The sequence below is a fragment of the Lampetra planeri genome, chromosome 33 (assembly GCF_965212315.1).
Source record: "Lampetra planeri chromosome 33, kcLamPlan1.2.h2, whole genome shotgun sequence".
Classification (NCBI taxonomy): domain Eukaryota; kingdom Metazoa; phylum Chordata; class Hyperoartia; order Petromyzontiformes; family Petromyzontidae; genus Lampetra; species Lampetra planeri.
Genome location: NC_136139.1, coordinates 10,060,327 through 10,121,274, shown reverse-complemented (window position 1 = coordinate 10,121,274; position 60,948 = coordinate 10,060,327). Strand labels below are relative to the sequence as shown.

At 43.3% G+C, this 60,948-nt stretch overlaps 1 protein-coding gene across 3 annotated transcripts; it reads right to left on the bottom strand.

The window, feature by feature from the left end:
* Positions 1–19,472: 19,472 nt before the first annotated feature.
* Positions 19,473–45,957, bottom strand: CDIN1 (CDAN1 interacting nuclease 1). 3 transcript variants are annotated; one of them, XM_078610262.1, is made up of 11 exons: positions 45,383–45,957; positions 42,371–42,416; positions 41,428–41,492; positions 40,444–40,504; positions 38,594–38,666; positions 30,824–30,903; positions 30,276–30,325; positions 28,595–28,662; positions 28,027–28,092; positions 26,278–26,383; positions 19,473–20,067 (listed from the first exon to the last, which is right to left on the bottom strand). In XM_078610262.1, the coding sequence occupies exons 1-11, from the start codon at positions 45,475–45,477 to the stop codon at positions 19,926–19,928; spliced, it is 852 nt and encodes a 283-aa protein (XP_078466388.1). In that variant the 5' UTR covers positions 45,478–45,957; the 3' UTR covers positions 19,473–19,925. The 3 variants fall into 3 exon arrangements, with proteins under 3 accessions (XP_078466388.1, XP_078466390.1, XP_078466387.1); XM_078610264.1 differs by having other exon boundaries at positions 19,540–20,067; positions 45,731–45,781; XM_078610261.1 differs by lacking the exon at positions 45,383–45,957 and adding an exon at positions 44,833–45,048 and having other exon boundaries at positions 19,540–20,067.
* Between the last annotated feature and the right edge of the window lie 14,991 nt (positions 45,958–60,948).

Sequence of the window (60,948 nt, the reverse complement as noted above, 5' to 3'; positions counted from 1 at the left end):
GTGTTCATCAGTGTGTGTATATGTGTTTGTGTTCATCAGTGTGTGTATATGTGTTTGTGTTCATCAGTGTGTGTATATTTGTTTGTGTTCATCAGTGTGCGTATATGTGTTTGTGTTCATCAGTGTGTGTATATGTGTTTGTGTTCATCAGTGTGTGTATATGTGTTTGTGTTCATCAGTGTGTGTATATTTGTTTGTGTTCATCAGTGTGCGTATATTTGTTTGTGTTCATCAGTGTGTGTATATGTGTTTGTGTTCATCAGTGTGCGTATATGTGTTTGTGTTCATCAGTGTGTGTATATGTGTTTGTGTTCATCAGTGTGTGTATATGTGTTTGTGTTCATCAGTGTGTGTATATGTGTTTGTGTTCATCAGTGTGTGTATATGTGTTTGTGTTCATCAGTGTGTGTATATGTGTTTGTGTTCATCAGTGTGTGTATATTTGTTTGTGTTCATCAGTGTGTGTATATTTGTTTGTGTTCATCAGTGTGTGTATATGTGTTTGTGTTCATCAGTGTGCGAATATTTGTTTGTGTTCATCAGTGTGTGTATATGTGTTTGTGTTCATCAGTGTGTGTATATTTGTTTGTGTTCATCAGTGTGTGTATATGTGTTTGTGTTCATCAGTGTGTGTATATGTGTTTGTGTTCATCAGTGTGTGTATATGTGTTTGTGTTCATCAGTGTGCGTATATGTGTTTGTGTTCATCAGTGTGTGTATATGTGTTTGTGTTCATCAGTGTGTGTATATGTGTTTGTGTTCATCAGTGTGTGTATATGTGTTTGTGTTCATCAGTGTGTTTATATGTGTTTGTGTTCATCAGTGTGTGTATATGTGTTTGTGTTCATCAGTGTGTGTATATGTGTTTGTGTTCATCAGTGTGCGTATATGTGTTTGTGTTCATCAGTGTGCGTATATGTGTTTGTGTTCATCAGTGTGTGTATATGTGTTTGTGTTCATCAGTGTGTGTATATGTGTTTGTGTTCATCAGTGTGTGTATATGTGTTTGTGTTCATCAGTGTGTGTATATGTGTTTGTGTTCATCAGTGTGTGTATATGTGTTTGTGTTCATCAGTGTGTGTATATGTGTTTGTGTTCATCAGTGTGTGTATATGTGTTTGTGTTCATCAGTGTGTGTATATGTGTTTGTGTTCATCAGTGTGTGTATATGTGTTTGTGTTCATCAGTGTGTGTATATGTGTTTGTGTTCATCAGTGTGTGTATATGTGTTTGTGTTCATCAGTGTGTGTATATGTGTTTGTGTTCATCAGTGTGTGTATATGTGTTTGTGTTCATCAGTGTGTGTATATGTGTTTGTGTTCATCAGTGTGTGTATATTCGTATGTCTTTGTATATCTGCCGACGCGTGCGTCGTGCGTGTTCACAACAGCACGACGTGCTTGTGATTATTACCGTAGTACTGTATGTAGTTGCTCGCCCACGTCTGTTAAGGGGGGATCTTTTGTCTTTATTACGTATATCTGTTAACACTTGCCCCAACAATGTATGCAGTCTATACGGTGGTAATCCCTGCGTATCTGTGCGTGTGCGTGTGCGGTAACGAAATGTGCGTAACTCCATTGCGATGCTGGTCTGCGCGACGTTTTTGACGGGACAAAAATGTGACAGGTCGGTCTGGGCGGCTGGCCGTCAACATAAAACTCCGTGTCCGTGAAGAAGTTGCAGCGGTGCGTTAGAATCGAGCTACGTAGCTCCTTGCACGACCGCAGTAGCTTTCAACCTTCGACGACGACGATGTTGTGTATACCGCGGAGAATCATTGGAGCGCTGTGAAGTTTAACAATGCGTAAATTGCATGCGCTCCGTCTCCTGGCGCGCACGCGGTCAACAATGAGTGTGCTTCATCCAACCCTCACGGACCAGCGCGGGGTCAAGTTATGGTCAAACAACTCCCGTGACCGACACGGCGTGGAGACCAAGGCCTTGAGAGTCGCCTTCCTGTTGCTCTCTCTCTCTCTACACATATACTGTACATCATGTCCAGCATGCCACAGACGCAGGAGCGCGCGCGACAGCGCGAGCGAGAGACGCGTTCAGAGCGCGAGCGAGTGGGGCTTCAGAGCGTCGCCCGATCGCTTCCTGAGCTACTGAAACTATATTCTTTGGGTCTTTCTACTGGAACAATAGTTTTTATTTTATTTTGACCAGGTAAAACCCACTGAGCTGTGTAGCTCTATCTCAGAAGCGACCTGGTCACAAATGATAGATCAACGAAGTGGCTTGTCGTGTGGAAATCCGAATAATCTAAACGCGTTTTTCTAAAATGTGGAAGCGGGAAAAAAACCGGAGAACCCGGAGACAAATCCACGCGACCACGGGAAGAGAGACACGCAAACTCCAAATATACAGCAGGCGTCAGGGTCGCGATGGAACCCATGACCTCCTGTATACCGGGCGACGTAGTTAACATCTCCCCACCGCGGCGCCCGACCCGATCCGGCCCCAGCTCAGCAGGGTACGATGTGAGCTTTGCTTTGGAGTTCGCCGAACAAGGCGCGCCCCGCGAGCGAGCGAGTTGCGTGGCTGCCAGCCGGTCGAGATTTGTTGGCTCGAAGAGAGTTTTATTATAGAAATGTTATTTCGAGGAGGAAGACCTGCGGGCAGCACGCGCATGTTTAAAAAGGCGACACACATCGCCCGAGGCCAAACCGCCGCAAGGCAATGACTGCAATTGGCTTGCTGGCGACAGATGATTGCGTGTGTGGGGAGCGGTGGTGTAGCGGTTAGCGCACTGCGCAACGAACCCCTGAGACTCGAGTTAGATTCCCGCTCGCGGCCAACACCGGTGACGATTATCTGAACCGGTCCTGGGCCTCCCCTAGGTCGACCCAGCCTCAAATGAGTACCTGGTGCGGGAGACAAAGGCAGTCTACGTGGTGTTGGCCTCCGACCCCCCTCTTGTGCCGTGCCGGCCTTCATAGGTGCTCGCTAAAAGCACTTGCCCCAACAGTCTGTTAAGGCTATACGGGGAATCTTTGTATTTGACTTTATATGCGTATATACCCTACATACGTATATGGGGACCGGTATTCGTGGATAGTGCCGTGCGCTATGAACGCGGCCATCCGAGTGAGATTCTCGGCTACGACTAACATCGGTGACGCATATCAGAACCGATTATGTGCCTCCCCAGCGTTCAACCAACACCGCAAACAATGCGTGAAACGTGAAACGCCAGCGAAGTTGCGCTGCTCAGACGACTCCCTGGGCCCCTGTGAGCGCCGTGTTTTGCTCTTCATAGGCCCTCGCTGACAACACGTGGCGTCCAACTGTCTACGGTAAGGCTCACGCGGGGGATCTTCGTCCTCTGTGATGGAGCGCCCTGGAATTAAACGACGCTTTCGTTGCGCGGAATGAGCCTGCGTGCCTTGTGAAGGCCGAAATATCGCTGCCAGATCAGGCCAACAACCCCTTCTGATAACCGACCACGTGAGTAATCGACTACTCTTCCGATTTATTATCAGTTCCATTACTCGACTGATATAAATAACACGAATATAGTTGAAAAGGCAACAATCCACGCCTCTGTCCCAACATGTGCCGCTGGACGGGAGGTTGTGGGCGAGGCTCGGCAACGTCATCGGCATCGTCATAAGCCCGTGTCAGGCTGGGCGTGGATTGGAGGGGGGTTGCCCGCCTTCGGCAGGCTGGATGTCGGCGCGGGAACTGAGAAATTGGCCACAAAATAAATAGTGCCAAACGGTGTCGTTGGCTAACCTCTACTCGTGAGCTCATGCGTACATTTACATGCGTTGTTAATTAAGGTTTTATATACAGTACATATAAATAATAATCACAATAATAATAAAAATCAGCTAGATGAAAGTCTAAAAACGCCATGTAGGTTATGGGAATTGTTTGGCCATACTTCACCACGCTGGTCAGTGTGGGTTGGTGAAGGAGCAGGCTGGGCGGGGGTCGGGGTATCCCAGGACTCGCCACTGGCGTTAGCCCTGGCCGGGAATCGAACTCGGATGACGAGTGGTTCGCGCAATGCAACGGCCTATTGTCCCACCGCTCCACCCCCAAATCGTACAATAACCGCGCCTAAACATCGGAAAGAACAGGGTTCTACCGACGCGTACGATAACTGAAATGGATGAGTCTGCGTTTTGGCAGCGGTGCACAAACACGCTTAACGAAGCAGACTCAGAATATTTATTCTGGAGGAATCCGATGAGCTGTGAAGCTCTTATTCAAACATTTCCAGTAGTTTCACAGATTTCCAAAATAACTCAACGCGTTCGGCAATAACAATGTGGCCTTACAAAAAACTAAATATATACACGAGGCGACGTTTCGAGCAATTGCCCTTCATCACATCAAATGCAATTGTTATTGACGTGCGCGAAACGTGGCGTAACATACTATCTATTTTTTTAGTTTTTTTGCGGCCGCAGCGTTATCGGTGAATGCGTTGCGTTTTGCTACGGAAAACTTGACCGCGTGTCTGTCCGCCTTGCGTCAATGCGCTGTGAGACACGATGTCGATTACGCATTAACACACGTGCCGCACGTATGTCCACGCACTGACGTCAGAGCGTGTTTAACGTGTGTGTGTGTATATTTAGGCGTACGTCTCCGCTCATTATATACTGTCGCTACTGCAGGTACATTGCGTAACGCCTGCAAAATGCCGTTGGACAAACGTCCCGATGTACGCCGCCGGACTCTCTCGAGATCGTGTGCCGACACTTTAGTGAGGCATTCCCCTATAAATAAATGACTTGATGACGACCACGATGATGACGATCATCGGTACGTGCTGTTGTGTGGGTGGTTGTGCATAGTGAGTTCGCGGGGGGTATCGCTGTCACGCGGCTTGCACGTGAACACTGCCAGCAGGCACGCACACCCGCGTATGTGTGCACGTGAATGCGTGTCTGTATGTGTGTCGATAGAGTGGGGAGTGGTAAGCGTAGCCGTTAGCGACGCTGCGCTATGAACCCGGAGACACGAGTTCGATTCCCGCTCACGGCCAACACCAGTGACGATTATCTGAACCGGTCCTGGGCATCCCTCTTCTGCATCCACTCAGCCTTAAATGAGTACATACCTAGTGCGTAAGCATCACCACTGCGGAAACAAAGGCAGCCGGGCGTGGTACTGGCATACCCACGACTGCGTGTGTCGTGCCGGCTTTAATAGGTGCTCGCTAACAACACTTTTACTTCAAATAGCCTTTCAAAGGATTTATAGGTTTTTTTGTATTGTGTGTGTGTCTTTGTGTACGTACATATCGGAGCGGTAGCGGTTAGCGCGCTGCGCTGCGAACCTCGGAGACCCGAGTTCGATTCCCTCTCACGACCAACACCAGTGACGATTACCTGTACCGGTCCTGGGCCGCCCCTGGGTCGACTCAGCCTCAAATGAGTACCCGGTGCGGTGTTTAAACATCGCCACCAGGGAGACAAAGGCGGCTGGGCGTGGTGCTGGCCGCCCTGGTACACTTCGTGTGTCGTGTCGGCCTTCCGAGGTGCTCCCTAACGACACTTGCCCCCAACAGTCTGTTAAGACTATAACGTAGGTCTTTGTCTTTGTATTGTGCGGGGAGCGGTAAGCGTAGTGGTTAGCGCACTGCGCAATGAAGCCCGGCTACCTGAGTTTGATTCTCGTTCACGGCTAACATCAGTGACGGACTATCTGTGACGGGCTATACGGGGGATCTTTGTCTTTGACACACATATGAGTGAATGTGGGGAAGGGGATGGTAGTCGATGGGGACCGGGGGGGGGCGTGGGGGCCTCGGTGGGGGGGGGGGGGTCTGTCCCCTAGGCACGCCTCGGGTTTACGAGAAAAAAAACCGAAGAAGCGAGCACCACTATTTCCATCCCCATCGTTTATCACTCTCACGAGATAATGATCCGGGGCTGTAGCCCCTTATTGATGTTTATAATTGTATTATCTGAGAGCGGCCGATCGATGCGGCCGGCCCGGGGGCTATAGGAGGAGAGAGGAAGGGTCTACGACACGAGTGTGCTGTAACGCGCCGTGGCCGCTGCTCTGTCCGTTCCCCAGCGCAAATACAAACGAGGGAGAGTGGCCGTTTGTGTTGCCCATAAGTGTGCGTGTGATGGTGTGTACGTCAACATTCATATGCACGTATGTATCCGTGATATAGGGGGGGCGGGGTGGAGGGGGGGTTTGGGGGAGTGTTTAGTTTGCGTAAATATAAATGTGTCGTTAAACCCGCCACCGCCACCCGACGCAGCCGATTAGTAAAGGTTTGTCACGTAAACAAAACGTGGAAATTCGTTACAAAGTCCAGCACTCACCGGTTGGGTGTTAGAGAGTAAACCCACAGCATTTACAATTCGAGTTAACGACGTTTCGCCGGTAATTACAGCCAGCCTCATCAGGAGACACCCATAATTGTATGTATGTACGTATATGTATGTTGAACTTCTTTCGCACCGTACGTAGCCCACCGTGCTGATCGGAGTATCGTATCATCCAGATTATAGGACGCACTTTTGCAATGTACTTTAAAGCAAATGTTATAATCCGATAGATGTCTGTGTGTGACCAAATGTCTTCACATTTATCGGCACCGACCAAACGCTTATGGTGCGTCTTATTTTCCGCAGCGTATTTTAATCCGAGATGATACGGTGCGTACTGCATATATACACACACACAATTAATGTTGCATGCGTACACACGCACGCACTTTCTAAGACGAACGTTACCCCGAGCAGTGTCGGCTCAAGTATCAGTCGTTTGACCATGCTCCACCACGAGTGTGGGTGCCGTTTGATGAGGTGTGTGAGCGAGTCGCTCCTGTGGGCTTTAAGACGTGGCCGGGACTCAAATCGAGGTTAGCCGGCTTCGTGGCGCAATTGCGCTAACCGCGATTGCCAACGTATGCATGCAACATTTATATACACTTGTATCTTTTTTTAAACGCGCTCCGGTATATCATTTTAAAAGGTGATGTTTCATTGCGTGTACGTTAATGATTATAATGCGTTTACACTGTCATGTTTGGTTGCGCGGAAATCTATAGGTCAAATGTAATATGTGCGACGTGCGTACTTATGTGATTGCATTGTTCGCGTGTGGACTTATTTGTGTATGCCTCTGTATATGTTTAAATGACAATGCACGGTGCTGTATCAACCCACTGCTGAATTAAGTGCTGCCCGTGGCGGTAATTGTTTGACCATACTTCACCACCGTGGTCAGTGCAGATTGTTTGGAAAAGAGGTTGCCTTGGCTGGACCGGTTTAGATATCTCTCGCCCCTGATGCTGGAGCCGCGGTCGGGAATCGAACTCGGATGGCCGAGTTCATTCTTCAATGTGCTAACTAATGCGCCTATGCATCTACGTGTTGTGAATGCCTATGCATCCATTTTATATCACAGCGGGGGCGTAGTGTTAGCGCACTGCACCGCAAACTGAAGTTCGCTTCCCGCTCAGAGGCGAATATTTGAACCGATCCTGGGTCTTCCCTAGGTAGGCTCGGCCTTAAATAAGTCCCTGGTGTGGTGTATACAACATTGGCACTGGGGAGACAAAGGTGGCTGGGCGTGGTACTGGCCACCCCACCTCCTCGTAAGTCGCCGCCGGCCTTCATATGTGTTGGATAACAGCACTTGCCCCAACAGCTTGCTAGAGGTTATAGAGGGGGGTTGGGGGTGGATATTTTGTCTTTGTTTTTGTCTTTGTCACGGCAAACAATGGGACAAACATTTTGAGAGATGAAACAATGAAATCAGCTGTTGTGCGGTCGCGAGGCGGACAGTTGCGACGGCATGGAGAGAGAGAGAGGCGTTAAAATGCAGCGGTGGATTGATCGTGCCCTGTGATTTTGGTGTTGATGTGTGAGGAGCGTGATGGGTTATAACACGAGTCTGTTAAACCTCCTACTCCTCCTCCTCACAGTCTTCAAGATATCTCCGCCCGACTTGACTGCCTGCGTTTCCAAAACGATTGCATGGCTGCATTCGCCAATTGAAGAACATTTCAAAGATTTCCGTGTCTGCAAGATATAATTTATTAATAAAGTACGCTACGTTTGAGTGCCTTGGTTTTTATTTTTATTGCAAGAAGGAAATGGTGCGCTCGGTTTTGGACGAAGGCCTCCCCCAAGCCTCCCCAGCGATGCAGCGATCCACCCAACACGTGCCAAATTCGTCGCTCCATCTCCGCGGTGGATGTCCTCGTTCCTTCTTTGGCTGCCATTCCGTCATTACCCTCGGCCCACCCGCTACCCATTACCTCTATAAGCCATCGCGCGTGCTTTCCCCTGCCCCAAACCCACTGAACTTTTCTTCACAAAAATCACACCGTCTCTCCCCCATCAGCCTGCGTGCGTTATCTAACCCACGTGTTCCTCTCTCTCTCTATCCGTGGTAGTGGTGCTGTTCATTGCGATTGTCAATTGAATAACGCGCAAGTGTTTACGCTTTGCATTCTATGTAGACCTTGGGACTTTGTAACGACACGTTGTTTCATTATTTCTTTTGTAGGCTGAATGCAATGCTCTACCTGTCTGTGTTGTGATACATAAATGCCATTGTGCCGTTTCCACAATGAAATAAAACAACTTTATTTTTTAAACAAAAACGCAAATGTGTGGTCGCTGCTCTGTGTTGCATTATATTTAGCCGGCTTTGGTAGCTGCCACGGTGATATTGTACACATGTTGATTGGAGTATGTAAATTGAGATTATTTTTTTACTTATGCGAGTTGGTAACATTTGAACAACATTTTTTCGCAAGTAAGTGTTTATTTTTTATTGTTATAATGAAAATTGGTGGAATCAAAGTGACACGAGAACATGAAACCGACTTAGCGATTGGATCGAGCAGCACTCACAGCGCGCTCAGTTGGGCTCGCCCCCCCCCCGCCATAAACACACAAAGATCCCCCGTACAGCCTTAACATATTGTTGGGGTAAGTGCTGTTAGCGAGCACCTATGACGGCCGAAACGATACACGAAGGGGTGGGTGGCCAGCACCACGCCCGGCCGCCTTTGCCTCCCCAGTGCTCATGTATACACACAGCACCAGGTAATAATTTATGGTTAAGTCGACATAGTAGGGGGGGGGGGGCGAGAACCGGTTTAGATAGTTGTGAGCGGGAATCAAACTCGGGATCGCAGTGCACCAACCACCGCCCACCACTGCACTCCGCACACGGGCACTCACAACAACACCCCCCTTACACCACACACCCATCCATGCCTCACACATACGGTCACACGCACGCAGACGTATTTTCACACAAAAACAAAGATCCCCCGTATGGTCTTAAGAGGCTATTGGCGCTGTTAGCAAGTACCTTTGAAGGCCGGCATGGTACACAAGGGGGGGGGGGGGGGGTGGCCAGCACCACGCCCAACCGCCCTTGTCTCCCCACTGGCGATGTTTACACACCGCACCAGGTACTCAACTTAGGCTGAGTCGACCTCGGGGAGACCAGGTTCGGTTCAGACATCCGTCAACGATGTTGGCCGTGAGTGGGAATCGAACTCGTGCCCGCCCCGTTCGTTCCCCTTACACACAAACCCACCCACAGCAGCAACAACAACCGCCGTTCGCCACTAAGTGGCGGTGACGTCACCCACGGAGTTTGTGCCAGGCTAGGTGCACTTTGAGCACACGTGAAGTGTCCGAAGGCTCTCTGGCAGGAAGAGACCCAGGTGCCACGGGTTGCCTGACTGAGATGACTGGCAGATGAATCAGCTGTGCTCCCCACTGTGCCACCTCGCTGCGTTTTAGCAATCCGGCGCAACCACAACAAACAAACACACTCACGCACATACTCGCAATACCATTAGCACACACACACACATATGTACAATCGCTTTCATACACACACTCACACAATGACAAATATCCCACGTATAGACTGAACAGAATGTTTGGGGCAAGTGCTGTTTAGCGAGCACCTATGAAGGCCGGCACGGCACACGAGGGGAGTGGGTGGCCAACACCACGCCCGGCCACCTTTGTCTCCCCAGTGACGATGTTTACACACCGCACCAGGTACTCATTTGAGGCTGAGTCGACCTAGGGGAGGCCCAAGACCGGTTCAGGTAAACGTTACTTGTGTTGGCCATGGGCGGGAATCGAACTCGGGTCGCCGAGATATCACACAAAAGATAAAGATCCCCCGTATAGCCTTAACAGACTGTTGGGGCAAGTGCTGCAAACGAGCACCTATGAAGGCCGCCCTAACCACCACGCTACCGTTCCCCCACACACATATACAACAACCACTCACGCACATGCTCACACATGCACAACCGTGTTTATACACAAAGTCACACACCTACACAACAACCCACTCACGCACACGTTCACAACCTCGTGAGCGCACGCACGCACACACACACACAAACTCACAACAAAGCCCTGACGCTGCCACTAGACCACACTCCCCGGGTTTGCCGCGGCCCACGTGCCAACGAGCCATCATCGGCTTTGAATCACGGGCAGCCGTCGTTCTTGAGGTTCGTAATAACATCACCTGGGTGTTTCGCGACAATTAAAAAGCTGTTAGAGGCAGTTTACCGTTACATATAAAACCTAACGACAATGTCACCTCTGGGCATGTTTTTGTTGTTGTATTCTTTTACATTCACGCGACGCGCTGACTGGCCTACATTGAGAACTGTGAGAGTGCAGTTAAAATGCCCACAACGCATGGATTCATTATATCGGCCGGAGGCTGTCTCCGGCGGGGTGGGGGGGCTGAGCTCCGGAAAATATATCCCTGCCGGAGGGTGTTGTGTTTGGAAAGGCTGCGCAAAATATTCCGTGCGCAATTAAAAAAAATATATATATAATCCCCTACCAAGTACCAACGACATGTGACACAAGTAAAAGTTGTACGACCGCATAAATATCAGCGAAAGTCTCCATTGTACAACAAGGATCTCCCTCTCTCCCTCTCTCTCTCTTCCCTTATTTCAAAATAAAGTCATGGCTCACGCTGATTTTAAAAGGGAAGGTAAGTAAAGTCGACGAACGGCCAAACGTCCGCACGGCGGAGAAAGACTGCGGTAATTGTTGGGGAGACGAGTCAGTTCCATTCCATCGCACATTGGCCACGCTGCACGCGTGCCGCGGAGTGCGTGGTCGGGAGATGTTTTAAACCATTATTTTAATTAACCTAATTCGTAGACGGAGGTTAATCGAAGTTGCCCGGTTGTATTGACTGGCGAGGCGGGGGCTGGGTGGATGAGGTGGGGGGGGGTGTTGGAGGTGGTGGGGGGGAGACAGCAAATGATTCCCCGCAGGATAAATACGCCAGGATCTGCCTAATTATCCCCAGTGTCGACCTGCCAGTTTCCATTTGTCCCGCCGAGACTCGGACCGGGCCGGGCCGGGCATTGGCAGTCAGCCGCCCCGTCGACGACTCGCAGGGCCGGCAGTCAGTTTGGAGCTGTTGCGATACGGGGGACAACCTTTAACACCTTACATCTCGCGTGTATATATCTACTTTTTTTTAATCCAATATCGATTGTAATAATGCAATGAATTTCTATCAACTGCTGGAAGGACTCTCCCACGCGTCACGCTGACTAGCGGGGCGAAGTATGGTCAAGTAACTCCCCCGTTGTTGTCGACAAAGGGGCCGTCCATAAATGACGTCACGTGATTTTGGACGATTTTTGACCCCCCCCCCCCTTCGTCACACGGCGTCACAAAAAGTCAGACCCCCCCTCAAATATGACGTCATAAAGCTCTACCCCCCCCCCCCCCCCCAAAAGAACAAAAAACATGCTTCTAATCGCTTTAAACTATTGTCATTGTAGTGCGCATTGAATGTGGCGCTGCACTCGGATGTTGTAGGAGAAAACATTTATAAAAAAAGTATATTTAATTAAGTAGAACGTGTTGTCTATATTTATTTAAAGTTGCGCATTTTGATGTGTCGTCACATTTCTCAAACACCCCTCCCCTCGTCACACATCGTCACAAATGTGTGACCCCCCCCCGCCCTAGGTGCGTGACGTCATTTATGGACGGCCCCAAAGGGCCTTACACTATTTATTTATATACAAACACATGTAAAATGACAATACGTTCATGCATGAACAATGCAATTGCCAGCGAGGTTCAGAGTCAGTACGGCAAAGTGCGTCGTTCTGACGATCTGACGGCAGGAAGTCTTTAACGTCCGTTGTCACAATGGACTGGCGGGCGCTTTGGTAAGTTGCGAGACGGCGACACAGGAATTGAACCGTCGTCACTTAATTCAAGCAAATCGGCTTAGTGACGATGCCCCCCCCCCTACTCTCTTCACCCCCCCCACCAACCACCCCGCCCGCCCGCCCCCCACACACAACACTTCACACTTGTTAACAGTTGGCAAAGTTCAACCATTATAACATGGCCGCAGGCATTTCCCGACGTTGATGAGTGAGGGCCCAAACCGAGTTGTTTCACCACAGCTATACGCGTGCCTGCGTGCGTGCAATGAGTCGCATGGCCTGTCGCGGTCAACGCCGTACTCGCTTGATTACAAGATGCCCTGGGAAGTTAAGACGCACCCAGCAAAAGCGTTTGGCCGGCCAATCTCCGCCAATAGTCATTCACATTTGGTCCAACAGACATAAAGACAAAGACCCCCCGTATAGACTAAATATACTGTTGGGGCAAATGCTCTTAGCGAGCACCTCTGAAGGCCGGAACGGCGCACGAGGGGGTAGGTGGCCAGCACCACGCCCGACCGCCTTTGTCTCCCAAGTGGCGATGTTTTTACACACCGCACCAGGTAACCATTTGAGGCTGAGTCGACCTAGGGGAGGCCCAGGACCGTTTCAGACAATCGTCACTGGTGTTGGCCGTGAGCGGGAATCAAACTCGGGTCGCCGGGTTCGCAGCGAAGCGCGCTAACCGTTACGCCACCGCTCCCCACGCACACGCGCACACACGCACAGACGCCTACTGGATAATAAGAAGCACCCCCAAACGTTTGCTTTGAAGTACAGGGGGTAAAAGTGCGTCTCGTATTCTGGAGAATATGGTGGTAACACACGTACTTGTACTACGTGTTGTCCTTTGCATAGGAAAGCCGCGCTGAATCTTGCGATACAATGCGGATCTGTGTAGCGCCTAAATGCGACCGCATCTGAAGTCGCCTAAACAACAAGAGCGGGCATGTTCGTGTTTGTCGCGAGAGAGGTGGAGGCAAATGTTATGGAGGAAGATCTCAAGCGTGGATTTGAACAATGGCAGGGAGTCGACAGCATGGCTTGCAGAATGGAGTTCCAGACCACGGGGAAGAAGAGATCTAAGGTTGATTGGTGGCTTAGACACAATGACGTTGGTACTGCAATTGGAACGTTGGTCCAACTCCATTAACGAGTGTAGTAAGAAACCACAGTGCTTGCAGGACAAAAATAACCACACCAGTAGGAGGGGATAACGCAGAAAATTCCCAAATCGCGTGCTGGTTCTGCTCTTGACGCCCCTGTTCTGGCATTAACCGTTCGCGTCGGCTTTCATGTGCAGAGCGGAATCTTAAATAAACACACACGCGCGTTCATTGTGTGCGTGCAACTTTTGTCCCGGAGAGAAACATAGTTCTGAACACAAAAGATGCAGCGGTACAAAGAGATGTAGTATCATATCGTTCGGTAAGGCAGGGTGAATGCATGCAGTTACCATGGGCGGCGCGCGTGTACTGGCACAAAAAAGTGCTGGGGATGCTACCGCTCGTATTTCTGTATAAGTTGGTGATCGATAGATAGCTAGGCTTGCGAGGGTAACTGTGTGAAGTAGCGAGCATCAAAGACATTGCTTATTTAACTTTGTTCTCGTTACTGTTTTGTAAATTATAAAAAAAAAAAATTCTTTATCGCGCTGTTGCAAATGCTACACAAAGTACTGCGAATTACATCGCTCGCATTTCTCTACAAGCTACTCACGGGACAGACGAATTTTGTTTGCAGAAGTGACGCACGGGGTTGTGGGGGAGAAGCGTATCGTCAGAGGCATTGGGCTTTGTCAACGTTCCGTTCTCCTTGCTCGGGGTTTAAAATGCGAGGTAGAGGAGGGAAGGGAAGGGAGAGAGGCACAGATTGCTTTGAGCGCAAACGGCGCCGGATCCGTTTGCGTCGCTGAGATTTGTGCGGCGTCTCAGCAGAACCGGAGCTCCTGCGCGCCGTCGCCAGAAGGGCGTGATGTCTCGCAATGGGCTCGCAGTGCTGCTGGGGGCGACCTTTATTAAAATGACACTCAACACCAACCCCAATCCCCTCCCCCCCACCACTTTGTCTCGTTGTACCGCGTGTCACGTTGAAACACTCGGTAACAACGGCAAGTTCATACGCTGAAACTTTACAAAAAGTCAGCACGTATATATATTTAAAAAACAATTGATTACTTTCTTATTTGTATTTTCGCGATCTAACCCTATTGAGAAAATCAATCTGCCATGAATAATATTGGTGGCGACAGCCTACGTGTTAAATTGAGATTGGTGCGAGCAATGACACATATATGTATATACATACCGCACCGCATGCCTCACGAACACTGCCTTATAACAGAAATAAAGACCAACGTTTCGGGCAACGATTCTGAAGAATGAATACATGTTTTGTTCTAAGGCAGTGACAATGACAAATGTAGTGAGTTTTATATTTTATAATTGATATTAGGGCAGCTGTCATGCGCTAGTTAGTAACCCTGGTGAACTGAGTTCGATTCCCGGCCAGAGCGAACTTCCCACGCATCTCCGATTAGCACGATTGGCTACGTACCGTGCGAAATAAGTTCAACATTCATAGAAAACGAAGTGGGTGACGTCTGAATCGCTCTTTGTGACTACCACGTGTTCCTCCGACCGTTTGAACCTTTCACTAACCAGCGCTGAGCACAGTATAGTCAAACAACACCGATGACCGACGCAGGGCGTGGAGAGGCGTTCATCCAGCAGTGGATTGACACATCATTTACGAGATGCACAGACAAAATTAAGATTCCAACACTGGTCTCTGCGCGTAACTGATGGGCAACACGTGACAGACCTACCACCACAAGTTGTGCAACTTACTCCGAAGCGCGCGCGCCTCCCTGTGAAATGGACCCAATTGACACGATAGGCCGCTGACGTTTAGGGAACGGGACATTAACAAGAGGCGTCTCTAACTCGGGGCATCCTTCACAACTCCAAGCTGATGCTCGTACGCAATGCACTTGTTATTGTATTCACGGGTTGTCTGAGCACGGGACCGAGGGCCCAAAAACCCCAAACAGCGCTATTACATCTTGATTTGAAGCTTTCGTGACTGCAGGAATCCATACTCTTTGGTTCTTTCGGTAAAGTCACGTAGGTAGAAAAAGAATAGATCACGAAGTTTCGATCGCAACACAAGCAATCGTCATCAGGTGGGACGACTACAGCACTATTAAACTTGTAACAGATAAGAGTTTTAACTTTTCTTAAATTTGAGCAAGGTTACAAGAACTAAAGAACAATGGGCGGTTGAGCGAAGTAAGAAGCAGAACATGCACGCGGGATGGTGGATAAACACGGTACGGACGAGACGAAATATTCCGGTAGATCCGCGTCGTCGACATGGGAGGTATCGATGAGCTACCAACGTGTGACTCGGTAAACGTTCGCGGACCTCCATCGATTGACGAGCTAAAAGTTGGTGCGCCGCGTTTTTCAAAAAATCACTACCACGAAGTCGGCAGAAGCGACTGCGCCGCCGCATGTGCGCCGCGACCGAAGGCCCGCGCGTTCGGGACCCGCTCTGCCCCCTCCACGTCAATCATCGCACGCCGATGCGCACTGCCCACTTATCAGATTTACAAGCGAGTGAGGAAGATTGGCTGACGTGAAAAAGCCCGCGGTCCAGGTCGTCTGTCACCGCGGGGGTGGCCGTGCCCCCGACCTTGCTTTCTGCATCTCCGCCGGGCAAGGCCGGGCGAGGGAAGCCAGGGTGACGGGAACTGCTCCCAGGCACACTCAAGAATTTTTACTTATACTGGAGGAATCCTCTTTTTGGTTCTTTCGGTAAAGTCACGTAGAATGGAAATAATAAAACAATAAAAATAAAACAATAAAATAATTCTCACGTTTTTTATTGTTACATTTTTATTATTTCCATTCTAATTCTCACGACGTTTTGTATTGTTTTATTTTTATTATTTCCATTCTACGTGACTGTACCGAAAGAACCAAGAAGATGAATCCCTGCAGTCACGAAAGCTTTAAATCGAAACTGGAGGAATCCGTTGAGCTATAAAGCTTTTTCCCCCACAGATGTTCAAGTAGGGGCAGGTCAGAAAGTCACAACAATTTTTCGCAAATGTTAATTTTAAAATCTGTGCACATGCATTGTTTTGTATTACTATTTGGATCATGAGTCGGTGTTTTTGAACAAATTTTACTAAAAGCATGCTAGTAAACCGAAGTGATTTAGAAACATGCGTCAAACACTACTGGCCAATAAAGGCCTCCACATTCCCTGGCAATGTATGTATGACTTTTTTCTACATGAAATCAATTTGATGCAAATAGTATAGTTAAGCATTCCCCATTGACTGATTATTAGATGCATACTTTCATTTAATATACAAAAATGAGAATATGCTTAAGTAACCGAATTAGCGAACAATTATATACCTTACTTTGGTAATTTTGTACGTCTCATTTTACTTAAAATATAAAATGCAATTATGTCAACATTTAATTGAAAATGCATTACTTTGAGAAGAAGTCTTTATTTAAACTTTTCATTTAAAACTACGATCTGAGCAGAAATATGTTGCGTTTTAGACGTTTTTGTAAGAGTAAACAATAAAAAAAAGTATGAACTTAGAACATTAAGGGAATGATAAAGTTTCAATCTAAATTAAATGTAATTCTCTCGACAAATGTGTCTATATTTACGATATTGCTTTGTTGTATTAGTTTTCCACAACACAATACCATTTTAGTATATATTTCTATTTTCGTAAATACTAATAAACACAAATGAAAAAGTCAGACGCTTATTTTTTCGAAATACAAAACATTCACGTTCATTTTAACAATTGCTTGATTCCTTTACTCACTTAAAATTATGATACAAATGTACAACACATGTAATGTATACACGTATGTATAAACACGACGGCTGTGTAATTATACAAACATTGCGCTTTATTTTAACATGTAACTTACCATAACACATCTGTACGTTCAATTTATTAAAGCAACGCGGCTAAGAGAGACACCTCCATTACATTTAAAACCATTGCCGAAGCAACATTTCCGGAGCAATGTTCACAACAGATCTGAAATCCTTATTTGAACAACTAACTTTACTCCGTGGTGGTGCTTCTCAGCACGCGGTATCTAAACTCAACTGCAAGTACACACACACACATGGCCTGAACACTTTCTGGACTGACCAGTTTTAACTTCGACAGACCCTGTCTCCTGCCCAGGAACCAAAAACAGCCTTTTAATGTGGAGATTAAGGAAACAAATCCGATTGGACATGTTCTTCCCGAGGCGCTTAAAGCAAACGCTAATTCGGCAACGGTATGCGTAGAGCAGGGTTATCTAAACACGTGCTGCTGCGGCGGGAGGGGGGGGGCTATTCCAACATTTATCGAAAGCAAACGTTACCGATATAACCTAAGCCCCTCGGCCCCTCGATTTAGTTATTGCCTCTTCTTTTCATCAGCTTTAATTAAGACCCGCAGGTTAGTGACGCTAACTATAAAAGCCCTGCTCATTAATTTAATTCCTTCATGGTAATCTTGGGTGTTAAAGCTCACATTAATATTGCAAGGCAGTTCAACAAAGACAATAGCTCGGGGATATGTCAAATAATTTCAAATGAGGCCCCGTACAATATTCCAGCACGGCTCCGGGGATTACAGTGCGCAAACGAACACCTCGTAAATATTAAATTCGACCTTGAAATTGGACCCGGTGCCATCATAAAAGATTGTATTTCGCTGGCGTCGTTTTATTTCCCGTAACTTCGCCCCGTGACGTGAAATTAGCGCAGTTTCGAGCGAAGGCCGACTCGACAAGACATATACGCCATTTCAGCCCACACGATTCGCAAACACTGGCCTCGCACCAACGGCGTTACATATTTGGTCGGGTACGTCGCAGCGCTCCGCTCTCCGCTCATTGAGTACGCAGCTCAACTTGCGTTTGGAACATTATACACGTTTGGTTATAAAGTGATCAGCCGAGTTGAGATGAGTGGAGAGAGACGGAGGCTCAGCGCTACCCTCTGCTGGAAGATATCGGTAACGACTCGTCGGCCGTGTTTTCTCCACTGGAATTAAATGTTCACATTTTCAAACAAATATATAAAAAAAAAATCACAGAATAAATGTTAACCCATGTTTTTTTTTTATAAATTATATCTCGTACATTAACGCTAGAGAGGAATAAAACGTCAACATTAGCTGTTATTGGTTTGCCAACTTGCAATGCACGGGACGTACTCTCTGGTAAATTGAGCATCACTTATTAACTTTGTTGAACTGTTGTAATTGCACTTTCTAATTTGAAAACAAATCCCCCACACACGAATGATAAACGTCAAAGGGATACATTAACCAGTCGGTAGGCCCTCCTTGTGCCGCACAATGGCCACTGTGTGCACGCACTGAAAGACGTTCTTACTTATCAGAATCGTCCACCTGCGCGCGCGGCTTACTGCAAGACCTGAGCTTGGAAGCCAAAGGGAAGCAAAGAAGATTATAATCTTCACCTGAAATTCCTTACGTCCAGGGTATTGTATTTCACCAATGCTCACGGCTCACAGTTACTGTATATGTGCCTTCTGCCTTTGATCTGGCGTCTTTGGCTTGGGCTGGGGCACACAGCGTGCCAAGCCGCCTTCAGCAGCTCCCCTCCTCTCTCGGAGCCTGATTAGGTGAGACAGACGTGTTTTATCCAGCTGTTCAGAAATTAGCCCTGGCCCAAATGACCGATTCTCCCACACATTCTCCATCTCCACTTTTGCCGCCAATTCGCTATCGGCCAAACTGCTCAATGGTTCTCTAAAAAGACATACAGTTGCACATCAGACGGTTATTAAGTTTACAGAAGTTGTTTTTTTCTTCCATTTACACAATGTCCATAACTGCCTATTGTTATTACGCAGTAAATTTATTTTCCTTTCTTACAGCTTTTGCCCATCTGACGAAACGGGAAAACTCTAAGGAAGCTCCCATTTGCAGCTTTCAATCTAACAAACTCCTTAGAGTGTTTCTGCTGAGCAGAAGCAGGTTTGGAGGCCTCGGCACTGCTGATATTTATTCTCCATTTACATTCTGTCATCACCTACCCCTCTCCCCTCGCAAGTTCCCCACCACCCTGAACAAGAGAGTTCTATTTCCTGTACAAATGCAGATGTGTCTTTTCCTCAAAGCACCATCAGCCAAACCCCTGAGCCAAGAGCTACTCCAGTTTGATGATGTTGAGAGTTATTTTTCAACGCATCATTTAAATCCATTTGTATATTTTTTCCTCCAATTTTTTTTTACGAGATTAAAATGCTTTAGTGACCTAAAAGCAGAAATTGGTTGATTTTCTTTTAAAATATATGCTATAAAATTTTCTATTTGTTTTGCTTTACAAAAAAACATAAAAGAGAACAATTATTGGAAAGAACAGCTTCAATGATGCATTTTGAAGAATGCATTGCAAGTTTGTTGCACCACAAAATGGAACATGTAAGATGTATTACTGCACTGCCATGTATAAATAATTGCTCAGAAAACAGACTTCCCCAGGACACATTGGCTAATACATTTCACAACCAATGTTTTAGTCAGGAGACGGCTAAAGCATAGTTGAGGACAATGATTGGGCAAGCTGGGCATTCATTCATCATTTGAAAGGGAGAAAAAAGGTGGTTGAAGGTGAAGAACGGCGAGAGGTAACTGCCCTGAAGCACAACGGAGGGCAGCGCTCTACTGTGAACTTGATACGGCTGCAGGCTCGAGCGTAACAATGTCATCGGGGAAACGGTCCTTCAGCAAGATGCCTCTGTCACGATGGCAGTCGAGCTCTGCAATGAAGCCGTACCAGTAGATCACGAGCCCCGGGCCAAACCTGGGGGGGAAAGGGGCGCACACACGAACGCGTACGCACATCAACAAAGCAACACGCGTAATTACAGTGAAAGAATGGGGCTCTGGGTCCGCTGATGTAGTTTTTGTTTAGTTTAGCTATTTTGTTCTGGAAGCAGCTACACTGTATCCCATTGTAAATGGAACACAAAGGATGACTGAGTGGGTCTGGATCCTGAAGACAGGTCACAGACACAGAGGAATGTCTGGACCTATGCATTTTTGAAAAACAATAAATTCCAAAACAACCAAACAGTGGTGTAAGGTGAAAGTTCAGGCCTGCAAGTGTCCCTGAGGAGATGGTGAAAAGCCAGTCATGACAAGAGTGTGGGATGCACCTCCTGCTGATGGACAGCAGGTACCTTTAAGCTGCTCACCCACATTGCATGCTATTGTTTTATGTGTGCAGGCTCAATACTACCTACACCACCACTCTCACCACCCTGCTGTGAAATTTCAGAGGTTTTATTAGGCTTTTACAATCTATTCTTTATTTGAAAAAAATATTATATAGTATATAACAGGCATACAAGAATGATACCGTATAAAAGGATAAAGGATATTTTATGCCCACATTTCTTCAGGACTGACAGGCCAAAGACTTCCAGGGAGCAGTTGTATCTTGGATCAGTCTAAGCGGGGGTATGCTTGGAAAGAACCACTCCTACCCACCGATTGCAATAATTCATCAGAGGACCTATATGAAGTTTACACAGCTGCCTTACCACCAGAAGTTGCAACACTTGATATTTCACATGTGCACCTTACTCGTAAAAGTGGTACAGCACCCAAAGCTTCCGAAGCAGGCAGCAATGATTGCAAGTTTCACCCCCACCCCCCTCAGTGCTCAGGAAGTGGTCCCTCTGGCATGAGGTGGTAGCCAGGAAACGGTTGTCAAGAGGGCTGAGTTCATAAAGAAGTCAAAGCTATGCATCAAGGGGCTCCTGGCAGGGCCTGATTCTCAGGAGGTGACAACACACATGCACAGTCAGGACACACATACTATCCAGCCACATACTGTTATGGCAGTGACCCTGAAGGCAAACATTCCCAACAGTGTGCAGTATATGAATTATTGGTTCATCTTTTAAGCAGTTGGCAGTTTGAAAGACATTACCTGGAGTTGCCAATCCTACTTTTTCCTCTTTAAAAATACATTTTAAATGTATACTTATGGACCTCCTTAAAATATTGTACATTTATTTCAGTGTTCAAATCCACCTAGCACAGCAGGATAAACTGCGGCACTCAGTATGTCGAGGTATTAGGTAGAGTTTGAAGTGTTTAAACACTGCAAATGACGTGTCAACATCCAGCACCCATTCATTTACAACTTCCACGCCTTCTGCACAAACATGCCTGGAGCATGTTCTTAAAGAGCCGCAAATAAGGATAACACTTGGCACCCATTTGCAAAATCCTAGCACCGTGCCAAATGACAATACCCAATCAAGAGAAGGAGCAAGCTATGGCCCGAGGAGTCAACGGTTGCTATCAAGTGCTCCAACACTTGCATCGTCCCCATACTTTTTAGCGGTGAGCCAAGGAGTGATAAAACGCGGCAGCGCAAACCACCATGTGGCATTTGTGTTGAAGGCTTAGGCCTGGATTAAAGCGGCTTAATGGGAAACCTGAGCCGCCATGGCCAGGGCCTTGTAATGCAGGGCTGCCCCAGTGGATGACCACATGTCGCTGGAGTTAAACGGGGCATAATCGTGATGTGCACACAGGAAACGTGGCTTGGATTAATTCCACTGGGCCCTGACCAGGGGTTGCTGCTCTTTAACCGACAAGCCAAACAGCTGCTCCGTATTACTGAGGATTTGCTGGGAAATGCCAATGATGACCAAAAGTCCCTCTCCACCGGTTTTGAAAGCAAAGTGATAGCCAACTTATCTCCCTTTGATAAAAAAAAAGCCATTAGCTGCGCAGCTGCATTCAACTGCCAACGCTTTCCTTTTAAGCTAGTACATTCCATTTAACACATGTATGTTTTGTATACATTGAAATAGTTTCTGAGGGTGATAATTGGCTCAATTGTCAATTGAATAGTTATTTCCCACCGCAAATATACCAAGGTGTCCTATTTGAAACTGTTAATTGTATTACATGGTGTATGTATAGAAACTGTTTTATACTAGAATTACCAATACATTATTTCCACAATTTTATTTGCATTAAATTTAAACTATATAACCAGAAGTGCTATACACAGGTCCACACCCAATCTGCACCTTTTGGTTAGCATTCCAAATATATGCTGTATATATACCGTGTTTCTAAACCTATCCCTCCACCTACGATCCCTAACATGGTCTACATTTAGTCACCAACATGAACACTGACATCCAAATGATTCTGTGATGGATTGCACTTCCACCGCATTGAAGCACAAAATGGATTGCCATCAGTTGCATACAACGCAATGTGTAAATGGAATAAGAATGTAGTATCAACAATCACTGTTCACAACAGTTGAACGGCCAATGACGTATGTGAAATTTGCAACAAAATATGACTTTCTGCATATGGATTAACACAACACTGCAATTTTAAATGTATACAAAAATATATAAAAAATGTTTCACACTGAGATGAAGAAAATCAATGTGACAAAAAAATATTTGTGAAATATAAGATGAAAAAATAAAATTGCAATGTAACATCGGAGTACAAAAAGGTAAAACTTAGAGCTAAATATAAACATCATGTAGAACGACATTGTCTGGACACAATAAAAACATACGCAAAAGCTATTATACTAATTAAAATACCCTTTCTCATATGATGCACCAAATTGCCCTTTTTATAGATTAAATTTCATAATCCTTTTTGAACTTGACTTCGGAATGACCCCATCATTCTTGGCTTGTCATGCAACTACCTGAACTTTTCTACAGGATCTAATTATAAATCAGACGGGGGGGGGGGGAACTTCTTTGCCCTTAATTTCTCAAGTGTGCCCCTGATCCACAGGCTTTGTGCCACTAGCCTGTGCACACTAAGCCATGGCTTTCACATAATGCCACCATCTGTGGTTTCATTAAAGTGACAAATCCCTATCAACACGTGTAAAAGTTATTTTCCGAATTATCTGCAGGTTCAACCTGGGGAATAAGGATACTGTTTCAGCCAAGCTGAACCCAAGCTCTTCTATTTAATGCAGATACACGCAATATTGATTTTCCAAAGTATGTGGGTTTTAGAGCACCGACCACAATTTCACTCAAATACATTGGTGGGCCGTGGCTTGTGACATTAATAAGCCTCGCGAAAATGTTTAAGAAATTATATATCAACATTATTTTGCAAAATACCAGGCTGTCCGTTGTTGGTTTAATCGTTGCACATAAATCTAAAGGCGATACACCCCACGCTGTAAAATACACACAACTTTGGAAAAAAATACATTAGTGGATGAAACCAAAACTGCCACTCTCGACAAAGCCTGAGAAAAAGCCCATGTTCATAAAAGGAGTTTATTTTACAGGCATAAATCCGTACACCACATCATAAATCAAGGCAGTGTAATTTACTTTAGAGAAATGTCCCGCCTTGTGACAGGCATTCCATTCAAGGCTAAATGTTTATTAAACAAATTCAGATGTGGCCTTGTGGGTGTTTGAATTCCTGCACGGTCTTACCAGATTCCCCGGCCAAGACACTGTCCTTTGGTCTGAGGCACAGCATGATAGATGCTTCCATGGGTTGGAGGTCAAAGTTGAATTGCAGGGCAGGTTAAATGCATGCGAGCGAACTAAGCAACCATGGTGTAGGCGAGCAGCAAGGGATGGCGCCACGGTTGCACGTGCTGCAGTTCAGCTCGCCTTTGCAATTTCTCTAAGTTAATTCAGGTCTTCCGACATATTGTATGGTTGTGACAACCTTAAATGTACATAATCAAAGTAAATTGCTTAATTTACCAATCTGCCAATTACGGAAATGTGATATTTAATAAAGGAAAATGGAATCTGTAAGAGTACCTTCCCATTCCTCGTCACAAGTCACACACCCCTTCATTTATCTTGCAAATACCTTTATATTCTTGGACACCTTAAATTTAGAACTGCAGATAACACAACTGTATTCTATGTAATACAGACATCTTACATACACAGCTACTGCAAACGTACTAAAAAATGCAGTTCCATTGGGCAACACAAAAAACTACTTAAAATTCTGATAAAAAATATAAAAAGTGAAGTAATAACACATTGCGCTTCGCATTATTTATATATGTAACAATGATGAGTTTAGCATGGCATGGAATTGGCAACAGAAAATGAAATCCTGCTGCTATGTAATGATATCACTGTATTGAGACAGTGCCCGAGCTCTGGGAATAAGAACAATTCTTTAGAGATGAGATGAAATCAAATGCTGGTAAACTCCATTAAGGCCACGAAGCCACACAGTAAGACAGGGTTCAGGTACAGTGACTTGGTCGTGGCACATGTCCAGCACTTACCAAACACGTTTGAAAGATAAGCCGTGCTGGGTGTGGGACAGAATGAACAATAGCTGCTTACGAGATTAAGCACGGACGTAAATTTATTTGGCCACCCTGAAAGGGGCCCTGTTTTGACACGGTGCAAATTCATCAACACATGAAAGAAATGTTTATGCACTACCGTTACTTATATGTGCCCTGACTCAATGGGATGAAAATCTATCATAGGGGGGGTATACATTAGAAAGTGGAATGAGCTGCACTGGATAGCCTGGCTATGGAAAGTTTACAGTTTCCCTGCTGAGAAGAACTAATATTGTGTTTTTTAGGAAGCCATGAAAGGAAGTATTCGCGGGCAATTTCTTTCATGTTTTGGGAGAGTACAGCTTAGCTCACAGTCATTATAGTACTGTATTAGAGCAATATGAGGACCAATGCAAAGTTGGAATTTTTTAAATACAATACAAATATTTTTGCAACGTTAGCAGTCATTGCTGGTTTTCAAATAATAAGTGACTAAACACCAGCATTAAATAAGAGACAATAGCATCTGAAACAATGTGTGCACGATAACCTTTTAATATTTTGAATTAAACACTTCCCTATAAAGTATTCAACCCTTATGAGGCTATTACAGAAGCATCAATTGTGTAGTATGCTTTTATAATTGTATTTTTTCAAAGTCCGTTAAGGTTACTTTAGCAGGTGTAACACTAATTATGCATGAAATCTGGCTGTTATTTTTAAACCTTATACACATTGGTGGAAGAGTGATGGTCCATTTTAACTGCAAAAAGAACACTACCTTGGGATGAAAATGTCTTATGAGGCAATTTTATAAACAATATAAGCCAACAAAAAAACAAATCAACCAATTAATCAATTGTAAATGAATAACCAGCCACATAAAAGTAAAAATTTACAATATGCGGGTAATATACATCAAACCTTCCTTAACGTCCAAGGCAAAATGAATGCCACTTTTTTTCTTCATTTTCTTTTGGGAACAGGGATTATTCAGGGTCACAAATCTGTAGCTCAGGACTGACATATGGTATGTCCATTTTTAACTACATGCCACTCAGTAATCCTGCCAGCAACAATTGGAAATGCATTTTATGGGAAAGCAAGCAGACCACAGCTGGAACCAGGACCCCAGTTGTTGGCCTCTGTCCATCCATCCCAAAATGTGATTCTGAAACCTTAAATATGTGAACTTTAGACTTTCTTGCTCTCAAGCCAAACCTTAATGGCAGCTATGCCATGGGCCACTCACAAAAGAACCAACAGGAATAGCCTCATTGGTCAGGAATTTGCTCTACACTGCTCAGCAATTTCCTGCGTTGCCACTGCGATACAGTGCTGCTGAAACACAACACTCACGGTTCTCAAACCTTAATTTATCAACAGCCACTGTACACTAATAAAGTCAATAGATTTTCGTAAGTAATGTGCACCTCTCTGCATGCATGAATACGTTTCAATTCTATTTTTACTCTTACATTTATCTGCAAGTGAGTCAAATAACAATTGTAATTTCAATTGCACTTGAAGTGTTTTGTGGAAAATTGCATTTGCACAATGAGCGTTTAACTTCCAATTGTATTCCTTACATCTGTAAAGGAGGAAAATATTTTCCATTCCTGTGCACCTGTGTTTGGCCTAAACTGCAGACTTCTCTACAAATGCAAGTGTATCTACGGATTATTAGGATATAAGAACGACCAACGGGCATGGGCTCACCTGTTCCAGTAGCTCCAAAATTGGTCCTGGAGATAGGTCTGGTGGCTCGTCTCATCTCCAAAGGAGGCCTTGCTCTCAATCCAGTGGATCACTTGCCCATCAACAGCTACATGTTTCAACATAAAACACACAACAGGTGCTAGCAATTGCATGTGGACATATCGCATAATACTGGACCGTCTGAACAATGAGACCATGTGCTGAAAATTGAATATGACAAATGCAGGTCATATTTTGAGTAGGGCCACTGTTTTTTTTTTCAATTGTGCACACTATTGGGTAATAATGCAACGAAGTGCAATTTAACAATAACTTAAAGAGCACCACTTAAAATACTAATAATATGATTATAGCTCATTGTGGGTACAGTATTTCAGCCATAAAATTGGCACACGAAAGCACGCAATTAAGAAACGACGTCAACGCTATGTGCCAAACATTATATCGAAAGTCCCAACTGAAGGGTTATATGATTGCCAGATTGCCAGCATGCACGTAGATTTTTGTGGAGGTCCAAAACTGATCTGCACTTGTTTGTCACGTGTGTGTCACGTGTGTCAGCATCAGGAGATGTGTGGTGCCATATCAATTATTGCATGTATGTTTTTTTGTAAATGTAGCCATCTACGAGCAGACATGATATCGAGTGTTCATTATCTTATTGTGCATGTTGCCGAATTTCGTGTGTTAAAATGTATAACACACGTGGCACACTGGTGCTGTTTTGGTGAGCAAATACTAATAAAGTACACACATGTATTTAAAAGCTGGTGTCTGTATGTATGCAACTGCCAGCTATTTTGCTATTGTAAGAATATATATAACGCTTAGTGAGAGTTATACATTATTCATAGTTGCATTCATATTAAAACAATGAAAGCTTTTTGCGGGTAGTCTAATTTCACCCACAAAATAATACGGAGGTGTTGACTGAACACTATTTAGTGGTAGGCTATGGGAATGGCAGTTACAGTGTTTACACCGACATGTGATGTCTCAACACATTTGCAGCAAGTGGGAGTAATTATATTGTATATATTAAGTACAGAAATTAAGCAATATAATTGCAAGTGATGATTACAAAAGCATGCTACTCGTTTGCCAACTTACACTATGAAATATAAGCACCTGCTCTTCCTGCTTACAGAGTTTATTGAATGCTTCGTGTTATTTTACAGCAGCAATTTGAAGCAATACTTAAAAATTAATGTAAATATTCAAATTGCAATGAATGTGGCAATGATCGTGAAAAGTCTTAACCACAGAGAGCTGATATTTTCATTTGTCATGCATATTGTTTTCCCTGGCCTTTCCAAACAATCAGTGCACTCGCGTCTGACAATAAAGTTCAGGGGTTATGAGAAGTTAAATGTACACACATGGCAGAGCTGGAAACGATCCAGAATTCAGTGCCTCTCTCCACCTTCGCTTTGGATTGAAGGGCATATAGGAGCAATTTTACATTTTCACATGGATAATCAAACGTGCCCATTCAATTGATGGACAATGCCAGCTAATCTCTAACATATGCTCTGGTTTATGGCCATCCCCAAAAGCACAGAATGGCCATTTCCTCTCGTGAATGTGCTTGATACACAACAAAATATTATTCTTTTACTGCTTCCAAATGTGTGCCGACTATAGCTGAAATGACAAAACAATTTGTTGCATTCGATTACTTCATTATTGAAAAATACATTTATGCAAGAAAAAGGCAGAATAATGGAATAACAATGAATTAAAACTCACAGATTGGAACCTCCAAAATGATGTCTGGAGTTTTGTCATAACCTTTGGTACGCAAATCGTCCTCATCTGCGCAACATTAGCAGTGGGGGTAAACAGGAGACCCTGCTTAATGGCAAACCATCTTACCGACGTCAACCACACCTAATAACCCGAGCCCGCAAAGGACCGGCGTAGATTTCTCACCATTAGCCTGCACAACATTGCTGCTAAAGTATCGGCTGTCAGAATATCCAGCCCCTTAAAACCGAAACCACATGGTATGAACACAAGTACACTCAAGCAACGGGAGAAGACTGTTCCACTATGTGTTGAATGTTTGGAAAGTTTTCAAGGCATTTTTAATAGTCTTAATTTTCAGAGGCATGTTACCGCGAGACAAAATTAATGCTGTCAGACCTCAGAGCTCAAAATAGGACTTTTTTTGACAAAGTACAATAAAGTAACTCAAATAGGATAAAAATACATATAATTTCATATTTAAATCAAAGCTTAAAAATAAAACAAACCAAATAGCCAAATAACCAGCAAAGTGCCATATAATAGTCAGTGTTAAGTGGCTTTTGCTTACCCTGAAATGCAAGTCTACGCTCCTCGAGTTTTTCTCGGAGCAGGATCTCGTGCTCATAGCCAACCGAGCTGCGTGTATCTCATAAAGGGTTACCACTTCACCTTTGTGGTCATACACGATAGCAAATCAAAGCACCACAGGGTAAAACAACATCATTGAAAAAGCAGCCGATACATGGAGCAGAATATTTTTAAATATAACATGCAATTATTGTTACCGTTAAACATTTTGAAGCTAAGAAAGGTTATACCTGAAAAATACTAACATCTATTTGGTGTTTCATTTTGTTCATTTTGCAATTGTAGCATAACTTCATCGGCAAAATAATTTAATATGACTGTTCTCTTGAGAATATTTGAGTGAATTAAATACAGCACAAGTCTGGGTAGAGATAATTATATAAAAAATGGTATGAATGTATACTTGCTGATAAAGACTATTTGGAATGACTATGAAAAAATCAAAACCATATGTCTCGTATGTTAGCTGCATTTGATTAAGGAAGAAGAAAAAACTAAAGACACATGTACAGTACATGGTCCAGTTTCTGTGGACTTCAGAAAACACTTTCAATTTTTTTCAACGTACACAGGATAATAAAACAAAAAAGGGGTATTTTCTTTGCCGTACAAGTTATTTTAGTTAATGGAATACACGTGAAGAACTTGCTTGATTGCCGGGAGGCATTTTTGAATGTTTGAACTTTTGGCCGTCTCCCTTGAAAGCTGCCCTTTCAATCCCACAGATTACCGTGAAACTGATCTCATAATTAGTGACCTCAGCATGGGCACCGTCATTACCGTGCAACCTGAGCTGCCTCCCGCTCCCAGCATAATTAACTTGCGCCCACCAACGGCTGTAAACATTTCCCCTCCGGGCCCCTAGCGGGCAAACGGGCAGGGCAGGGCGTGACACACGAATGGACATAGCCAAAAGTGTGATGGGGGGTGGTTGGAGGTGGGAGGGGTATGGGGCACAGCTGGCAAAGGCATGAAGGCAACCTAGCACGTAAGTGGCCTTAAAGTGACAGTACACTTAATGACACTATTTTGTCAAGATTTATGGTGTTGACATTTTAACCTCAAAACTAAATGCCAAATTCTGCAGTCAAATTTGTAATTTCACCAGTAATTTTGGTTTTCACATTTTCAACGTTTTTTGGTGTTTGCTGTAAAAGAGGAATATTATAACGAAGATTACTAAGAGAACAACGAATGGTATTTCCTTCCATTGCATACATCATGTGTATTGGGCCCTAAGAGGGTTAACAAAATATATACAAACTCTAATATTCCCTCCAGCTCACAACAAATTGAAAGCAACTTGTAGAGGAGAATTGTGATGATGACCTACTGAGGTTGAGTTGACGTGCAAGAACATGTATAGAACTGTGGATGAGGGAACACAAAAAAATGTACACGGCAATGGAAAAATGCTAAAAGTCGTCCGAAAAACAGTATTTCCTTTGGTCATATTGAAGAAATAGTTTTGACAAAAAGAGATGGGATAACAGAAAAGATAAAGAGGATCTTATTGCCCTCAAGCAATCCACACAGTGCAATGCCACTACATGAACACAAAGCCTGCAAAAAACAGAGAAAATGCAGAAAAAAAATATAAGTTGAAAATAAAAAAAAACACACATGTGATTTGTGGTTAAATGTGACAGAAGCGAGGATACTGCTTAATGCTGTCCACCAGTGGTCCATAACAGCAATCATTCAATGTACACTGCAGAAATGAAAACAACAAAAAACATTGATAAGCATCTAAACATGAATTAGTTTATTTTTGTATAAAATGTGTTTGTGACCAGCCCTCTATTCTGTTGCTCGCTTCCCCTGTTGACGCCACGGGTTAGAAATGCCTTTGTGCAGCAATCAATGCAGTAGCTACTTTGCCCCCTGATAAGAAATGGTCCCGCCATCCATTGATGTGCCACGGCAGATTGCTTGAAGTGTGTAATGAGCCCCCCATGGGAAGGCAGATAGCTTTCAGGTTTACTCTACACCCTGACCCTAGCTCCATGATTACTCGACAAAAAAACATGCAATTCATTAATGTTTAAGGGAAAACCAGAAGCTGCAAACCAAATACCTTAATCCGGTTAATGCCCAACTAATGTAAACATGTAAACAGTCAAACGGTGGGACATTGAATAGAATGCTAATCTGGGATTGACCACTCAAAATGTGAGTAAAAGATGCCTGGGACAGCTGGTGTTCTGACCTGGTACACTTGAGCAGACAACACAGGGTCCGTGATCTGTGATGGATCTTTCAGCATTGCATTCAGGGTTGGCTTGCTGGCTGAAGAAAGGAAACCATTAAAATAATAAATGGTTATTTCTACGATTCTGGACATTTTTGACAATAAAACAGTCTAAACGGTTGATGCATTTGACTTTGACTCCCTCTGATGGCGCAGCCTGCAACTCTGCACCCTCAAAAGCAGTAGCAAAATGTTCAAACCCAAATGGGACAATTCAAACTATATATATATGTAAATGCACACATAAATGTTTATATGTATGTAAATGCATTGCAAATATTTGAGCGGTGCCTATTAGTCAATATAATCATATCGCCAAATGCAAAATCGCCATAATGTCACGAGTGGAACATTAAGATTCGTAAAACACAAAACAACGTTATATTTTATACATGCTGCAATTAGTTATTCTGGTCATGCAGATGCATAAATGTCTCTGAAATCTTAGGACATTTTGCACATGAGAATAAACATTTGTGCATAAACTCTGACCTATACAGTATTATTGTTTTTCAATAACCCTGTCCCTAGTCTGTACAGCCAGGATATTCACACGTAAACATCGCTCAAAACGTGTACACTGCCTCATTCAAGCAGTATAAAAAATACTGTGTTATTGATAAAATGTATATCCAGTGACGTTTTATTGGCAATTTGGGCTATCAATTCCATATTGATCCACATATCTCACTGAAAAAGGATAGCACGCAATGGCTATTGGCATGTTCTATGTGATGTCAAGTAATTTCACTTTTATTTGTCATGTCATCAGCATCCCTGTAAGTTATTTACAGACCTCGATAAGCTTAAACAATGGTAGTGGATTCTGATTATTTTTTTGCAAAATAACAATCTATATTATGCAAAATAGCATTTTATTCACAGAGAGAACAACGTGGTACCATTTTGACTCGCAAAAATGTGGCCATACAGAGTTTGACTGGAAAAGAAAAAATCTGGCAGGAAACATAATTCACTTGTATCTATGCGATAACCAATGCCTTTTTGGCCAATTACAACTATTCTATATTAAGCCGATGTTTTGATGCAAGTGTCGTAGACATTGTCCACTGTAAGGAAAAAAAGCATGTCAGAACATGTTGTAAAACCTAAAACTTCAACATAAATATCATCATCATCAGGGATGTCCAATTCAAGGCTGGATGAAAAACTCTCAAAGCTCTCACAATATCTCATGGTTTCAGGAAGTAAAACACCATCTAGCGCCAGCACATTAGCTGATTGAATCGCTCCATCTACATAGCATAATTAAACCAAACGTATGATAATAAAAACTGCTTCTTTCATGCTCCCATTATTTGCTATGAAGTCCTGAATTTTAGTGTTTAGGTCAATGTCTTTCCTCATTTTAGAAGGCTCTAGCATTAAGTATTTCCACCCACTTCAAATTAAAGATTATTAAAATGTGCACCAACAAGTCATGATGTTGATGAAATTAACCAACTACTAAATAATGTTAAAACACAGCAAAATTGAAATGGGTGCCTGATGCAAAAGTATGCAAAATGTGCAAAGGTGAGATGATGATTGTAAGCTTGGCATTACAGTGAAGAATAAGAGGTGAACATTAGTTTGCAGCCAGTAAATGGTTGAATTTTTTTTTTAAGAATCTAGGAAATAATTCAGAGAACATGATTGACTTGCTTCTAACAGACAAATGCCAGATGAAAAAGATATTTCTGTCGTGAACAAATTCAACACAGGAAGCGATCACGGTCTGGCACAAAAAAAGTTGCACTTCATCGCCAAGGAGGGCAAATCTAATATTAGGCAAAAACAGGATGTAAAATATAAAAATCTAGGTCAAACACTATGCAACAGATTCAAATGTCAAGAGAATAAAAATCATGAAATAGATGTCACCACCATGAATAAAGCAATAACTAGCAGAGTAATTGATTATGCACTGAAAGTAGGGGGAAATATTAAAAAGCAAACAGAGAAAAAACTAATCTAAAACCACGAAGGACATTTTGAGGAAGAGGAGATATAAAAAAATATCGAGATGCTAAATAAAAAATACGCAAAATTACGTAAAATAATTAGGAACATAATTAGAAACGGTAATAATAATTAAAACAAATAAACCACGTTTTAAGATCCTTTAAAATTATACTAAAACAGGCAATTATAATTTGGACGTGATCATGAAACAAATGTATATTTACACAAAAAATACATGAGTAATGTATTCCGCATTTACCATGCAAATATTTGATGCTGAAGTTAGTCGACTGAGGTTAATTATGCTGCAGGGATAACAGCAAGCCCATTAATTCACACACCCTGAATTCATAGCACAGCACACCCATGGCACCAACAAAATATAGCTTTATGGCCACTTTATTTATCCAACAATTAAGGTGCCATAAACAATTACACCTCTCTCCCTCTTGACAATCTGCAGACAGATCACATGCTGCCTAATGATGTAAACCCATCAGACTAAAAGCTAGTGTTAACAATGTCGTTGAAGTCTATCCAAAATCTAGTGAGAAGAAAAAAAACATGCTAAAGAAAGAAAAGCATTACACTGCATTATACTGTACAGCTATCGGATGGGATGGGGCTATGATTGTGCCGTTTGGCTTGCAGTTTTCTCCGTAATAACCTCAATGGCATCTGTGGAGCCTCACAATTGTGCAATTCCGCCCAGACGGCCTCACATTAACCCTTTTGCCCAGTCGCCTGCACACAGCAACACCATTTAATCAAGATTTGGGTCAGTCAACTAGCTTTTTAAAAAAGACGCTCCCATAACCTGAAGCTACAAATAAAAAAATGGTATGCACCTGGGACCCAGGTAGAAATTATCAGTTAAAATTGGGATTTAATTTGTACTCCAAGATTACCTTAAAGGCATTCTTTGTGCAGTCAGGGGTAAAGAATTAAGAAAAACTGCATGACTGAAGGTGTTAAGGCGGTGCTTAGGGCAGCCAGAGCAAGAACAGCGCGTGACAAATGATAATGGGGAATCAATACGCGAGAAGATATCAAGCAGCTGAGCTTATGAAGCTGGGAGACAAATTGCTGGCCTACAACGCTCATTTCCCTTAACAAAGTCAACATTGCACTTTTTTACACCGTGTTGAAGGAAAATCAAAGAGCCTTGCCGGGCTGGTAATATTACCGACTTTTTCACTCTAATGGCGTTTTGATTGATTTCCCCCACCCCACCCCCTCACCCTAATGGTAGTTGTATAGATTTTGGAATGCTTTCGTAAAATAGCTGTGTGGGGTAAACATCCCAGAAGGCAAAAAAGTCAACAATATGAGGCATTTTTGTGAGCAGCTAAAAACTGGAAGCCGGTAACACAGCTGATTCACCATGAAAAAAAATGCAATGCAATGCCAATCCAAAAAAAACCCGTTATAGTCATTCTCATGATGGCGAGGATAAGGGCCTAAGGCTTTTTTTTAAGAGAGTAAAAGTCTGACCTTGCAGCTGACATTGCAAGCTTTTGCACTCCTAGTTTAGGCAACAGCTGTACACAACTAATAAATCAAGCACGTTGAAATAGGTAACTTATCATCAGTAGAAAGCTACGCAGTTTGGTGAAAAGAGCTGGCTTGCAATAAAAAGAGCAGAAATCGTTCTGGGTCACTTTGACCAATGAAATGTGCCGTTAAGCCGGCGTGCAGTTTTTAGCTTTAAAAATCTCATTTACGAGGTGAGGCAGAGGATAATGCTTGCTTTGAACGGTATGATTGTCTGGCCCGCGCGCGCGGTCTCATAAACTCTCAGCTAATCTGACGTCCCAGCTTCCAAGCGGTGAGGGGCTGTCGCCCACTCATTTGTCTTCCTTTCTTTTTCGCCGCCGCCACCTTTTATCGGCACAGTGCAGCCCTGTTCATTTTTTACTAGACAATTTATCATGTTTTGTTTGAGGGGAAAATGCTTTCTTTTAAATATTTTGCACTTTTTTTTGCAGGTTAAGCCGAACATATGGAAGGAAGGAGTTCAAGCAAAATTGCATAGTGCAGGCCAACATAAATAATAAAAATGGAATTTCAGTATCTAACAAAGCATCACAATTGATGCGATGGATAATAAAAATGCTGAAAGTCATTTTACAAGCAAAGAGCACGCATTTATGACCGCAGACTCAAAGGTGGCCCACAGTGGGGACTAACAGCATCCACAAAGCACAACCACTGCTCCTGTTATCTATTCAGAAATATTTATTTTTCTGTTATATAATTTCTTGCAATGAAAAGGCTCAAATCTGTATTGTTGGCTACCACGACCAGTATTTTCAGTCCGAGGCCAAAATTGAAATGCAGGTACCATTGCATTTTTAATTTCTTCAACTACAAGGTTACAATACTTAATCTTCTTTAAAAAAAATGGCCACAATCTAGAATTCCATAATGCCAGAATAATAAATTACTGTAGTTATTACTTTTTTATGCATGCATATTCTACGATATGTGCTGGATGGTTTTTTACATTTTTTTGCAAGAGTTCTTGTAGGTAATTTAGGAAGCAGTAACAAATGAGAACCTCCATTACCGGTGACGCCGATGAAATTTTTCAACTTGTTTATTAATTAAAGGATACGCATGGTCCTTTCTCACACGGGCGCTGAACCACAAAACTGCTCATCCATCACACCTTTCAGACATAATGGTGTGTGTTGATTGGGAGCCTTTATGATGAATCTCAGGGCATGCAGGTTAGAGAATATTAGGGGACATTTACATAAAGTGGATGGGTCTAGTATTGATGGAACCCTACGTGATAAATGGGATGTTCAAATATCAGCAGACAGTCTCGCTATCTGTCTACCTGCAGCAGCCCTCATTAGATTCCCAAATCGACTCTGGTTTAATTTGTCCTTCACCAGCCAACGCGGCTGCCGACTCAAATCTCGATTATTTATAAAGAAACATTTAGCAACTGCCACCTCAATCTCCTTCCCATCTGCTATTTCTGACAGCCGCTGGGTTCTTTGGCAATACCACAAGATCAAATGTGTTAGAATTATTCCATCATTTTCAACCAACCACGTTTTACTCACTTACGAAAGGATTTACTTCATAATCTATCACGTTTATTGATATTGTATAGTAATTTGCTCAGTCAGTGTTTGCAATACCAATAGTCAAGGTTGTAAAGGTTGTATACCATTAAAAAGCTTCACGCAATGCAAACCAGTATATTTTAGGGTTGTCAAATTTGCGAGCTGCAATTTACAATGTTCACAATTACACACAGAAAGCAGCTATCCACACCCTCTGGGAAAGTGGATGTTAAATAAATGGTGCAGTAAATATTACTATGGTACAGAGAAACCAATGTTTACCTAAAGGTTACTGTTTAGGATTTTTTTGGTATATTCTCGGTGGACATGAATGAACAGAAATTGCTTCAACAAACCACAAACCAAGTATTGAGTTTTCTAATGAGTAAAACAAAGCAAAGCAAACGCAAAGTCACAATGCAATCAGCTTCTCTTGCAATGTTTGCGTGTCAGCATTTTATAGCAAGCAACACATCAGCAGGTTGTCAGTGGGCACAATCCCAAAGCAACAGCTATAGCTCCAAGTCCCCATCCCAACATTAATGAAAATTAAAATGACCGGCACGGTGCACACATCCTGGATTATTAAACCAGGCGATAATTTCCCTTCCGGGCGAGACAGTATCGATCTATTTAGGCTAGCGAGGATGAAATAATTGTAACTAGGGAGAGAGGTGATGGATGCTTCTGCCAATAATGCTGAGCGGTTCTCTTTTGCTAATTGCCATGGAAAACAATTATCTCATCTTTGTTTCATAATGGAAACACATTACACAACTCCAATATCCAGAGGAAAATTTCATGATTTCACAACAGAGCTGTGTGGATTGAATTTTATTTTCAATCGGTGGATGCATTTGTTACCTATTCACTATAGAAGCAGAAACAAAATAATAATTGCATGTTAAAAAACTAAAACAGCACAGTATAGTTTCATCACAAGGCGATTAATGTATTATTAAATCACAACTACATGAGTAAGTTCACATATAAAGTGTAAAAAACATGCAAATATCGTGTGCACATAAATACAGGGTGCTATTGATATTATTTGCTATTGCTAATATGAATACTCGTAACAAATATAACATCACTTATTCATTAAAAAATATATGGAATTACGTATTTATTTGTATATATATGATTCTGAAACTAGACCATCTTTCTCTCTACAGGATATTGCACATAAACGTTATTTTGACACATGTACGCACACCTTCTCTATGATATAATTTGAAGGTTGACTATGACAAATGACACTATAAGCCAGGAAACTGAGCACAACAGACAACTATTTTAATCTTCTTCATGATTAAATTGAAGTAGCAACATGCTGATCTCATGTAATTTCCTCATAAAGTGTCAAAGCCGATTAGTCGCAAGACAATTTGTGTGCACCGCAGGTAAACTAAATAAAATATAAGTTGATCAAGCACATTTTATGTAAACGAACTAAAACATAATAGAAATGGAAAATGAGATTTAGAAACCGGGCTTGGTTGTGAAAAAGCACTTTACTCATCATTACCAAAAACCTTCAAATGTATTAAAAAAAATAAGGCAACACTTCAACTTTTTGCTTTTGACTAAAATTACATGGCTCAGGATCTAACAGAAAAGCTGGTCATACTACATTTTAAAATCTTTATTCTTAACATCTGTAGAATCAAGAAAAAACCTTCAACATTTCTGTCTCATTTTCAGTCACTATTTATTATGCTCACAACCATTAAAGGTGTGAACAATCAAGGTTGTATTATCAACGATAAGCAAATAAGACCCAGAGCGGATTGGTCAGCAATGAAATGACATTCATTTTTGTTAGTTATATTCTAGAATGTGGCTCATAAAAAAGAAAAAGGCTTATACAATATGCTTTTCAGTAGGTGGTTTAACCTAGTCCTTAAGGAAAATAAAGAAAAAAAACGGTCAGCATTGTGAACTTTGGTCATCAATGTGCAAAAGTACAAGGTAAATAGGGTATTTCCAAAGATGTTTTTCATCTGAAAAACAAATACATATCATTAGATTTTTTCTTGACCTACTGTTTATGGAACAAAATAAAATCATATAACGGTTGTCTTTTTTTCCTGGTGAATGTGGAAATGTGGAATCGTGTTTGCTTGTATTGTGTCTACCTCTTATGACCTTTCATGTGAAATAGCAATTTGTATTCAAAATTCGAGAAATACTTAACATGAAAGTGATGTATGGCTTCTTCATGACATCAAGAATATAACATTAGTTGCAGCATTTTCTTTTTTGATAAATGTATTATACTTATAAAAGATACCAAAAACCAAGCTAGAAAGGCAGTCCATTAAGGGAGCCCCAATTTTGTTGGGAAATTCAAATGTGTCAAAAATGTGTGCAAGGAAAAACATAAATGCACTTACAGACACATATGTTGTGTGCATACTCACACCCACACTTGTGTTCTACTCATACAAATATAAATGATAGCACAATTTCTTGAAGTATTTGCTGCAAAATAATGGTACTGCTAAGCTATGACTTAAGTTTATCATTCATCAGTATAGGGGTCCATGATGTTCTTGACAACATGGGAAGTGTCCAGATGGACATTTTTTTCGTAAATAAAAATAATTTGCAGCTCTATTAAAGATAAGATAGACAAGTTAAGTTGTACTCCATACCCCAGATCACACATTAATGCACTCACCTGCTTCTCCTTTGGTGGAGATAATAAACATTTCCAAAATAATCCGGGCCATCAAGGCTGGGGAGAAATCAACCTGAAAAAGAAAAGTATATTTGAGGTCCCAATGTTGTCATCAGTAGTCTTTCGAAACATATGAAATACTTAAATTTGGGAAATTACTCACCTCACTCATGTATGCAGAAATGGGAAGAATCTTATGAAATATATAATGGGCTTCATTATGAAAAAAGTATAGTCAGTGGAATAAGAGTTTTTAAAATTGTCGTTTTTTAGTAGCTTATTTAAGTACTGCTAAGCTATGTACTTGTTTTTTTAATAGAAAAAAAACTTTAAATAATTGTTCAAATGCACAGGTGCTTTGCAAAACAATGATACATCTTTGATAAACCTGTAGTGAAACCTATATTCCATCTAGCTAAATGATAAGTGATTACATGCATACATATAAGTGAATTACTTTCAAATGCAGAGTGAGCATTTTGTTTGTGCATTAAAAAAACAATTGTCTTCGAAACAACTGATCTACTGCAAAGAAAACTGCACTACCACAGCATCAACTGTGTATTCTTTGTTCAAACACAGGAGGGAAACTAAAGCCCGCTTCCTTTTGCCATTCTCTCGAGCCAGGCAATAGGCAAGCCCTTGCATGTTTCAAAATATCGCTGAGTTTACCTCCCTGTTTTCATCCTGTCTCATTAATTTTTCATGAGGCCCTGCGAGTTAATGTCCCTGTCTCGCCTGGGCGTACGCAGCTAGAGACCCCGCTGACACCGCCGTGCTTCCTGGATTTTTACTTACAGCGCTCTCTGCACTTAGGGCAAGGCTTATGGAAAACGATCGTGTGCATGATATGCCCAGGGAATTTTAATTTCCACCATGTACTCTGTTTTCTGATTCTTGTGTCAAGCTACTTGTGCTTGCTCATATGTTCTTTTTTTGACAAACTGCTCGCTGAAATAATACATATAAACTATCAACACAGTATTCGATTTTAATATGACTGTTAAACATTTTTAATTATGAAATGTTATGATACTGAGCTCATGAGGTACGTAATATTACAGCGTAAATCAATTTAAATAGCCTCCTATATCAATTTCAAAAACTTTACAGGTGACAAAGTAATTTCGCAGGGTTATATTTGAATGCATTATAGATATGCATATATATTCAGCGATTTCAACACAACGATAAAACCCATCAGAACTGACACACTGTAAAACACGAGATGTCATCTGTTATTAAACAATGAGAGATTTAATATTTATTTTGTGTCTCTTGGGCTAAGTCAAGGGTTGCATTATTACCAAGAGATAGTATTAAGAAGCATTTTACAAGCAGAAAATTGATATTTTGAAGCATGAGTAAAGTAACGTGGAAATATCACACGTTAACCGTTAATACTAGCTCGAGCATCTTTCAATGTAACGTTTCTATGACATGATGCTTATGTCAGCATGCCCCCAAAAAAACTGGTCTGTGCCTGGTGCTGTAAACATGAAAAATATAAAGTAAATGCAATTACTGCATTTTGTTTAAATGCATGTTTTCCAGTCAGAAAATGTTTGATTCATGTTAACCATATGGTATTTTGCAGTGTTTGGCACAATGTTTACAGGATTGTTGACAACGTTAAATACAAGTGCATTTTTAATACCAATGATCATGACCAATAACAATTACAAGGGTTAGATTATTGTACCAAATTGTTAATCATCTGCTTAAAAACAAATCGTGCAATTGTAATAAAATAATAAAAATATTGCATGGACATCAGATTCTCAGTTAATGCTCTAACACTTCTCGTGTAGGCTTTAAATCAAACTGCTATTGTAGGAAAATTATTTTACCTCATTTGCCAGATCCACAATAACAGCAGCCAGTGGCTGCTTTTCGACTCCACTCTTATACCTGTATACAATTAGAAAACAGAAGCATGTTTCAAAGCGATACATTTGTATTTCGTGGAGATGTGCTTTTTCTAACATGTATTTTTTACCTATTCGAATATAAATTTTAACAAGGCAAAATATGGACTTGAAAACTTTAGTTGAAGGTTAGCAGCGGGGCGATGTGAGTATCCGCACTACTGATCACACTGTACATCCGGTGCGTCGCACAAGCCCTGAAGGTCAGACTGCAGGATAGCAGCAGCAGGGTTTCCATCAGGATGAAATCATCGGCTCTCACTGTTTTCCCTGGCGGGTCACTGTAACATGACTTGCCTTCCCTGGCTCCTGAGGTGGCACCACAATTTATCAGATCCCAGCCTTTATCTCAGCCCTGGGTGCTATTACATTTCAGTGCGTTCCACTGAATATAAATCCCATGCGCTTGTTATGGGCACATTGATAGGGAAGAACCCCACTCCTGAGTATCCACGAAAGTGACTTTATGTGACAGCTTCAGAGCCTCCTGAGTCTTTGAAATTTTGAACAGAAAAGAATCAATCACTTCAGGTAAAAAAGAAGAAAAAAAATCCTTGATTTATTCGGTGCTAAAAGGTCAAGAGAAAAAAGAACGCATTAGTAGGAAAAGGGTTAATCGATATGATCAAGAACAGCAGAAATGAATGAAAACGAGCAGAACAACATCCAAACCACATAACTTATAAGAAGCAGTTATTTGATAGAAAATTCGACCTATTTAACAGCTGGATCAATACCGAAGCTTTTATGGGAAGAAATAAAATATGATCGGCGTAGGTTATATTGCAGCAGCAAACCCATTATAAGGGAAAGCCCCAGCTGTGATCATACCGAGGGTTATTTCAGGCAGGGTCTGGGAGGGCCAATAGCACTCCGGTACCCTCTAGTGAGTCTGCAAGGTCATACCTTTGATAGTAATACTCCATGACCTCCGGCATATGGTGTCGTGCATAGGATTTCTTCATACGCTTCTGTATTGATTTTGATATAAAAAATAGATGGTTAACAGACTTAACAGTAGCATCATTGAAGTCTATTTTCTAAGGCATTATATCCTTGGGCCAAAATGAAATCTGTACAGTGAGAACATTTCTTGTACAATGTCATAATGTGAGGCATTATGAAATTCATGAGTTCCATATAATTTTATTTTTGAAATATCTCTAGCGTACCACAGTACATTTTTGTATGAAAGTGACGAGGACAATTGGGACCATAAACCATGGCAAATGCATCAGCACAGTTAACGATTTTTATAACTGCGGCTCTTTCCCTGTGTAACGTTCCGTAATCTTTAATTTAGCTTCTTCATTGACATTCTCCCAAGGAGCACGCCTAGAGATACCTTTAAAACCGCAATCTAAATCGAATTTTCCTTCCGGGCCCGGCCTCCTGACTGATACCTGTCACCGGATGATAAATGACTCAATTTGCTTTGTAATACCGCCTTCTGTCACTGTGGCCCTGGCCATTCATCATCATCCCTGTCAGTGGCACAAAGTCGCCCTGACAGGGGAAGTTGGCAGCCAGTTACTGCACAACACTAGGCCGACACGGGGAAATCGCAGGATGTTAGCATAATAATGGGGGCCGCGAGTGATGCATTATCTGTCGCTGCCAATAAGCCGAGGCCTCATCTGCAGCCGGGCAGATGGGCACACCAAAACGGGCAGGCTAGCGGAAGGGGCGCCTGGCCAGGGTTTCTGCTGCCCGTGAGGAGGCTGGACGCACATGCCGCCAGCATGGAACCGATCGAACGGAGCCGGTGGTTCAATTACACCCCGACGCAGGGACATTCATCATTCAATTAGACAACTGTCAGGATTGACAAAAGGAGAAAACTTCCAACCTGATACTCCAGGGAGAAGATGCTCAATAGCGTGGCCTGGGCATGGCTGCAAGAAAACACAAAGGGCAGAGTCAGCAATAATGGTTTTGCTGGAAATACCTTATTACAACAGGTTCTGCATTTAAAATATGGTATTCTCATATATTGTGCCAGTTTTCTTGATTTTTAAGTATTTAAAGGTTTACTAATTTTTCCCCAATCGTCCATCCAATCTAATGCCATTATGCAGTAAATACTTGCTTCCTTTTCTGAACATTGCCATCAAGTTTAATTAGAAATATGCAATACGGCAAATAAGCAATGTTAATATTTTTTAGTTATATTGACTCAAGTCTAGATTCAAGATAGATTGGAACGTATTGTTAAAAATAATGAAATTACTGCACATTCATTTCATTAAATTAAATATGATTACGTTTTGACTACAGTCATTTCACATCAATTTTTTTAATATATACGCTTGAAAACAACATATATAATGTTTCCTGCCACCACTCAACGGCCACGATGCTCATTAGATTGTATGTCCTTTCCAGGATTCTCTAGATGCCGTAACGGCTGTTCTCCCACGACAGAAAAAGCCATGTCCTATTGTTGTTGGCAGTATTCATTGGGGGAGGTATTCGCTCACGGCACACAATCCCCACAGAGAGCTTGCACCTCTCGTTTTCTCCAGAATAATTGGCGCCGAGTACAGCTGGCGATGAGACCTCAAGAGAGAATGAGTGGTGGTGAGCAAGCAAGCAAAAGGTTTCTGCGTGTAGCCAAGGGAGGCGCCGTGTAGGCATATCAAGTGCATGGCAGAGCAACAGACCCAGCTCTAACAGCCTAGGCTGTGTTCATCCTGGCCACTGCTCTTCCCAAGAGACACATTACAGTCACTTGAATATAAAAAACCCAACATGCTCCCCAACACATTTATGTCAGCTTGCAAATATTCTGTTGTTGCTTGGTCTATTTCAAAATACAATGCAAATGTTTTATTTATATATATATCGCATGCAAGGTGGGTGTAGGACCGCTCTGTGTTTTGATCAGGGGTAAATAAATGTCACTTGAAAACATCCCTTTAATAAGACAGGTTGACTCAGGGCAGATGGCTGGGGCCCTGCACCCCTTTCCACAAGAGTTCAGGCCCCAGCACAGACTGCAGGTAATTTACGGTGACCTTGGCGGCCTCAGGGTCCTCCTTCACTGCCAGCCTGATCCCAGTATTCCAAGCGCGTTGTCCCTCCGACCACAATACCAAAGCAACTATGGCCCTTTTACACCAGTAAAAAAAAACATATACCGTTAATATGCAAATGTTTAGATATAATTTAGCTCATATGGGTTATTCAACGTGGTTGAACGGTTTATCTCGCGTTAAGCAAGATTGTATGGCTCTAACCTTTGGAACTCTCTACTGCATGTAAATATGGAACTATAAAAATATTGTTTTCAAATTATATTATAAACGTAATTCTAATATTTCATTTTCTAATTAAACAAAAAAAGCCTATGAAATTCCTCTTATTCATACACCTATTATCCGATACTCCATTTATCCATGTCCCTGAATATATCCGCTAAAATCATCCTATTATATAAGCGTGCCCAGCTGAAAGTGCTAGCCCATCCTATTATCGGAGTCTTTGCGCGGATAAATCACCCAGGGGTCTGCCAGAAGCACTAACCTCATATTACCCCAGCCTTCACACGGATAAGTGACCCGGAAGTGGTGGCAAATTAATCCAATTGTGCGTGTTTATTCCAAAATCGCGTGGATAGCATAATGGCAATATTTTTGTTGCAGATAAACAGGGATAACGGGATCGATCCCCCCATATCAAATCCACCAAGAGGCGTTTCAGTGTAACTCTTATCTTGTGGTTGAGTACTTAACAGTGTGACTCCTCGGGCTGTAAATTTCATATTTAATGTACTTGTGAATGAATCATTTTAAGTCATGGTTAAGCTTGCAGTCATAACTAGAGAAGTGCTTCTATAGACATTGAAATGTAAGTGCTGTTAATGGTGTCACTTGAGTACTATATAACTTGTTTGACCAGAACTTTAAAGTATGTTTCCCCTCTCAAGCACGTTTGAGCCAGGGACCACACCACCAAGTATCTATATTCTTGCTGTGGATTTCACACCTGGTGACGATTGCTTGTGTTGCAGTCGAAACGTCGTGAGAATTGTATTGTTTTATATTTTTATTATTTCCCTTCTACGTGACTTTACCGAAAGAACCAAGCGTATGAATCCCCGCAGTCACGAAAGCTTTAAATCAAAATGTTTTCCACTATTTAAACATGTTGTATGTACTGTAGAGGTTGTGAACTGCTGTGATGAAGGGTGTTTGAAAAGGTCAACATTGTTGTGACTTTACAAAATTACCAAGTTTGTTTACTGACGTGTTATCTGCATATAATAAAAAAAGAAAAGTCACTTATAAACACCAAGCGAATTTTCCGCACTTGCACGTGTAATGCCTTGTTTTTGGCAGTCCCGTTGGGTGAGGGGCTTCATCCACGAACGTGCGGGTGATGTTGGTTATTTGACCAAAAGGTGTCAGTTTTGTTGCCAGATAAAAGGGTAAAAAAACTATTATCATATTTTGCTACTGGCAAAGGAGGTTCCAATGGTGTATTTGACCATACTTCAGCACGCTTGTCACTGTCGTTTGAAGGCAGAGGGCACATAGCAGCCCAGCACAACAAATGACTGCTGCACTGCCCCCTGCCGTTCACCACGTTGCTTACTTAGATTACTTTAAAGTGGAATAGGAGAAAAACAATGATCCAGGTAATCGCTAGAAACGTCATTTTCATCCCTGCTCAATCCACTGCTAGATGAATGCAAACGCAATACAACATTTGTGTTGATACTGCCTCTAAATCCAACATCATACTCCGCAACATTGAATATTGCATTGTGCTGCGTAAGTAACTGCAGTTGTACACCAACGAAATAGTTTCAATATCAACATGAAAGTGATAAATTATCATTTATTTCGTGTCATCTTACCTTGGGAATTTCTCTATTAACGCTTGAATACATCGCCGTACCGGTCGCAGTGGCTCAACGAACGCAACTATCTCTTTGTATTCCGCAAGTTTCATTTCTTTGGCAACGTTTTAACACGTATTAACAACTATCATTAACTCGTTTATTTAATGTATCACATTGTTTAAGTTTTACAGGGAAAGCAGAACCCCTCGCCGCATACAAACACGAGCCGGCCCGGCGTCACGCATTACGGACAGAACGCGTTCAGGATCGTAGGATGTATTTATCAACAATACACAATGACAATTACATAGGCGCAGCAGTTATAATGTGCGGACAGTGGTGCTTTACGCAAAAGATGTATACTTTTAAGAGGTAAATATCTGCGGGGCCTCGCCTCACGACGACGGTGAAGATCTCTCACTCTCTCTACCCGCCCGTCTCCTCAGCCGCACTCGACTCTCTCCTCTACCCGCCTCCCACGAGGTGACAGCGAGGGGAATGGACGAGAAAGAAAGAAGGAGACGAAGAAAGAGCGGCACCGCCACCGAGGTTCAGGCCTCGTCGTCAGCTCTGCGGCAACTGGGGATGGAGAGGCGGGGGGTGGGGGCGGGGGGTAAACAAACGCGCGCGCTCGCAAAAAAAGCGCGGGAGCAGCAACGCCTTCTCCCATTGGCCACTCGGGTGGAGACCCTCAGTGTGTGCGAAGAGCGGAAGCCAATCAGCGCGCGTTTGGCTGCAGTGCCCCGGAGGTGGGGGAAGGGGTATGTGGTTCCGCCGCCGCCCCGCCCCCTACTGACACACGTGTTCGCAATGTCGCTGTGCTGAGTGTTAGAAGCGGTAGTGATACATCCACTTGGATGAATAAAAACTATATTTTATTGTGATTCTTCGGATTTTCACTTCCCCGAGTGCATTTGTTCTCATCATCGGCCATTGTCTATCCACTGCTGGGTTAAGGCATCCGCGCACTGCCGCCAGCCTTCAGGGTGATGCCACAGTCCCGTTTTGGACCTGCTAATGAACTATTATAATGTAATCTCGTCGCTCCATCTCTGCAGTGGTTGTCCTTTTGGTCGTTCTCTCCTTTAGCCGCCATTCCATTAGCAGTCTCGGCCATTGGCAGTCGTCCCTTTCACATACCGTGTCAATCCATACAGCTTTACCCCATATTCTTGTACAGGGAAATTTAGTTTTCAGGTCCATCTGGCGGACAACAACATTTTTTGTCTATTTGTGTTTCTCCCTTGTGATGGGACTATTGTATGATAAACGTTGAGATTTATAAGGGCATGGGGTGACCAATGAAGTCTGATTTGGTCTTTAATAAGGTAGGGGCACTGATAATGGGTTAATATGTATGCTTTCAAACCATGACGTGTTCTGCGAAAGGCCACTTAACAGTCAATACGATGACTTTTTTACGTATTCATTGATCGTTGCGATTCCAAGCATTACAAAAAAGAGATGTAGCGAGGATATAGTACATTGTTTACTCTGTGTCTGCTTAAGATGTATGCTTGAAACTCACATTTGCCCTTAACTATGGCTTTTCCTGCACAAGGACAGTTGCTAGAAACGTCAAGACGTGCACCCCTCTTAAATAAAAAAACCTTCCACTTTAATCTACGTAACTACGCATAAAACCATAACATAATCAGAGCAAACATGCATGTATTACTGTATTTTGTACATATTGTTATACATAATAATGTGCAGAATCATATATGTTTTTGTAGAAAATATAAGAATGTTTTTTTTTATGCAGTGTAACTGAGTCAGAAAATACAACCATCACATTCAAACCACGGCAGTATACCATGTACAGTCGTGTGAAGAAACAAGTTGGAAAACCAGTCGATTAAGGGGTTCTAAATTTACTTTAATGGAATTTGACTACAAAGGCACGTGCACATGGAAACATAATGGACATATAATCCGATGCACATGTTACTTTGTTGTACACTAAGTGCATTGCTCTTACAGCATAACGTTACACTTTTCATGTAAGAATGCTTTCTCTAAATCATTTGTTGACAAAAATTTGTTTAAACGTCAGTTCTGGGAATTGTAATTAGTGGGCTGATTGGTCAGTATTGGAGCAAATGATATAGGGATTTTTGTAGTCCATTTGAACATTTGAAGTGTCCTCGGATGGATGGACAGACGATAAATGTACTGTGTTTACTCGTTCAAGCAATACGTAGGCTTTTGGTCACCTCAAAATTCAAGTGATTCCTGTTATCTGTTAATATTACAAAGGACCATGATTTCATGACAAAATCATCGATTGCATCTGCAATTTTAATTGGCTACACTCCAAAGTTAAATATGTATTGTATATATAAAGTTCTTGATTCAAGAAAACCTCAGTGAGTCTCAATGATTGCACTGGGATGCTTGGCCGATTTTTGTTGTGCGGAATTGTGAGAGAAAACTGCGATGGAATATCTGGAAAATACACAAATGATGAGACATAACACCCAAAGATCCACGCTAATAGATTCGAGAATCCATCGCTGCATTGCCACCTTCTCGCCATCTCGCAGCCAAACCACAACTAATGCACGGCATGTATGGACATTACCACGGCTGAGCATGGCACTGTTGTAAGATAAAGGTGCAGCCCTGTAATTGCCTAATCATGTCACTACCGGCAGAGTATGATCTGTGTTTTGATTTAGTGTGCTGATCTTAAAGGTGCATTGAAAAATGTTGACACTCCGACTGATGCTCCTGCTGTTGTGGAGTGACTCATGCAGCCAGCTATGGCTGCAGAGTTTGGTAATACATGTTGTTTACGTCGTTTATTGTGAAAATGTGGTCACAGTTCCTATGACCACTGTTACATTGCTTTTATGGCTTTATTTTGGTGATTTTCGAAAAGTTTTTCGGTTTGGCCATGTTTGTTTGTTGTAGTACAAAGTTAGACTGATGGCCTTAATCTAAGTTGTCTTGTGGTTGTTGTTGTTTGACTTGCATCCCATTGGGATTTGTGCACACAGTGTTGGTGTACGGTGCTTTTTCTGCAATATTTTGCTGTCTTTTCTTGGATTTTCTGTTTGCACATAGTCACTTTAAGATGTTTTCTTGCTCATGTTTTAGTTTTTTGTTTGTTGCGGTTGCACCCGATTCAAGAGCCGAATGGCTCACAGGGCTATACCTAATAAATGAACTTGAACCTGAAGAAGTACCTACGATTGAAGAAGCACCGGGGAGCTTCTTCGAGAGTGGGCACCACAGTGGAGATGTTACTTACCTCGCCTGGTATGCAGGAGGTCGTGGGTTCGATCCTGACCACGACGCCGGTATATTTGGAGTTTGCATGTTTTCCCCTTGGTTGTGTGCATTTTTATCCGGGTCCTCCGGTTTTCCCTCCACATTTAGAATCAACATGCGTTCAGAGTATTTGACTGATATATATGTCCACGTGATAAGGCACTGTGTTGAGCTATATAGCTCATTGAGCATTACCTGGTAAAATAAAAAATAGATAGTTTAGAGCAGTGGTTCTTAACCTTTACCGTAGTATGCACCCCTTAGTTTCTCAATCGTAAAAAAATTGAAATGTTAATACATCCATTAGGTTTGATGAAACAACGTCGGTGTACTTACGTGCCCGTGCTTAATTTGTGTTTTCGATGATTTACCTTCTAAAAAAATCTGGCCACGTCTCGCATCCCAGAAAGGGCATCTGGCACCTCCAGGGGGTGCGTGCACCCCAGGTTAAGGACCACTGGGTTTCGAATATTTGGCCTACTCTTCTTCGCTGGCCAGACGTCTTTACTCCACTGCACGCGACCTGCCGGTCGACGAGCTGCACTGCTGTAAATACACCGTACAGTAATTTTAGGGGTACATAGGAGCCAAGTACAGGCAGGTGGCTGCTGTCACTTTTGATAAACGGGCAGCGATGTCATCCCTACGCGTAAACAAACGAGTCCTTGGCAAACGGCGCAGCACTGGGACCAGATTTTCCTGCGTGCATGCAAAGCAGCACGGCTTAGGTAATGAAATGCAAAAAAATTCGGGAAAATGTGACATGTCAGCAGGCATGTAGACATTATTGCCATTAAAATATTAAAACTGCAAATGTAAAGCTGATTAAAAAAGGGTAAAATATTCATACGAGTATATTAAAGCAGTTAATTTATTGCAGCGAGGAAAATTAGTAACTATTTATACAAATACCCAAACATATTAATCTGATACTAATTTATTTTAAAAGGCATTAAACTTTTTAATAATGTATGCGGTGATAAATATATCGCAAAGAACATTTTCTTTGTTAGGAACTTTTTTTGTATTCGAAGCAGCCGAGGACAATCACGAACGATGCTTCCGAACAGGTGGTTCCATTTGGCTTGCGCTATCTTTTGACGTAAATATGACGTCGGATACGCGAACTAAACTTGATTATTTCTTTACAAAAAGGGGAAACATTGAGAACGTAATACGTACGGGTAATGAAATTAAGTGGCCTTGGGCAGGACAACGTTGCTGAGAAGGGATGATGGTAGCTCATCGAAACTGACGTCACGAATGGCAGCCAAAGTCGTGGACACATCTGAGAAGATGACTGCTCCCGAGGTGGAGCGATGAAATGAATTCGTGTGAGATGGATTGTGGCATCCCGAGTCCGCGGCTGATGAGTGGCGGCTTGCGGAGGCCTTCATTCAGCGGGTGGATATAGAATGTGGCCCGATAATGACGATGAATGCATTTAAGATGATTGTGACGGAACAAATGACCGATGTCAATTCGAAGAAGTTACCGCCCATGGAGTGTGATGTTCAAGCGATCGAGCTAGAAAGTGGGTGAAGCCCCTATATGGTTACTATTAATGATTTTTTGGGAAATATATAACATTTCACTACACAAATAAACAGAGCCAACACATGCCTGCCTAGGCACCAATTGGCTATGACCAAAAATCCGGAAAGTGTGCTATCTAATCAGATCTCTGAAACTAAGCAGGACTGAACCCTGATAGTGCTTGTATGGGCGATTACCATGCACAACATATGTTATAGGCTGTGGAACGACGTGATGGGCAAAAGTGTGCAGTGCAGATAACTAATTATACCATCGTTCCCATTGTACTATACTACCGCGTCTACGCCCTCCGCCCCCACCTTCCTTCAGCAACCCTCACCGACCAGCGTGGTGAAGTATGCCCAAATAACCCGCAGGACCTGCACGGCATGGGGGAGGGCTTTCATCCAACAATGGATTGAGAAAGGGCTTTATACATGTACACATTTGCAAGGGAAAGCAATTGCATATAACAAACAAAAAAGTGCTCGGAGAATGGAGCCAAGCTTCTGCTAGAAGCCTATGAAAATGCATTGTTAAGAGAGAGAGAGGCTTCAGATGTCTGTGTTGCACCACAGTCTGGGGACCGTGTCTGGCACGGCCTTGGATCTGAACGAGGCCCTCGGTACGATGGATCCATTCAACGCGTGATCGTCCATCACGGATAGGAATGGCGCCCTGTGTAAACAAATCAGTACAGGGATTTAATGACGCGGCCATAAATACATCCTTGCGAATATAATCGTAGGTGTGGAATTCGTACACTGTGGGCGCAGGAATTATATTGCCGAACATCAACAACTCTCGTTTAAATTACCGTCTGATCCAAATAGTGTAAACATTATGTATCCTCTTAACGACAAACCCGCGACCGAATGACACAGTGCGACGAATCAAATGCAACGCAGATGTTCGAAATTTGCGACGTTTATGCATTCCCCGTGCAAAATATGTTTCAAGAGCGAAAATTAAGAAGCATAACTGAGAGTACGATTTTGCGAGATGGGGTGGGCTGTCAATGGCAATCCAAGTTTAGCATTTCAAACGACAGCTGCCAGTGGCCTACAGGGCAGAGCCATTAATCCGACTTTTTAAAAATGCAAAACCAATCCATGTTCGGGCAAAAGCAGTAGCTGCTAAGAAGGGGTGGCATCATGACGGTTGTCCTGGGGCTCATCTCTTTCATGAGCTCAGCAAGATTTGGACAGAGGGGGGCCCCCGAGTTTACACAAGGACGCACGGGAGGGTGGGGGGTAGGACCTAGGGGCCCTGGGGTTCATCCACCTCTACATTCACACCCAGGCGTGTGTATATATGTGTTTTTTTATGTGCGTGCCGTGCTCTCTGTAGATTGAGTGGGGAGCAGTGGCGCAGTGGTTAGCGCACTGCGCTACGAACTCGGCGACCCAAATTCGGTTCCCGCTCGCGGCCAACATCAGTGACGAATATCTGAACCAGTTGTGGGGCACCCCGAGGTCGATTCAGCTTCAACATTAGTACCTGGTGTAAACATTAGCACTCGAGAGACAAAGACCGCCGGGCGGTGTGCTGACCACCCACTCCCTCGTGTGCCGTGTTGCCCTTCATAGATGCTCGCTAACAGCACTTTCCCCATGAGTCTGTTCAGGCTTAAAGGGGTGGGGGGGGGGGTCTTTGTCTGAGCAATGGACCAAGGGGCTATCAGCATTTCCATCGGTACAAAGCACGCCCACGCTGAGTACAAATGAACGGCGCAAGCCATTGGCAAGCAGATGCACGTTTAGCCCAGATGAAGAGAAATGGGAGGACCTGCCAAGGAGGACAATAGGCTCCCAAAAAAGGGCTCTGTCTAATCAGCGTGCTGCAGGCCTTGTGCCTACAGATGCGTTTAAAGCACCCCCCCCTCTCCCCAGCATGGCCACGAGGCATCACACTGATCCATCAACCGTCATCAAAGGTGAATCCCTCTTAGAGCGAGTTGTAATTAAGAGTTTAAGAGGGGAAATGTTTGAAGTGTTTTGCTCATTTTCAAAGGAGCACTTTTCTCGAAGTATTTATAGGGAACAAACGTATACTGCACATATATATATAAATACTATACATATTCATAGTATATCTACTATATAAACCAAGCAGTGATTCTGCACGAACAAATAGAAGAAGGTACGTGGAAATTTGTACTAAATGTTAAATATTTTGTCATATTCCTTATCATTTGTTTCAAGTGAAGGACTCGCCGATGGTGAAGTTTAGCAATTAGATAATAATTACAATTTACCTTTAATAAAAATATAAAAAGTATCCTGACGACATTGTACAGATAAATTTACCCGAATTGCTTTAATAGAAACACTATATTTATGTCGGTTTACTAGATTCAACATACGACTTTCAAACCCTGCAAAACTATAACATTATGTCTGTATTAAGTGCCCGTTAATGCAACAAAAACCAGCACATATAACTACGAGTCGTAATCTCCAACCGTATGATTTAAAGCGCAGTTATTTAAGAACCATACGTTACGACATTGATTCCATTGAACGAGACTTAAACTCCCGCTTGTCTAGCCCTGAGGGCCCAGAGTTGCTCTGGAAATATAGATTCTGTGAGTAGATGCCTGTGGAGTTCAATGAACGTGATTATTTTGTAATTTGACAAAGCACGCACGTTACTATAATAACACCTACATTACATTATCCGTACTTCCTCTTAAGGAATGCTTTCAGAGGATCGTGAGTAGTCGCGTGGGTTTTGCTAAACAGTACATCCAGTGGCAATTGTCCGTGATTTTCTCTCGGAGTAAAACGTCCATGAGAGACCTGTAGAGCAATAGCTATTCTGCTGCCTGTCCAACTCGCATGATCCTCACGGCATGGGGAGGGCATCATCCAGCAGTGGATTTGCAAAGGGCCGTACATGTGCATTTCTTACATAAATAAATGTAAAAGCCATACAGCCCTAGGCATTGCTATAATCAGGTTGTACATGTCTGAGAAAATATAGAATTTCAATAGCTTAAAAAAAATGTTGTACGTTTCACCCAATAGGCAGCTTACAGCCTGCGTAGTTTTTTCCCCCAAACTTTTGCAGCACTGTGTATGCAATTATTGTAATAATTTTACCGGTGTAACCCCCCCCGCCTCCCTCCAAAAAAACCCCTCAAGTTATATTTAGTACAAGGTATGCTTTACTTTTCAGCGGGATTATAAAGGTCACCGTGATGTGTTATTATTCAGTGTAATTTTACCCAAATAACTGATTAAATTAGAGCCGATAACAATTGCAAATATTATCCTGAGAAAAGAAAACAGGGACGGAGAGCCGGTGTTTGCTTTGTAACGGTGGACGGGGAAAGCGAGGAGGCGGGCAAGGAAGCCTTGTCGTAACATCCACGGCAGCAAGCCGCTTTCTCAAACCGCGTGCAGCAGCGGTAGGCACGCGAGAGTGACTCTTACACCCCCCCCCCTCTCCCGCTCCCACAACAAAAAAAAACAGACACACGATCCGTCCTCCTGCCTGACCCAACACTGCAGAGAATTCCCTCTTCCCCCCCCTGCCTGCCTGCCTGCCTGCTCCACCCCCCCTCTCCTGACCGCGGTCACGAACGACGGCATCAGAAACAACAGCGGCGGCGGCGACAGCGATGAGAAAAGGAGACTGCACAGAATCCCGGACGCGGGCGGACGCGCTGCGAGACCGTTGATGATGACACCTGTTTCTGGCCCAGTCGGCGAGTCTCATTTGCGAGCAGATCGGCCCCGGTGGCACACACGCAGAGTGCTCGCCCCGGGGGGGGGGGGCGGGGGGGTTGGGGAGGGTTGAATCGTTGGAGACGTGCGGCCGTGATCGATTGAGTCCTGGGGGTGTGCCGTGTGTGCTGTGTGCTGAGGGCGAGACTGGGTTGACAGCGTGCGTGGAGGTGATCACTCAGCCATGATGGGCTTTGCACATGCTCAGCTGGCCCAGGATGCTGGAGTCCTTGGTGGGAGCTGCCCTCTGCACAGGTGCAGCTGATTACAAATGAACACTTTTTCATTCGTCACCATCATCCTCGTCGGCCAATGATCAATCCACTGTTGGATGAAGCCCTCCCCCCCTCCCCTTCCTCGAAGCCGTGGCTGTCACTCACGGTCATGCGATACAATTATTCATCCAGCTCCTGCACACGAGCTGATTTCATAATTCCATCTCCGCAGTGGATGGAGTCTTGGGCATGTTCCCTCCTTGCGCTGCAACTGGGGTGGTATCATTGCCCCCACCAACCCACAATCGTCCCTTCCAGTGACGTGCCCTGTGCACTTACAAAATTAAGCGCGTATGTATGTTGAACTTCTTTCGTACCGTACGAAGCCAACCGCACCTCCTATTAGCACAGTTGGCTACGTACGGTGCTAAAAAAGTTCAACATACAACCGTGCTAATAGTAAGGTGCGGGGGAAGGACAACAAACTATACATACAGTTCTAAATAAATTAGTTTTCAACTTAGATTAAAAAAAATAAGTGTTTAACCTGTGTATGTTCAACAATGTGATCCTCTTTCTGTATCTCAACGTAATACCAACCATTATTAAATAAATTCCTAATTTACAGCCTTTTGTCATCCATTGCTGGTGAGGCCCCCCCACCCCACGCCTTGTCGGTTATGTCGGTTGTCTGACCATACTTCACCACACTTGTCATTGCAGGTTGGAGAGAACCAGGAGGAGTTCAGATGTCACTCACGACTGACGATAGACCGGGAATGGGGGAGTCGAACTGAGGCTGCCGAGTTCATAACGCAATGGCTCTACGCCATCCGTTAGGCTACTGCTCCAAACCCCCCCCCCCCACCGTTATGACAATATTCGTCCTGTATATTTTTTTTTTAAGTTCCCCTTTTTGTCAGCTGAAAGAGTCCCACTGTGGTTTTCTTTCTCCCCCCCCCCAATCCAGCCCTGCATGAACTCTTGTTAGTAGAGGCAGCCGTGGAAGGAAGAGGGTGATAAAGGGCATGTTGGCATTAGGCCTCACGCCCGCAGTGTTGGCCTTCAATTTGTTTTGGCTTTAGGCTTATTTTGACGTTGGATTTATGTTAGCTATGGAGTAAAACTAAACGCATTGCTCTGTATAGCTCAGTGCCGAGTCTATAACGTCTCGAAAACTTTTTTTTGCTAGTTATAGGCCTCATTAAGGTTGTGGGTGGTCAAAAAAAAGCCACATCTGAAATGGCGATTATGTTGAAATATTTGTAAAACTTTCAAGCATTATTCCGTTTGCTAAAACTACATATTTACACGTGCAGCCCTTTTTTGCCAATCCACTGCTGGATGAGGGTTTTCCCCACGCTGCATGGGACAGGCCGTGGGTTGTTGTGGGTGGTTGTGGAGCCATAGTTCACCATCCTCGTTAGTGCAAATCGGTGAAGGCTGGCAGTGTGAAAGTATAGTACAACAATGGATTTTTTTTGGCATTGCCCTCTGCTGCCCAACATGTGACTCTACGGCTTAAAACAACGTTGCTGAATCGTGGTCACCCATCCAAGCACTATGCAGGCTCCGTGACCAATTCACGGAGAACGTGCTCCATCTCATCAGATCTAGAAACACCACACATACACATATACAGTTTAATATATGTATCATTCCTTTGTCCTTACACTGCTCGATAGAGGTCTCGCCGTGCCGTGTCTAAGCCATGGGAGTTGTTTGACCACACTTCACCGTGCTGTGCACGTTGGTGAAAGGGTGTGACCCAGGGCTGCTTCAGATAATGACACACTACCGAAGTTAGCCATGGTCGTTAGGTAATTGACATCGGGTCGTCGGTTTCATAGCATAGCGTGCTCAACTTTGCGCCACCGCTACACCACTGGGAATATACCTCAGTGAGGCCTGCTGGCTGACTTGTAATTTATTTTTTATTCTTGGCAAGAGAAAAACCCTCCAGTTTTTCTTTTCTTTTACTTAATAAAATATTGATCGTTATATAGAGTATATTGCATTTTTAGATGTTTGTACTGATACCTCATTTGTTTGCTGTAGCCTTTTTATGACTGGTAAAATAGACGTTAATTTATGCTTTCATACTAAATACCCCACGATATTGCATAACAAAGTAATACTGATAATTATTCTCAGCCAAGGTCTCACCGCTGCTGGATAAAATATTTCTCACACCATTACAATCCCTTAAGAGTCCTGGAGGGCTGCAATCCCTTTCACTCCTGTGCATACACTTATCAGATTAATACTGCAGATGTCAACTAAATACATTTTTTTGGGTATGTTACCAGGTAAGGTCCACTGAGCTATGTCGTTCTTTTTCAGATGCGACCTCGCTACAAATGATAGCTCAACGAAGTTGTTCATCATGTGGAAATGTATAGCAGCCAAATACTCTAGATGCATTTTTCTAAATGTGGAGGGAAAAACCGGAGGACCCGGAGAAAAATCCATACGACCACAGAGAGAACATGCAAACTCCAAATATACAGGTGTCAGTAGTCGAGATTGAACCCACGACCTCCTGTATACCAGGCGAGGTAGTTAACATATCCTAGCCACCGTGGTGCCCGTGTCTTGACCATAAACATACGGTGGACGTAAAAAACTAAGTGACATCGTTCGCAAGAGTAGGCCATCATGTGCCGACGTCATGGTCCAAACTTGAAAAATTACTTAAAAATCATCACCCCCACCGCCCCTCCCCCTGCTACTGCGAAAACTCGGCAGGACATTCCTGGCAAAGAGTCATGAGACTTGTTGAAGGTTCCCTGTGTACAGAAACGCAATAATAATGATAATAATAAAAAGTATCAGCTCTCATCACCGCAGTGGTTCTCATGTGTGTGTTGCCTCCTTTGGATGCCGTCCCATCAGCCATGATCCTTCCATGTAATTGGTCCTCTGCCCGTGCCCACTTAGCTTCATCAACACTCAATATGATGACTCCAGTTTCCCGTTGTTCTTCATGTATGTATGCTGAACCTCTTTCACACCGTACGTAGCCACCCATGCGCACCGGAGTGTTTCACTTGCTGTCTCTCATTTTAATTCCCAGCATGCACATCTCCACGATGATTTGCAAACTTTTTTTTATCCCTTAATGCAATTCGTCAAAAGAACAAAACATTGTATATAGTAGATAGTAAACATTGTTGAAGGTATGAGATCTATTCACTCTGCACGAGATTGGTTTGCGTCGTTAAAACACTGAGTCGCTGCGCAGACAATGGTGACATTGTTTGTTATATAATTAATATGTTTTAAACTACAGAACCAAATTTGCCAGCCTGCGTTCTGCACGACCCTGCTAAACTGCTTAATTATGGACTGACTCGGATAGTTTTTTTGTTGTGCGTATTTCTAAAGTTGGCTTTAATACCAGTCGCAGGTAACTATTCAAATAATCGTTCATGACCAAATCTCCCGGGCTGCTTACTATAATTTCTTCCTTCTAAATACCGGGTTTCGTCGCACTTTCTGCTTGGCCATCACACACGCTCTTCCTGGCGGGGGGCGGGGGGCGGTGAAGGTGGTGACGCGTGCCGTGACTTTGCGTGCTTATCCTCCGCAAATTGGAGCTGCTGTTCTTTTCAAGGAGATGATGCGTCCCAACCCGAACGGAAGTGCAGTAGCTGAGACAGAGAGAGAAAAAAAATAAACTGACATCAGATTGTTATTGCCAGTGACACGGCCCAGAGGTAGGCGCGCGTTCGCCGCTTGCTACGGGGGTTCACGGTTCAAACTCAGCGGCCAACCTGGTTAATAAATGCAAAGTATACACGCCATCCGCTTCGCTCACAGTGGACCTTAAAGATCCCCCGTGGTTGCATTTGCAAGAGTAGGCCACTGTGTGCTAGCATCAGGGTACAAATGAGCCAAATTCGAAAATTGCACTGCAAATTACTCAATTGGGACTATGCATGGCAATCATTGCCTCCTACTGACAGACTAATGCCCCAGGTCACTCTTGCAATTGAGACTTAATCCTGGTCTCCTTGAGTTCCCACCAGGTTAAACAAAATAAAGGTCGTTCCGGTATCTCATCTGCTAGCAGCAGTGCGAGCGAGCAATTGGAGGCCTGCACCGTTACCAGGTTCCGGCTCGGATGTGATGCCAAAATATTATTACCATAACACACGCGTGCCGAGAAGGTTCATCTGTATTTTCTTAGGGATCTTTGGAAAACATTTTTTTTGCATTATTGAGTGCTGCCAGGGCAGGAAAGGTGAGTGTAGTTCATTATTCAAACGCATTAATAGCGACTGAAATATATCACGGCTAACTTTATGCACTTAGTTTCAATTGCATCCTTAGTTCACCGAGGTTAATGTAATGATTAAATCAAAAATGGTGCGGTAAGCTAAACATGTGAATGCGCAATCTTGTCTAGAGTGTTCTTTGCCGCTGTTTGTGAACTTTTTTTTACGGCTCGTAAGTAATCATCTCATCAGCAGATTTTTTGTAATTTCAGTTAATGTAAGTTGACGTTCTACCACTTTCGGGAGGGACCTCACTTTGGAGAGAGGTTGTGTAGAGGGGGCTTCATGTTTTCCATGGAAATTGTCCTAAATTTATCTGTCCCGTGAGAAAGTGCGCAACATGTAATGTGTTCCTGGAACGTAAAAAAACATAATTTCTAGTTTGTACGATAAAAAACTGTTTATAGTAAATAAAAAATCCGAGCCAGCTGAGGTGACCGATCCATAAACAGGGCACTCAAGACTCTACTTTATTGCTCTCCGATGCGTTTTATGGTCGTGCTGCATGTTTCTCTGCACATGCCCGGGTGCTTCTTCGGTTCCTCAAGAATCTCCCAAGCATTTGGAGAGAAACGTCAGACATTGCACCGAACCGCACATGGTGGGCAAAGAAGCCGAAAACACGCCGGAGAGCCGTGCAGCACAACCCGCGGAATTCTTACGCAGGTTATACCATACGTTAAACCCTGCCAAGCCGTGAAGATGATCATTCAGCCAACCACGTGACCAAGGCACTTTTTCACCTCGTTCAGGGCCAGAACAAGAGTTGTGATTGTCCCAATCATTCTGGAACAGGTGGTGGGAAACAACAATTGGAGCCCACTTCACCTGAAAGTCCCCAGACACGACTCTGATCACACCAATCACGCGCGGGCGATAGCAATACACACCCGAGGTCACACTCCAATAACCTTCGCAGAAACCGGCCTCGCTGATTTTGGTAATTGTCTAGACGAGAGCAATAGCCGTCGGGTTGTCATAACGGTGCAGAGCAAATGGCAAACCGTGGGTACAGATTCCGCGCGGTGATAACGGTGTCAAGAAGTGTGCGTTTGGTAACGTTGTTTTCATTACATTTACTCTGGCGTTTTCAGAATTTTATTTCTCCATAATTCTGCAAATTACGCACTTGTGTCTTTTTGACGGATTTGGCCGACGGCATAAAATATTCTAACTATGTTACTTAAATATGCTAATTCCACCGGTGTCTTCCACCCCCCTCCCCACCACCTCGATGCTGGCCCCCCTCATGTACATGATACTACGATACTTTAAAAAAAATGCATTTACAAAAACACTCTCTGGTACGTGGAAACAATTTGTGCAACTAATTTGGGCAGGCGATTATTTGGTCTTCCAGACCACGATCAGTGAGTGCATGGGGCCCAAAAAAAGAAAAAAAACGGGTTCCCATAATTATCCCTTCCGTCTGGAATGCTGGAACCAGCTGGGTTTCCTTTCCAGGGAAGAGATCGCAGCCCTCCCCACACACGTGTTAGCAGTTTCTCCCAAGCATTCACAGGGCTCTGCTAAAATATCCCTTACATTAATGTAATTGAGGCAAGCCAATGACTTTTTTTACAGACAAGCCACAATTTTTGCTTGATGATTCCTTAAAAAAACCCTCACGCCAAATTTAAGTTTCTTCAATTACAGCCCATCATCCCCTCCGGGGTGGGATTTGGTTGATAAAATTGGTACCACTTTGTGGGGAAGTCATCAGTGGTTGTCCAATGGAGAAACTTGCCCCCCACTGGTTCAAGGCTGTGAAGAGAAGATGGGTGCTGTGGCAATACTTATTTTTACAAAGCACTCTGACAATTAAATTTTACACGTTTATAGTGTATTTTAATAATGTTCAGCACTTTGCCAACGAAGGCCTGTCCACGTCGTGTCGATCACGTTCGGCCATACTTCATCACGCCGGTCAGTGCGGGTTGGTGAAGGGGTCAGCAGATGTTGGCCAGGACCGGTTATCATATTTCCCACCGATGTTTGACGTGAGTGGCCGGGAATTGAACTCAGGTTGGCTGGGTTAATAGCAGAGTAGCACGCTCACCGCTGCACCACCGCTTCCCCTATAGAGTGTCTCGGACTTTATACAAATGATTCCGTCTATATTATATTCAATTCAAAATGCTCACTTGGTGTACTTTACGTTAAGAAAAACAATTCACATCTGCCCCAGACTTTGGAAAATGCACGCACTTCACGTTAGTGTTATCTGCACCACCGATAGCGTTCACGACGCATTGTCTTGAGCAATGGCACAAACAGAAACTCGGTAATGGTTCGGCTTTGGGATACATTTTTTGTTGTTGTTGCGTGAAGCCGGCTTTAAATTTTCTTCGTCATCGTCGCAACTTCAAGGAGTTTGGTAACGATATTTTCGTTGGCAATTCACTCGGTGCTGGCGAGGGGCAGGCGGATGCGGATTTGGGGAGCGCGCATTAACGTGCAGCGGCAGAGATCTAAACAAAACAACTACAAACTAAACTCACCTTTTTTATTTTGCCAGGTAGGGACCGACTGAGTTATGTACC

Excerpts from the sequence above, each read along its gene's own strand:
- CDIN1 (XM_078610261.1), bottom strand. The coding sequence starts at position 44,969 with ATGATAATAGTTTTTTTACCCTTTTATCTGGCAACAAAACTGACACCT. Across the intron at positions 40,505-41,427 it reads ATGGAGTATTACTATCAAAG|GTATAAGAGTGGAGTCGAAA; the intron begins GTATGACCTTGC and ends AATTGTATACAG. Across the intron at positions 38,667-40,443 it reads TTGTGGATCTGGCAAATGAG|GTTGATTTCTCCCCAGCCTT; the intron begins GTAAAATAATTT and ends TTTCTTTTTCAG.